Source organism: Papaver somniferum, chromosome 10 (genome assembly GCF_003573695.1).
Source record: "Papaver somniferum cultivar HN1 chromosome 10, ASM357369v1, whole genome shotgun sequence".
NCBI lineage: Eukaryota > Viridiplantae > Streptophyta > Magnoliopsida > Ranunculales > Papaveraceae > Papaver > Papaver somniferum.
Genome location: NC_039367.1, coordinates 19,887,936 through 19,960,024, shown reverse-complemented (window position 1 = coordinate 19,960,024; position 72,089 = coordinate 19,887,936). Strand labels below are relative to the sequence as shown.

At 36.0% G+C, this 72,089-nt stretch overlaps 2 protein-coding genes, 1 long non-coding RNA gene, 5 other non-coding genes and 2 pseudogenes across 10 annotated transcripts; 9 read left to right on the top strand and 1 right to left on the bottom strand.

The window, feature by feature from the left end:
- Positions 1-129: 129 nt before the first annotated feature.
- LOC113319061 (protein vip1-like) lies at positions 130-1,624 on the top strand. Its single transcript, XM_026567358.1, has 4 exons — positions 130-575; positions 697-793; positions 949-1,071; positions 1,248-1,624. The coding sequence occupies exons 1-4, from the start codon at positions 451-453 to the stop codon at positions 1,332-1,334; spliced, it is 432 nt and encodes a 143-aa protein (XP_026423143.1). The 5' UTR covers positions 130-450; the 3' UTR covers positions 1,335-1,624.
- LOC113319062 (DNA-directed RNA polymerases II, IV and V subunit 11-like) lies at positions 1,580-4,082 on the bottom strand. Of its 3 annotated transcripts, none has more exons than XM_026567359.1 (5): positions 4,016-4,082; positions 3,789-3,887; positions 3,525-3,693; positions 3,298-3,393; positions 1,580-1,913 (listed from the first exon to the last, which is right to left on the bottom strand). In XM_026567359.1, the coding sequence occupies exons 2-5, from the start codon at positions 3,839-3,841 to the stop codon at positions 1,887-1,889; spliced, it is 345 nt and encodes a 114-aa protein (XP_026423144.1). In that variant the 5' UTR covers positions 3,842-3,887; positions 4,016-4,082; the 3' UTR covers positions 1,580-1,886. The 3 variants fall into 3 exon arrangements, with proteins under 3 accessions (XP_026423144.1, XP_026423145.1, XP_026423146.1); XM_026567360.1 differs by having other exon boundaries at positions 4,033-4,079; XM_026567361.1 differs by having other exon boundaries at positions 3,986-4,073.
- A 37,292-nt stretch (positions 4,083-41,374) lies between these two features.
- On the top strand, positions 41,375-41,451 carry LOC113319849. Its single transcript, XR_003345829.1, has one exon. It is a non-coding gene; the product is annotated as a small nucleolar RNA R21 (small nucleolar RNA).
- Positions 41,452-41,814: 363 nt separating this feature from the next.
- Positions 41,815-41,894, top strand: LOC113319921. The gene has a single exon (XR_003345892.1). It is a non-coding gene; the product is annotated as a small nucleolar RNA SNORD36 (small nucleolar RNA).
- A 114-nt stretch (positions 41,895-42,008) lies between these two features.
- LOC113319821 lies at positions 42,009-42,095 on the top strand. The gene has a single exon (XR_003345803.1). It is a non-coding gene; the product is annotated as a small nucleolar RNA Z159/U59 (small nucleolar RNA).
- Positions 42,096-42,185: 90 nt separating this feature from the next.
- On the top strand, positions 42,186-42,273 carry LOC113319819. Its single transcript, XR_003345802.1, has one exon. It is a non-coding gene; the product is annotated as a small nucleolar RNA Z159/U59 (small nucleolar RNA).
- A 299-nt stretch (positions 42,274-42,572) lies between these two features.
- LOC113319874 lies at positions 42,573-42,706 on the top strand. The gene has a single exon (XR_003345850.1). It is a non-coding gene; the product is annotated as a small nucleolar RNA snoR77 (small nucleolar RNA).
- A 90-nt stretch (positions 42,707-42,796) lies between these two features.
- LOC113319894 lies at positions 42,797-42,866 on the top strand (annotated as a pseudogene).
- A 22,556-nt stretch (positions 42,867-65,422) lies between these two features.
- Positions 65,423-67,831, top strand: LOC113317109 (annotated as a pseudogene).
- Positions 67,832-68,089: 258 nt separating this feature from the next.
- LOC113317921 lies at positions 68,090-69,703 on the top strand. The gene is made up of 4 exons (XR_003344126.1): positions 68,090-68,224; positions 68,326-68,387; positions 68,620-68,839; positions 69,646-69,703. It is a non-coding gene; the product is annotated as an uncharacterized LOC113317921 (long non-coding RNA).
- Positions 69,704-72,089: the final 2,386 nt, after the last annotated feature.

The following is a 72,089-nucleotide window of genomic DNA, read 5'->3' as shown; positions in this document are numbered from 1 at the left end:
TTGGGACATGCATGGTCAAACGTTTAGAAACTGCACTTTATATTCCTTAAAGAGGTGAAGATATATGTAGTTTCAGATTTATAAATGGAATAATTCATGTAACAATGCTTCAAAAAAGAAAAAGAAAATCATATAGCAAATCCTTCGATGTAAATTGGAGCTTATGGGATGGAGAAGCAGAGAGTGATTAAAATTGGATGGACAAGTGGCTCCTCTTACTAATGAAATTGATCTGGCAAAAACATAAAGAGTTAAAAGGGAAACCACATATTCTTTTTCTCTCTCGCAATTTAAGTACCTTCTCTGTGGATCCATCTTGCAAGTTTAGCATCGTTTGATTATTCTTGTCACTACCAAATGTTCTTCCTCTTTTCCTTGATCTACATATATACAGACCAAAACTTGATTTTTATCATTCCTACTCAACTAATCAAACAGCATCAGTAAATAATGAAGAATCCAGCGACATTGGATCTGACGATAGAGGTATGTAACCTATCAGATAATGTGACTCGCATGGACATTAGCACCTTCTTCTCCTACTGTGGCACCGTTGCCAGCACCCGCATCCATAGGTACGTACGCACATTGTTATCGTACGACATTGGTGATCCCCTCTTTATTAACTGGATGTTTGGTTATAATGATCCTTTTTGTTTTTTTTTATTGATTTACGTTTATTATGAGTTTGTGCAGAAAAGATGATGAGCAGTTGAAAACAACGACGACAAGACAGTGCGCTCTTGTGACTTTTACGCAACCTTATGCTCTACAGACTGCTCTTCTCCTCAATGTACGTACCGAAAACAATACCTAGCAAAAATAAATAAAATAAAATAAAATAAAATAAAATATCCAGTGATTTTGGAACAGTTGTTATTTTTCTATTCTAGTTTGTGCTAGATCAGTATTTTTCTTAGTATTTCAGTTGGGCTTGCACATGTACAGGATGCAGTAATAGGAGATTCTCCAATTCGCATATTGCGAACAAAGTCCGCCACCGCAGCTCTTCCCACGAATGATATGTTGGAGGAGGATAGGAGAAGGAATGTGATTTATAAGCAGGCCGAGGTAAGAAGCCCTCATCTAGTAATTTCTCCCAATCAACTTCCATGTATGTATATATAAGACAAACACTCTTAAAGAGGTTTAACCTGTACCATCCTGGCATAGCTAACAAATACGATATGTACCTAACTGTTTCATTCAAGGATGATCAATTAATATGAGTTGTGGAACTTTTGCAGGATGGCGATGTGCCTATTTTAGGGCTAAATGAGAAAAGAATACGGTGGCGCAGTATAAAGATTGAATCACTTTCAGAACAATCATAGTACAGTACTAGCTAAATATAGCTATTTCAAATGAATGCTTTTGAATGGTACGCATTATAATTCAGAATAAAGTGTGAAGACACATAGAATGACACAATTACCATAACTTGTAGTGCAGTTTTAGATAAACCATGCAACTTCCGACGAGAAATGAAGTTGTGAACTACAGAATTTGATTATCAGTGACATACATTCTAGGCAAGTAAAATACCCTTGCCAAAATACTGCCTGTGATGAGTTCAATGTAACCCAGAGTATCCATGTAATTGAATTGTATGAATATTCTACCAGAGTCTCGTTTCCCAGCTTAGCACCAAGGTACTCCCAACTGATGCTTCTGGGTACTACAAAAAATCCATGGCTTAAACCACATACTAAGCTTGTTCCAGTTTTTTTAAGCAAAGAATCAAAATGAAAAAAAGAAAACCCTCAATTGAAGTAAGGTATTATTACAACCCATTTGACCTATAATCTGCTTCAACTAATCACCTTCTTGTATCATCAAAAGGAAAACCAAACCCCTATCCAAGCAACATATTTACACGACTGCGTCTAATGCATCCTCCTCTCGACCTCGGACTGCATATCAGAAAGTTTATAACAACACACTGTTAGTAGCAAGAATACTAGGTACACAGGAAGGTGTGGTGTGAGGAAAAAGCACAAGAAATTAAATCAACAGTAAATAATCATATTCTTTGTCTAAGCAAGGAATTATCAGGCACAGGATTTGATACTCTAACCAGTGAAGCATATCATCTAAGATCTGAGTCTCACGCCAGTCCAACAGGCTGGTTTTTATTTTTTCCACCCCAAATCCGAAGAGTACAAAGGGTTTTGGTCCTCATTCTCTCAATCCGTCTTTTCAGGTATCCTCATTCCCAAATATCCTGACAACAGTTATGACACTACTATCTAAAGAACTTCACTTTGACTGTCCAAAAATTCACATTTCATTCATGCCATCTTGTAACATCAAAAATGATTTAGATGTAGATACTGTCTCTCAGCTGTAACTCCATCAATTCAGTAGCAGATTACCAAAAACAGCAGAAATGAGTACTTGAAAAATAGTGCTGTGGATGTGGTAATACGGAATAAAAACTATGGGATGAGAGAGAGCATAAAAAGCATACATTAATATTCAGCACTAAAAGCATTAATGCAGAATAAATCTTCAAATTTTGTTTGCATAACCGACATCCTATTTGCGGTGTGTTTTTTCTTAGTTTGTTGTACTTGACCCTGCATAGGCTAACTTGTTGTTACAAATCAAACTACAGTCTAGAATCTAGATATTTCTATCTAGAGCAAATCAACAGCATAAGGAAAGCTTGCGTCTTGCGAATTGGTTTACCTCCAAGTCTTTAATAAGCAAGTTTAAATTCATCAAAAATGATACTTCACAGCGAAGTACTTGATATGAAAAAAGTTCCTTACGAAATCACATCTATTTGCTCCTTATGTTGCTAATTTTCTTACAAACTAATGAATCAAACTTTCTATGCAGCAATAAATGGCACTTCATTCTTCCCTAAAACCCAAACAGAAAAAGAGAACTACTTCTAGTGTCTTAACACTTAAGCCTTGATAGATTGAACCCGAGTCTGAGGTAGAAGCTCAACAAGCACCAACATGAGTTTTTCAACCATCATCTTCTATATGAAAACACGACCTTAGGCCCATGTTGCGTTTTTAGTCTAAGCAAAACAACGCAGCTCACCAAAAGATTTACTGAACAAAGTGGTCTCGTCATGTTCATCTCCTAAAATGTGGAGAGTGTTTTAGGAAGCCTTACTCTTGGCTGGGTGAAAACAATAAACTTTCAGAGAGTCATCTAACTACTGACAAAACACACTCCACCATGAATCAGTGTAGCATCTCAAAATAAGAATATATTTCTAAATGTTGCAAAACAACGGAAACATCCGTTAAGAACTCCAAAAGGGGAGAGATATCTAACCTCAATAGCATTCTTCAAACAACTAAGTTCCTTATCAAGATCATTAATTGCCTGATTGTATGCCTGCATTGGCGAAGATTGGCTTGTTGTATGAACCTGCCCAATTACGGAAACACGTCAAAGTTTTTATCGAGCTCCATATAATACATTTTTCAAGACACCCCAATAACTTCGTTATAATCATCGAAGTAGTTAAAACAACAAAAGAGAATACAAAATGTACTGACCCTGACTATGACTTTGTACTGAAGAGGGTGAGGAAGCTTGTAACCAGCAAACAGAACATTTGCATCCCTGTGTAATTGCATCCGAAGGACATTCCCAACAGTGTGATCTTCTCTCTCAATAGTAAACGAAGCAGCATTGATAATTTTAGTATCTCTTTCGTAAGAAGCCCTAATTCACATAGAGATTAACAAAGGAGTAAGCAATATATATTAGTCAGATTAAACAAATAATAATCATACTAATAAAGAATTAATTATAATTACTTCTTGGTTCCTTCAGGTAGTACAAATCTCTCGTAACGCTGAGGAGCGTTCATGGTTGGCTTTCTTTAAAAGAGAGAAACCTGGTTCAAATTTTTAAACCTAGATCGAAGAAACCAAAAATTTAAAAAAAAAAAAAAAAAAAAAAAAAATCAGATGCTTTTTATTACAAGGATCAATTGAAACCCTGTAGATAATACCAGAGATAATTTAAACGAGCAAGGGTTTACTCTTTGGGAGAGGGAACCTTTTCTCCGGAGATGCAGCGAAGGCGGTGACGGTGATGGTGCAGTGATGGTGGTGGTTAACGAGGACGGGGTTTTTAGAGGGTTTTGTAGAGAAACTGTTGAATCATTCAACGAGGTTTGCACGTGTGCGGAGATTAGTTTTTTTTGGACTGTTCACCACACAAGAGCTTCCCTAACGGTTAATGTGGATGTTTCTTATGGGACATCACTTTTAAGACATTCTTTGAGTATAAAATACTAAATATTAGGAAAAATAAAATTTTATCTCCAATCCATAAAGCTTTCTGTTATTTTTTACTTATTTGTAAACATATAATTAGTTAAAATCCTTTCCATTTTTACTTTTCAAAGTTTTTATTAATAAAAGTGTGACTAGGATGAGAAGACATCCTCTAACTGAATGTCTAAAACTAGAGGTTCACCTAGAGGATGTCTAACTTTTTTTTTTGGCACATCACCTTCACATCAATCGGTTGGAGATGTTTTTTTATAAATATGGTTGTGGATCTTACGTAGATTATGACTTTTTTCTTCACACACATTCCATTGGAGAGGCCCTAAAAATGTAGCCAAATTTATGGACCTGCCACCAAACAGGAAGGGCCACCAAATTCATGGGGTGAGGCGGGAAGACAGCGGTATTTGGAAGTGCCGAGAGAGAGAGGGTAAAACGATGGTGGCTCTGCGTTCAGCTAGGAAAAGATCGCTTTGGACGGAGGTGTTTGGCTGGTAATTGTATTTTATTTTCCCAACAACTATCTAATCTATCTGGGATGGGGTTTTGAAATCCCTTGGGATTTTTTATTTTTCTTCTTCCTTTTCTTTTCCATGGACAGTTGAACTCATATGTAGTACCTTGTTTGCTACCTTTGTCATGCTCATTTATTTACCTATTGTGTAGTATGTTTATGCTTTTACGGTAAACTTAGGCAGTACACGTTTTAGTCTTTAGGGTGATACCTGTTAGGACGGCATGGTTTATTAGAGGGGCGGCAGTGTGATAGTAATGTCCCTCTAGTTGGTTAGGGGATGTCTTATAAAGGGTAACTAGGTTACCCTCTCCATTTTTTAACCTAAATGAAAGCTAAATTGAAAATTTGTTTTCTTTCTTCTTCTCTTCTCCTTCTCCCATCAACAGTAACCTCCATTAAAACTCAAAATTTCATCATCTTCGATTAATCGACGATTCGAGAATTAATCAAGTGTAGTGTAATGACTTATATGAGGTATGTTTTGAAAACGCAATTACGATTTGGTTTATTTTGTTCGATTTAAGTTTAATTTCTATCAAAAATTAGGGTTTTAGATGAAAATTGAAATTGAAATTTCTGGGTTTATGTGAGTTACGATTGATTTTAACTCAATTACGAAGCGTAACTGGATATTTTGATGTTGTTACGGTTGGTAATAGTTCAATTACCAACCGTATGTTGTTATATCTGAGAATTTTCTTCAGTTACGGTTGGCAATCATTTTAGTTTACGAACTGTAACTCAGTTACGGTTGGTATCGAGCATTTGGTTACCAACCGTAACTGAGTTACGGTTGGTAATCGAGCATTTAGTTACCAACCGTAACTGGTTTTACGATTGGGTTTTCTTCAAATTTAACCAGTTACGGTTGGTAGTTCATCTTTTACGAACCGTAACTTCGATTTGCGGTTGGTTATGAGCAAAATTCCAACCGTAATTAGCTCTGAAAATGTAAAAAAAAAATGAATTTTTTACGTATTTTAGATAACTTTGAGCAACTAAAAGCTAGTTGGGACTAACTTAGAAGTATACCTGATCATTTTCAGGTCCTGGTTCTTCATTTGTTGGTTAATTTCTTCAATTGATTGAGATTGACCTTCTCCTCTAAACTTTTTTTATTTTTTTTAACTCTACAAATCTGATTTTGGTTTTGATTTTGAGTTAATATAAGTGAAATTAATCATTAACACTAAACTTGATTATCATCATTAAACTAGGTTATCAATTATGAGGATTAATTTGTCATTTCCAGTATTTTTTTTATAAGGGACACCTTCAATGATCATGTAATAACCCTTTTTGTCCTATTAGAATGTCGCCCCTCTAATAAGTCATGCCGCCCCTATAACAGGTTACTTTGTTTTCAAGTATGAATTGAATGTCTTGGTGAAAGCTTGTTTATGAACGAACATAGGGCAATTAGGGGCTGTGATCTTAAACTTAGACATGGTCATTGACACATCCAGATCCTTAAAACTCAATTGAATACTTTTGATTTTCTCATAGTGGTTTTGGCTTTAATATTGACAATTTCAGGCATGTTCCAGAGGACCTGAACGCGAAACCCAAAAAGGAGCGTAAGTACACGTCTAAACAAGCTCGTGATCTGGTAATGCCATATGCAGCTGATGCCATGAGGTTCTATAACAACGAAGCAGTCAGTTTTCTTCTTAATCTTTATTGCTTTTTTTTTTTTGGAACCAATCGCCATTTTTGTTTGGATATTCCTTAATCTTTCTTTTTTGTTATGTTGCCTTGGGCTAAAATTCATAGGGTGAAAAATATGAATTGGTGGAGCCTGGTTCCATGTCACCTGTGGTTCGCAGGGCAGACCTTCTTCACCATATCGACTTCACGGCTAAGAAGATTGATGTCGCTGACGCTTCAGAAGAGATGTTTTTTGCCGAACTGGCAACTACCAGCGGGGTTCTTTGCGTCAAGTTTTGCAAATGCATGGGGCCAATAGACTCAATTTCAGGTTTGTATTCAACATGTAGATGTGGTAGTTTCATTTGTCTCTTACTGCCTGAGGCCCTCAGTTAGGTGCATTCTCTTGCTTGCTAATTGATTTGTTTGTCAGTCGGAGATCACTATTATGATTTATGACTACTTATTGGCAACTCTATGAATTCGTCTTGCAGGAGATAAAAACAATGGTTGTCGTTATTGCTCGTGGTACAATGTTCAGCATCCTAAGGATGGAGGATTCTCGCGTGGCGGTCGTGGATCATTCCGTGATGACAGCGGTAGTTCTTCTTCATCTAACTCAAAAAGTTTGTGTTTGACGGATGCGTCTGAACTTTCACTTGATGGCTCTAAGCGTTTGCTATTTATATGTTGATTCATCCTCTTTTAGTAGATATTCCCACTTCTGTAACTGTTACAAACATTTTTCTTTTGTTACGTATATTGAATCTGTGCTGGGGTTGCTTCTGATAGTTTCTGGATTTTATTTGCGATTCATGTTTGACCAATTGCTTGATTTAACTACTTTACAATGTTTGCTTACCTTGTCTTACCCGTGTCCAATAACGCTTTGAGTATCGCTATTTTGCTTGTGAGCCTAATTGATACATAAAGATGAAAAATTTACTAAACTTCTCTATGGCCTCCATCGTTCATCCTGAGCCAGGATTGCTTTTCTAGACTGCCAAACATTTGTTTTACATGATTCTTAGAAGAATGACTTGTCCAAAAAGTTGAGTAAAACATAGGTTATAGTTTGGTGCATTTTCTTCTTCCTTTTTCTTTCCATGGACAGTTGAACTCATATGTACGTACCTAGTATGATACAAGAATGTTGCTGCTTATTTACTATCTTTGTCGTACACATTTACCTTTTGTTTAGTATGTTTATGCTTTTTTGGTCAAATTAGGCAGTACTCATTTTAGAGTTTAGAGTTTTCAAGTATGAGTTGAATGTCTTGAGCGAACATAGGGGTTGTGATCTTAAACTTAGACATGGTTATTGAAACATCTTGATCTTTATCATAAACTCAATTGAATACTTTTCATTTGCTCAAAGTGATTTTGGTTTCAATCTTGACAATTTCAGGCCTGATCCAGATTACCTGGTTTCAAAACCCGGTAAGGACGCATCTAATAAACAAGTTCCTGATGTAGCAAGGCAATATGCAGATGATGCCATGAATTTCTATACCACAAGAACAGACAGTTTTTTTCCGAATCTTTATTGCTTTTTTGAAATCAATCGCTATTTTTGTTGTATTCTCTTAATCTTTCTTTTTTGTTCTCTTGCCTTGGCCTAAAATTAATAGCGTAAAAAATATGAGCTGGTGGATCCTGGTTCCATTACATCTGTGCCTCTTGAGACATGCATTCTTCACCATGTCAACTTCACAGCGAAGAAGACTGATGTCGTTGTTGCTCCAGAGGAGATGTTTTTTGCGGAACTGACAACTATCATCGGGGTTCGTTGCGTCAAGTTTTGCCGATGCATGGGGACAAGAGACTCAATTTCAGGTTTTTATTTAACATGTAGATGTGGTTGTGTGGTTTCATTTGTCTCTTTCTGCTAGTTAGGTGCATCGTTTTACTTGCTGATTTGTTTGTTTTTCAATCGGGGATCACTATTATGATTTATGGCTACTTATTGGAAACTCAATGAATTCGTCTTGCATGAGATAGAAACAATGGCTGCTGTTATTGCACGCTTGAAAATATTCAGCATCCTGAAGGTGGAGGATTCTCATGCGGCGGTCGGGGATTATTCCTTGATTCTTGACAGTGAACTTTTTATGAACATAACAATGTCAGTCATGTGTATTGAAACTTAATTTAGAGCTGGACTATGTTTGACGCATGTGTAGTTGCCTTTTGATCTTTGTGCCTCTGAATGAAAATCTGGGCTCTGTGTTAAGCGTTGTACAGGTTGTATTTGGATATAGTTAAGAGTTTTTGAGCAACTTATGGATGATATAATATCACGGTTCGACTATTATTACTCCCCTACGTCGTCTAATGCGTCTTTTAGTTGTTTTATTCCTTTATGCCGCTAGTATAGTAACAGTTTCATCTAAAAAACTCAAAAAAGACCGCGAGTATACAGTAACATGTTTCTCTTAGGCCATGTGCTATGGTGTTTTGGCATTCAAGATTCAACATGAAAACTGTTACAAAAGCGTTTCCATGGCCTTTGTTCAACATAAGGTTCAAGTATTTATTTGGATGTTATCTTGAATCAACACGGTTTGGCGCTCCGGAGAATATTCTCTAGAAAAATGCTCATATGTGCCTAATCATTGGTCGCTAACTTTATTATCCGTAAGATTAAATAATAGATATCTCACTCAGACAGTGACGCTACCTTCATTATCCGTTGGATTAAATAATAGATATCTCACTCCACGAATAATTTGGGCCCAACATATTGAAATTTGAATTGTTGAATATGAACCACCATAGGGGCTAGAAGATGGTTCACAGTGATGTAGCACCATGTTGAATCTCGAATCCTGAAGCATCACAGGACTCAGTGTTAGACCGTTGAGAATCATTCCATGAATTTTACACGTGTGTGAGATTAATTACTACCTCCATTTTAAAAAAGTAAGTTTGTTTGGTTTTGCACGATGATTAAGAAAAACTAATCATTGTAACCACTTATTCGTATCTTTTCCTAATTTAGTCTTGGTCTCACTGGAGTAGTTTTTTGGATCGTTGAGCCATTTTATTTTACTCTAACCGCCCGATTAATCGTAGAAACTCTCCAAACACGTCATCTAAAATGGTATGGAAACATTTTTTTTTTCGAGAAAAGAGGAGAATATCCTGATTCATATATTGATCCAATATTCAAACCTCCAATAAAGGTAAAGGTTGGAATTGATAGCATTGTCCATCCAGAACAGATGATTTAAGTTGTTTAATAGGGTTTTAAGAGATTCTTCATTCCAATGCTGATTTACGATATTTTAGTTAAAATAAGATGAAAGTTATGGTGCCTTTATAACATCGTATCGACATTTCGGTTAAAATAAGATGAGATATTTGCGAGTTTTATAACACCGTATTGCTTCTTAAAATAAAAACTGAAATGATGAGGATACCATGTACATCACAATATTTTCGACATCAACCTATAAGTTTGACACCTTGTGTGATCTAACATAGACAGAGACTGTCAGGAAGATAGCAACCACAAGGTATACACCTGGCGCCTTAAACTATAGGGATCAACCCAAGTGTTTGAGATTAACGTACAAGTGCAATTACTTTAATTATAACTTAAACAAATTATAATGCGAAAAGTAAATTAAAGACACACGACTATATTTTGTTAACGAGGAAACGGCAAATGGAGAAAAACCCGGGACGTAGTCCAGTTTTGAATACTCTTGTTAGAGCAATGCTCGGTCGAACTCGCATGTGTTGTTATCTCAAGCATGTTTGTCAATATTAGTGATCAAAACTATATGTCTTGATTTATAGTTTACTTATGACTAAGTCTCGGTTTAGGATAGTTAAGTGTAGTTGAGTTCCAGACTCCATGGAAATCATCTTACGAAGACGAAGAACTACTCGAGAAACAAGTGGAACTTCATCCGACAAAAAGGTATGTGGAGACTTGAACTTATCTGTCAATCAAAAGTCTACTCTATCTCCTACTCTTGAGACAATAGTCGTATAAGTATGATAGTTTCCATGCATACACATTTGCTATTTCGAGCCGAGTTTACTCGCGTATCTTTTTCTCTAAATATTTGTTGATGAGATTTTGCTTTAACCATTTTCATCTTTACCCGTGACGAAAGTCATGATGAAGTTTCAATCTTGAAAATAGCTTTGATGATGATAGTCGTGAATAACGATTGTTATAACATTATAGAAGAATGTTTCAATGATTGAAATGTAGAATTGAGATTACCAACTATGGATATAAGCATATATAGTGTGTTCGCACATTAGTGTATAAATCCATGTGCCGGAAACCAAGTGCGTGCATATGTGTGCATGCGGTATTAGTGAAGGAGACAGGTTGAGTACGCGTACCCATACGCGTACCTGCGGAAGTTTTCATACCGAAAATTTCTGCTGAGTTTGTAAGTTTGCAAACTAGTAAACCAATCACCTTAGGTACGCATACCCGCACGCGTACCCACAAAAGTTTTCGAACCGAAAATTTATGCTGAGTTTGTAAACTCAAATCCGGTAGCTAATATACGCATACCCGTACGCGTACCCAAGCTAGTTATTTCTCAAATCGGTATTTCATGAGCTTAAAACAATAAATTATAAGAAATACAATCTTTGCAAACCGTGGCTATATTGTTCATGAATTGATTCAAGTGAATCAAACCGATTTTGTTTCAATTGTGTCTATGAATAAAGACCTAAGCAATTGAACAACTCTTCAACTAGTTCTTATGTGTCATTTGAACTAGTTATGAAAAAGATGAATACGGTTAATATGAAAGTGCTCATATGGCTAACCATTGGTTAACTATTTGTGAACCGACTAAGTGTACACGTTTAGGTACGGTTACTCAAACCTAAATGAATATATTTCATTTGTGTGTAACAAGCTAAGTTTCGATCTAACGGTTGAAAGATATTAGCTTGGTTGAATCAGGTTTTTCATCTAACAGTGATTATTAAATGCTTTGTTACCAAGGTAACTTAGATTGCAAACCCTGATTTGAAAACTATATAAAGGAGACATCTAGCAACTAGAAAAACTAATCCCCACACCTCCTGTGTAATACTAGTTGGTTTTGCTAGAGTCGATTATTCTTTAACCTTAGGTTTCTTCTCGAGACCCTGTAGGTTAACGACTGAAAGACTTCATTGGGATTGTGAAGCCAGGCGAAACTACTTTCTTGTAGTTGAGCGATCTGATCTTGCCATTTTCTATCGTACGAGTTCAACTGAATAATTGACTTGAGATTATATCTCCGATAGGGAAAGATAAAAAGAAATCAAAAACATCTTCGTCTCATCGTTTGTGATTCCACAATATCTAGTTTCGCTACCATACGATTTATATTTTTTGTGAGGTGATTGATAATACTAGGACGTTCTTCGGGAATATAAGTCCGGGTTATAAATTAGTTCTTGTTCACCTTGATTTATCAAAAGACGGAACAAAACTCATAGGTTTATCTGTGGGAGACAGATTTATCTATCACCATAGACTTTTCTGTGTGATACAGATTTGTTTATTGAATTCTTCGACTTTGGGTCGTAGCAACTCTTAGTTGTGGGTGAGATCAGCTAAGGGAATCAAGTGCGTAGTATCCTGCTGGGATCAGAGACGTAAGGGGCGCAACTGTACCTTGAATCAGTGTGAGATTGATTAGGAGTTCAACTACAGTCCAGACCTAAGTTAGTTTGTAGTAGGCTAGTGTCTGTAGCGACTTAATACAGTGTGGTGTTCATTATGGAATAGGTCCCAGGGTTTTTCTGCATTTGCGGTTTCCTCGTTAACAAAATTTTTGGTGTCTGTGTTATTTCTATTCCGCATTATATTTTGTTATATAATTGAAATATCATAGGTAGTGCGTTAAGATCAATCAATTAGAATATCCAACCTTTGGTTGTTGATTTACATTGATCGACACTTGGATATTGGTCTTTGGTACCATCCAAGTTTATCTCTCTAGTATTTGATAAAGACTCGCAGATTTCCATTTGCTTGAGTAAATATCAAATCGAGAGATAGAGATATTAACTCCTTGATATACTTTTTATTAAGATTGAGTCTGACTATCTAGTTGATTCTCTTAAAAGTATATTAGAGTTAGTCCATACAGATTGCTAATCGAAATATTGTGTGAGGTTGTTGTACCCCCGCTTTTTCAACTCTCATAATTAAGCCGCTTTAGAAAGAACACTACCGACTTTGTATAGTTGGGATCAAGTAAACTACCCCTAGTTACCTAGTTTCCTCAGTATCCCTGCGCCTAAAACCGGCCCATATGGAAAACACACTTGAATCCTAAGATAGAGTCCACTATCTTAAGTTTCTACAACCGCTGTGAAGACTTCAAGCACTCAACCCTTTTGGTCGTCTTCCAAATAGTAAATGACTAATTTATTTGGTAACTACTCTTCTTATCTCAAAAAGTTAATCAGGAATACTCTAGTTAATTTCACAGAGGTTCTTCCGTTTAAACTAATAAACTCCTTTATTAGGTAAGATCTACCAAATTCCAAGGAGAAGAAGGATGCAGGAGAAGTTAAATTAGGCACTGAAGGAGTGCACCGAGATCCTCTTCCGATAAGGAATTGCATAATTTCTGGGGACTCCGTCCACAAAATCGTACATACCAAGATGGAGCATTTATGCAAGCAACAATAGGCGATTTTCCGCACACAGGGAATCAGGGAGGATATGCTTCACCAAAAAATAAAGAATGGAGAGTAAATTCACATACGTGATTTATCAAGCCCGTCAATGTTCATGGTCGTGGCCGACCAAGGTTCGTGCTCATAGCCGTCGCTCATTCCTTTCAAGATCCATGGTCGTAGCCGTCACTCGTCACTGCCAAGATTTGTGCCTGTAGTCACCACTCGTCCCTGTCAAGGATAGTGATCGTAGCCATCCAAGCTCCAACCAACCTATTTTGTACATAGTCATCAGCATGGGTGCAAGAGGGTGATACCCTCATCATGTTCAACCCATCGACCATACAGGATAGAACCACGTAAACCACACTTGGGGATTGAGGCTCAATATGAAATTCCTTAGCCGTCAGTCAGGGACTTCTTCAATACAAGAGAGGCGGTCAATCAAGAAGCATGTAATTTGCAAGGGAAAATCAAACTGAAGGTTGGTCGAATACTTAACCATTATTGTTATCTCCCCTATTTCGAATCACCATTGCCAGCATTGCATGAGTTGAGATGTTACAGTATAAACGGTATTCTTTCCCATGAGGAGAAAACACGACTTGCCGTCCAACCCTATTTGTGTGCCGTCTTCCCGTCTGCCATATCGTATCGCCTCAGAAGAATGGGAAGAACTTATTTTCCGAAATAAAGGGTTAAGGGCGCCCTCACTGGAGTTCTCTCCTGAAGCCGCTTCAACGCACGCTCTCTCCTGAAGCCGCTTCAACGCTGTCTCTATAGAAGCCTCTTCAACACACGCTCTCTCCTGAAGCCGCTTCAACGCTCTCTCCAGAAGAAGCCGCTTCAACGCACGCTCTCTCCTGAAACCGCTTCAACGCTCTCTCTCTCTCTCCAGAATCCGCTTCAAAATACGCTCTCTCCTGAAGCCGCTTCAACGCTCTCTCCAGAAAAATCCTCTTCAACGTTCTCTCCCCCGAAGCCGCTTCAGCGCTCTCTTTAGAGGCCGAAGCCGCTTCATCGCCTCAACAGGCCACACAGACTAATTGCATCATGTCTTCCCCATGGACGACGAAGTCAGAATCGGTGTTTCTAGATTACCAATTTCCTATGGAAGGGATGCTTTCAGCTGCCAAAAGTTTGGATACAATACATATCTATCAAACATGACTCTGATCAAAAAATGACGAATCCAAAAGATTTCCGGCTTCATCAATTCGTCAACCACTTTAACAGTAAATATAATGGAAGTACATCTTTCAGCAGAAAATATGCTCAGAATAATTACACATGGGGACTGCCAGCGCGGGATGCCTTCACGTCCCTTAACCAGGTTATTTATGATATCAGCATCATCACTGTCAAAGCCTCACGAGCTGCAGGAATTTCTCAACATGAAACCGTATACGTATATCAAAGACTCCAAAAGCACGCCGCAGAAATATATTCACATATCCGGCCACGCCATCGGATCTAACAGAAGTGTAACTGGGGACTGCACCCATTCCATACAACATTTCAAGATTTAGAAGATGGTTCAAATGATGTCGCTTCGAACGAAGTCCTTGAAGACTCGATAGCAACACGTAGGCAATAGAACACCTCTTAGCTCGTCTACTTCACCCAATGGCCCCGGAAGATTTTGCCCATACAAGTATTCCAAGCATTTCATCATCGCAATCAGAAGGGAAAGAATGATCCGATGAGATAAAGAGTCGGGATGAAAGCAATTCCATTCCAGTCAATGCTCGGGAGTTTAAAAAACATTTTAGTTGCGACTCAGCAGTCCAGACTCCAAGCAACTTAAAGTCAAAGCATCTCGCAATCGAGCGCAATGGAGTTTAACAAATTTTGAAATCTACCTGGAGGCAATTGATATATGATAGGAGGAAGATCGCTACGTGCTTTGATACCTCGTAAACATGTCTTGCTCAAAGACCTAGTCGGCCTCCATCCTGGTAACATCTGTCTACCTTTCCTCATAAGTTTTATCTTTATTTGTCACCATCTAGTGCTTACTCCGCAATGGCATTATCATTACGTGCTAAGCAGGGGACTTGATGTTGATGGTGGTTTTTAGTTCAAGGCTAAAATTATAAAACCAGTATTTAATGCGTTATCACCCTGCAAGGGATAAAACCATTTGAAAAGTGATGAGTGCAAAAACCCTCTGTTTGTGGGTGAAAACCGTTTCTGCTGATTTTGGTAATTTTGGGTGTGTGGATGAGAAACAAATCTAAACCCAAAACAATGTAATTCACGGGAGTACTTTTGATTCGAGAGATCAATCTGTACAATCATGGCCTAAACCAAGAAATGGTTGTTCCAAGCTTGCTTCGGTCACAAAGTGAAGGAGAAGGGTTGGTCTTAGTAAGGGAAGCGAAGAAAGTTTTGAGACCAGAATAGTTGATTCTGGAAGTGTGGGTGTTTCGTGACTTGTATCAGAAAATTGAATTGGCTAGCTGAATGAAAATCTATCAGATGATTTCTGGATGTTGTATTTTTCTCCTGACCAAAACTTGTTGTTTGGTGGAAATAGGTAAGACCTATTTATACAATTCGCAGCAAAACGTACCCTGGTCTCGTAGGAAGTGGAAACGGTTGAGTGGTGGAAGAAAAGAGTAACGGGTAATGCCTGGAATTGATGTTTCCATAATGAAGGATACGCTTCACCATTACTTCTTGCCATTACTAACCGCCTCGCTTTATGACACTTTCTTGTAACTGGCGTATTGCACGTCGCACGCTGTAAACCGCCAGACCAATACCCTGATGAGTATCCCCCGGTTTATGACATGTTTTGATGTCTCGAGTGTTTTCGTGGAAAACATGTAGCACTTTGCTACGTGTGGCAAGTTAAAATTGAGAGGCTTGCCGTGAGTGAATATCATGTGATGCTATTAGGATCGTCTTGGATGGTCGCCTAAAACTTGCCACAAGCTCGCCGGCTTGGTGGCGAACTTGGACGGCTGAGGTCGCATCTCAGGAGGAAGAGTGGCCATTGATTACGGCCGCATCTTGTTGTACAGCAAAGTGGCGTCATTGGTATAGTAGCGCCTGGTGGAGCCATGGCATAACGGCATGCTAGTGGCATGCCAGTGGCGTAGCCATGGAATAGTGGCATGCCAATGGCGTAGATGCGGCATAACGGCATGCTAGTAGTTGTGGTATGCTGGCATGCCAAGGGTCGTGGCATAGCGACATGCTAGTAGCCGTGGAGTGGCGGCATGCCAGTGGCCGTGGCATGGTGGCATGCCAGTGGCCGTGGCATAGCGACATGCCATTAGATGTGGCATGGTGGCATGACAGTGGTTGTGGCATAGCGGCATGCCAGTAGCTGTGGCATGGCGGCATGCCAGTAGCTGTGGCATGGCGCCATGTCTGTGGCATGGCGCCATGTCTGTGGCATGGCCACGTCTGTAGTGTTCTAGCTTGGCCAAGGTTAAGATTTGGCTTCGTGACTAAAGTTAAGGCTTAGCGGCATGGCCAAGGCTAAGGCTTGGCGGCATGGCCAAGGTTAGGGTTTGGTGTCGTGACCAAAGAATTAGCATCGTAGCCAAATTAAGGTTTGGCGACCTGGGCTTCCTGGCTCGTGCATGCCAGTGGCGCAGTGGTGCAAGTGGCGCCTGGCGTGGCCATGGCCATTGGATTTGTCGGCTGGTCTCCTAAAAGTTGTCACAAGTATTTCAGTTTGGTGGCAAACTTGGACGGCTGGGATTGCATCTCATAAGGAAAGGTAGTCGTCGATCATGGCTACCTTTAGTTGGAAGTGGCGCCTTTAATGCGCGCTAGCGGCATTTGCGGCGTGGCTCGTGCATGCCTTAGGCGTGGTTGCGGCGTAGCCATGGCCACTGAAATTTTGGCATGTTGGTGTGGAAATCTTGCGTAAATTAGGGTTTGGCTTGTCAAAACCCTAATTAGCCTATATGACATGTCGCATGTGGCGAGTGGCCATGTTTGGCGCGTCTGGCATGTGTGCCTGGCATGTGTGTGTTTGGCCCGTTTTGGTATGTGCACGTTTGGCGCGTTTTGGTATGCGCGTTTGGCACGTTTTTGGGAAGCCAATTGACTTTGCGGTCATCTGGCGCGGTTTCCTTCTTTTCAACACTGTGGCGAATTTGAAGCAACCTGACTGGTTAATGTAAGAGGGCCGTCCAAGCATGGGCGTGGCTACACTTCTGGTGTGAGTGTGGCGGTTTTAGGGCGACCTGATTGGTCGATGGGAAGTGGGTCCGACAATCTAGGGCGTGGCCACACTTCCGGTGCGCTGTGGCGGATTTTAATCGCCTAGTTTGGCTAAGCATAGTTTTCGACCAACGGGGTCTAGTGTACTGCGCGGGGCACGAAACCCTCATTTTGCAAATTAGTCGGGTTTATGAGTTTTTTGTGAGTTATCACAATAATTGGCTTGATTTTGTATGCTTCCATAAAAATCCTTATCTACAGAATGCAGTGTGTTTTCCGTCTAAGCATTTCGTGCGATGGCCTTAACTTTGGTACTTGGAGGTTCATGCTACTCCTTTGCGAGTGAACACAAATCCGTCATGCCATACTGATATTAAGGGTTATGCCGGGGAACATAGCACATGAAAGTACTCAGTGAGTCTTGTATTGGCGAGGTGCCGAAATTTACAAAGTGTTTGGGATGGTTGCTACATTCTTCAGTCTGTATAAATTTCATGTAAATATATTGAATGGCTCAATAAATATGCTGGTGGAGAGGTTATCACTCACGGCACCGTTTCCTTGCAGAGTGACGTCATATGCAAGGTTTTACGATTTTAACCCTAAGTTGAAAACCACCATCAACACCCTCCTCGCTCATTGAGCAATTCAATATATATATGAAATTCACTCAGAGTGGTGCGCGTAACAGCAATCGCAAAATATTCTGTGAATTATTTCTTCTACTAACATTGTCCATTAATGCATGACTCGCCTATTATTTTCCCGTGCTATGTTCCCAGCCGAATTCTCATTATTGACATGACAACGATCAAATGTTCACTCTCAGCAGAGTAGCATGAATCTCCTGAAATGCATGGAAGTACCCACATAGGCCGCATCACTCTATGACAAAGAGAATTTCGTATCGACGCACTTTTAAGTTAGCTCGATCGAACACGTTTAAGTTCCTTAAGGAAAATCTAGATTGTTAATAATAGTCTCAGAAATGATCACGACCGTACAATTTGGCCGCGTGTTTCAGCAAGCCTAAACCACTCCTGGCAGAACTAGGCAATCATCATATTAACCACCGGCGGGCCCACTAATGCCATAACCGGTCGAACTCCATTTAACACACTCCAGCGCCATCAAACACCAACCCCAAACATGGGTGATCGTGCTATTGAAGGAGAGCTCAAACGAGCTAGACCGTCCAAAACGGTCTCAGAAATATCACGACCGTCCAACTTCGCCAGCCTAGTTAAACGGCTTGGGTATTCCTACAAACGATTAAGGAAGTGTCGGCATGTTCATTGGTGGTCCAACTTACCCCTTTGTCAATCGACTTGCCTGCGGCAAGCCTAGAGGGGGCTCAACCATTTGCCCAAACTCGAGCAAACACGATGTATTCAAAACCCTAATTTGGGTCGCGGCAGTATACAACTGTCGCAAATCGATCGTGTCCTTCCAACTTAGCTAGCCTAATTGGACGGCTTAGATCGCGTTTCTGACGATCAAGGGGGTGCACATGAGTTCACCACCGGCCCAATTTTATCCCCACTCGATCGACTTGCCCAAGGGAAGTCAATGGCACGCCAAACAGCTTGATCGAACTAAGGTGTATGTGGCCGTCTCTAAACCTTAATTGGCGTTTGCGGCAAACCACTACTATCACTAATCAATCACAACCATCCATCTTCGCCAGCCGAATCGAGTGGCTTAGATCTAATTTTAGGTGGCCCAGGATATGTCAGCATGCTCACCGGCAACCCACTTTTGCACGAGGTTGATCGACCTGCTCGAACTAGCACGCAGTGCCTCGAATCGCTCGCCCAAAATAGGGTTGTCCGCGCGGCCCCTAAACCCTAAAAATTGCGTCAATGGCAGTATGCAACTTCCGCAAATCATCTCATCCATCCAACTTCGCCAGCCTAGTTGGATGGTGTAGATCTATTTTTGGAAAACTAACAAAACAACATTGTGATCACCGACCATCCCTCCTCCACAAGGAGTGATCCACCAGGTGGTACCTCACCCATAGGGTCCTTAAACGATCACCCAAAGAAGGCCGGTCGTGCTACTTTTAAGACGCTCAATCCGTGACTGATTCAATGGAGCTCAAAAACAGCGATGCTTCTTGCACATCGGTTATTTTCAGCTGCTTGTTAGAAAGCGATGTTTTACGTACATCGATTATAAGCAATGTTTTATAAATATTGGTTTCACAAATAATTTATTATTTAACCAAAAAAAGCATTGTATGTTGCTTTCAGCGACTAGTCCTACGACTCGACCCACTTACTCGAGACATCAAACATGTCACAAACTGGGGGATACTCACTGGGGTATTGGTCTGGCGGTTTATAGCGTGTGGCGCGCAACGCGTCCATTACGAGAACATGTAAGGGAAGAACGGACGGTTAACAACAATGAGATAGTGGGTGAATGCGTGACCAGTTTCCCCTCATAGTGGAAACGTGGAGATCAGAGGGTGCTCGAACATGACTTGATCATAGGTTTTCAACCTATTTCGACAACAAGGTCACAAGGGTTAAGTATCCAGAAACCATATTCTGATACAAGTCATAAAAAAACCACACCTTCATAATTCAACATTTTGATCTCAAACACCTTATACGCTTCCCTCCCTAAGATCAACCCTTCTCCTTCACCTTGTGACCAAATTGAATCTGGAATGGCCATTTCTTGGTTTAGGATAGAGTCTTACAGATTGATCTCTCGAACTCAAAAGTACTCATATGCAGTACATTTTTTTAGGTTTGAATTAGTTTCTCATCAACACACCCAAATTTACCAAAAAACAGTAGAATCAGTTTTTATCCCAAAACACCTTGTTCAATTGTTCAGTTTCAAATTCAGATTTCCTATGAGGATGGGGTTTTTAGATAGTTTTGCGGGGAGACTGTTGAGAATCATTTCCACGAAGTTTACATGTCATTGATAATAATTTCTAGCCTTGATGAATTTTACCTCTTTGATAATATTTGAAGCATTTATTCCCTTACAGCCCAACCCTCGTATATCACGATGATTTCTACTTACTTCTAACATATAGGTTAAATTTTTTGAGCTATCATTGAAATTTTTAAAATTTAAATTTTTTTCTTCCAATATATTGATTTTTCAAGAACACCAGTAAGATCAGCCTCAAAGGGTTATTTCGAGAGAGAGAGAGATGCACCTTCTTTCTCTTCAAACTCACTTGTTGAGAGTCAATCCTTGCTTCAGATTCAACAAGTTTCTCTTCCAAAAAATATGTCTTTTCAAGAGCAGCAACACGATCTTTCTCTAATAGTTCTGCTCGAGAAAGACTAACACTTACTTTGTATTCAAGACTCTGTATTTGTTGAGAACCATTTCCCCCCACCTTTATGAGATCTTGACGAAGCATTTCATATTCAGAAGTCTTTGATTGTAAATCATCCAGAAATTCCTTAAGCATCTTTTCTTTTTCACGAGACATACTTAGGTACTTGTTGCTAGTGAGCACTCACTCACAGACCTGGATTTTAGCTTAGAGGCTAATATATCCATACGACTTGCATCATCCGTATGAGGGTTTCTGTTTCATCGTACATGCCTACATGATTTAGCTTTAACTCATCATGAGATCCTTTGGACTCATTCAAGATAATATTAGAAAAGCATTTCGAACTTGATTCAGATAAGGAAGAACCATTATCACTATGTGAAACCTCCGTTCCAGAGAGTGATTTAACAACTCTTGTAATACGTTAATTGATTCTTTTATTTGCTTTCATTTAATATTACTTTGACTCATGTCTTATAGATTGGATCGTGCAAAACACATATTGTTAGATCTTTTCGTGTTTGCCTGCTCTAATAACAATTGAAATGACGAGGGTACAAAGTACACCACAATCTTTTTGATATAAACCTATATGACAGGTATCTTGCATGATCTAATATAGATAGAGACTGTCAAGAAGATAGCAACGACAATGTATACACTTGGTATATATAATCTGTATGGAAATCGAACATATCTGTAGGGATTAACCCAAATGTTTTGAATAAGTACAAGTGCAATTACTGTATTATAACTAAAACAATAATTATAATGCGGAAAGTAAAGTAAAACACACACAACAATATTTTGTTAATGAGGAAACCACAAATGCAGAAAAAATCTAAGACTTAATCCAGTTTTGAATACTCCCATAATTATTTTGTTATAAAAAAACCACTACCAACTACATCGTATAGCTAAGACCAAATAATCTACCCATAATTATCTAGTTTCTTTAGTATCCCTATGCCTACAACCTATCTGGCTAACACTCGTGAATCGTAAGATAGGGTCCACTATCTTAAGTTGTTTCTCCTGCTTGTGAAGACTTCAAGCAAACTTTAACTCTTTTGGATCGTCTTCTGAAATAGTAAAAGACTAATTTGTATTCGGTAACCGCTCTATCAATCTCAAAAAGTAAATCAGAGATTTGTGTTGAGTTAATCAAAGGCTTTTCCATTTAATTTAATAAAAATACTTTGTCCGGTCAGAACAACCAAGATTTAGATTATCAAGATAACCAGAAATTGATCTACAAACTATTAGATTCAGATACTGATGAAAACCACCAAATGATAGCTTGCTGATCTAATATGACTAACAATAAGATGTCTCTCAAAGATAAACACCGCTAATTCGGATCCCATCCGATCAAGGATATGCACGGAGAAAATCACAAATGTACGAAACCAGTAATAAATCTTATTGTCTCTTAAATCTTCAACGTCCTCAATATACCTGCACAAATAAACTTGATTCCACTTATGATCGGTCACACACAGATTGAAGTCTTTTAACGATGGATGATCACGAGTCTACCGTCAGATCTAAAAAAGATCTGAACTACCGTTAATCCCTTGTTCTAGTTTGAGTGACCTTATGTCAGAAGAGAATGGTCCCAAAAATAATCCAACAAGGTATAATCAAGGTTTAACAACTATTAGTCAATCAAATCAATAATCGAATACTAAAATAACAATGTAATTTCTAGTTTCCCACCAACGATACTATATGTACGCTTCTTGATCCCATATAAGTCCTTAAACTAGTGGACGTAAGAGATTTCGCCTAATTAGGTTACTCTCCTCTGCAATATAGCATTACAAGTAATACTATTAGTCGACTACAGTGATGACTATAAAATGAAGTGCATGCCTCAGAATAAGTTTGTAAGAAGAACAAACTTTATTACTTATAGACCAAGGTAGTTTGGACACCAAGAAATTTCCATTGCCGAACATATTCTCAAAATATGCAACAAGCACCAATATTTGGTTTTGTCTAATTTCAGCCGATATCGAACTGTATTGATGAAATCCCTCATGGATTACAACTAAATATTAACTAGCATAGAATTATACTTTGCTAATAGATCTTCCAGAGATATTTTTTATTTGTTGGGAAAATAAAATTTAGATTTTCGAGAATCTCAATAGAAGATTCTCGAACATTTCGGTTTGGGATCGCACCTTGAGCATTAATGAATTTCTTTGAACAATAAAATATAAGATTTTACACATGTTCAAATTATTCACTATGTCGACATCTTGAACTTTCCTAATTAGCAAAACCACATTTCGAAAATCATACAAGCCCTAGAGAATACGTGAAACCCGAAATATGATTTGTTGTGGGGATCGGTTCTGCTAGAGATCGCCAACAGGTGGGGATCGGTCTTGCTATAGATCCTCAATAGGAACCAGACCACCAATCTCACTGATTCCTTTTAACTGCGAAACAAGTTTCACAAGTCTAGTTCCTTAAAATCATGTAATTAAACATTGTTTTCTAGGTATATAATTAATCTTAAGTTCAATACACAATCTAGTAACAACTTACAAACATAGTGTTTATGTCGTAATTACGAAGTTCAAAAGATAAGCGTTATACTTCGTAATTCAATATACAACCATTGTGATACAACTTGTATATTCTTCCTTGACACTTTGATCATAATAAAATGATCAAGTCTCTAATATTAAAGTTTCATATATATATATATATATATATATATATATATATATTTTGTATTTTTCGGTACTTTATGTGTGGATGAACTTGAGGGAGATATGCTCAATGATCCTAGCCTTTCAACTAGTGCATCAACAAAACTGTTGTCAGAATTAGATAGTCGGAAACCATCTCTGTTTATTACTGGGGAGGGCTTAAATAAAATCCCACTTGACGAGGCCGGATATAATGTGACCCCTGCTTGTGTTTTACCACTCGGGGTTGGTCACTTTTTATCATCTTTATTAGTTTACATCATTCCAATTCTAGTTGTTTGCTTTCCTATTGAGGCTAAATATAGATTTCTATAATTATTTAGTTGTATTAACTGGCCAATATCCTTTTGGGTTACCATTAAATTATTCTCCTTAGCCTCTATTTTATATGGAGATGTTATAGCTCCTTTGACCACCAGAACAGTTTCTGAGGGATGTATTGCTTGGATCGACTTTCCATTTTTTCCATCATATGTCTGGAATGGGGATTCTACCATGTTAAGTGATTTTATTAAGCCATGAATGTTTATAAAATCCTCGAACCAATCGAAAAATGGTTTTTCTGACTTGGATATGACTTAGATATATACTATAAGTTTTGTATATTTTAATTTTATGATTAGGAGAGAAGTTTGCCTCAAACCAATCTCTTTTTGCTTTATTCTCAGAGTTATGATAGTCTTTACATAATTCTGATGTGCAATCTAAGGGTTGTTGGATTACATTTATTTCGAATTCTATGTCTGAGAAGGTTGGCTCTGGTTGTTCAGGGATATTTCTAATATCAGATTTTGGCGTGTCAACTCTATAGTAAGGTTTATTTACCTGATGTGAATTTTGTTTTACTCCTTCTATCATAATATCATGGGGATCATTTATGAAGTTGTGGATGGGGTCTGTATAAGAAGATGATGCTACAGAAGGTCTTGGTGCACTATTTTCTCCGTCTGTCATTTTAAGCCTTATCTTCCTAAATGATGTAAATTGTATTTCTATGTCTCCATCTTCATATTTTATTATATGTTAAAGATTTTGGTCTTGACATGGTTTAGTTGGAACTTCAACGTGTAAAGTCCATTTTTCTAAGAGGGTCACTTGATCCCACCTAATTGTTATAGGAATAATTGTATGGACGAAAAGATTGAAAAAGTCAGCCATTCACAACCGCTGATGAAGGATTCCTCGAAAAGTTAAGGATTAGTGATCCTTTTTAGAAATCGAATGGATTCAGTCTTATACATACGCGAGGAAGGTAATCAAAAAAGAAAGAATATGAGTTATTCTTTCTTTACTTTACCAATATTAGTATGAAAAAGAGTTGTTTGACCCTTTGTATCATAGATTTGCACATCTGGGCATAAGATGTTCATAACTTTATAGTATATTCTATATACCATGGCTAAGTTTTGAGACCCCATTACCATATCAAACCCCTGGGTTTTAACCTTTAATGTTAGAGTTTTGAGGAGTCCTGGATCACTAAGTGATACCGAAAAGTTTGGGAAGCAGTTAAAGTATATTGGACCTTCACATAAGGTAGATTCAATAATCCCTAATAACGAATCAGTAAATTTATTATGCCTACAATCTCTTACACATAGAAGTACATAATTATTCAATCATGTTCTGGTTAATGGTTTCACGACTATTAAGCCTATAAGGAGATAATTAAACTTCTTTTGTTTATGGTCTTCTACCATTCTAAGAGAAAAAAGTTCAAAGTTATCATTTGAATCAATTATTATTGATATAGTTTTTTCAACTGTTTTGATTGCATAATCGCTTTTAAATTCATCTTATATACTTCATTAACGGGGACTTTAGGGATATTCCAATTTTGTAGTTGTTTTTCAATGTCATGCATTATGACTTCTTCTGAATTAAGGGTATTTTTTTTTAAGTATTTTTCCTAGAAAATGATCTGACAAAACTGGCCATTTTAAGGTTTTGTAGAGTTTTAAACGGTCAACAGGAATCAGTGCTCCACCAAGGAATACCTCAACTAACAGGTTTATTGAGCTCACTGTGTGTAATATTTAACACTCTATCCCTCCCTACCAATGGCTCTGATACCAACACATTCCAGGATTAATTGAGAAATAAAATTAAATTAAAAATAACAAAGGAAATAAAATTAAACTAAATAGCAAACGAAAGTAAAGAAATAAAATTAAACTAAATATCAAATGAAAATAAAGAAAAAAAATTAAACTAAATATCAAATGAAAATAAAGAACTAACTAAACATGATTAATTGAATTTAAAAACATTGGTAGTAGTCGAAATACTTACAAAGTAGCTTTTATTTATTATATAAGCTCCAAACCAAAGTACACACTTGAATGAAGGAAAGAAAAAAAACACTCACACTCACAGAACATTCGAACACTCTTAGTAGCTATCACACATGAAAATGAAAAACTTGCCCTCACTTTCATATACGGGATATATATATATATATATATATATATATATATATAACATCGCATGTTATGTTTTCAATATAAACAACTTGAAAGTAACGTAGATAAAAATAGAAACAAGTAAAGTCTTGTATTACTAACCTCAAGTAGAAAGATGATGTGTTCATTGATGTCGTTAATTCTTCAGAATCTCCAGGTCTTTAGAGTAATACTTGTATGTCTCAACATTTCTAGACTTCCTAGTCTAACGTAACGAAGTTGACTCTAGTAATTCAATCAAACGATCTTGAGTTTTGAAACTAAAATATGACAAACTAATCTTGACATGCCAACGCTTGACGGGTTCAACCGAGCAACGCGCTAACATCATAAATATAGACAACTAGAGTTCAACTATTCAGGATGTCGCATAAGGTTGATTTCATGATAACGTATGAGGTTACCAGCTTGGATCTTCTCCAACTCCTTGAACACGAAGTAAGTAACTACGAAATTATATTACATTTTCAAAGAGACATGTTGTTACTTTGATAACAAATTTTTAACATAATTATGCACCAGGGTGATGTATTGCACATGATTTTCCATGTTAGAGAATTGTTTATTTGAACCTACCAATCGTTGGTATATCAAGTTGGTTGCTAACTTTAGTTCCAGAACTAGAGTCGCTTGATTATCTTATTAAAGTGAACTTTGTCAGTTTAAAATAGGAACATATAAATGTTGAGATTTTTTTTTAGTTACTCTTGAAGACATGAAGATGAATTGAAGACAACAAATAACTCATCCTTCAGCTTTAGGTTAGTAACTACATATTTGAGTTGTTCCATTTTTTATCTTTGTTCTTATAAATATTTATTCATTGAGAACATGACATGCAGAGTTTGTTATAATGATTGTAGTATTGGTAAGTTAGTCATTATAATATTATAAAAGTATCAAAAGGATATATATATATAATATTATTTCGACAACTGAAGTATATGGAGTTACGAAGATTACTTTATCTTTAGACTTCGTGTTTTTCATATTGCATTAATTGGTAACTTGTTATTATTTAGTATGTTGAACTTTTGAAAGTCTTCCACCAACGTTTCTAATATAACTTGAAAATTTTGGGTCATATGGTATTTACGTTTTATAAAATAAAAACGAGACCAAGGATTTAGTCAGATTCTTTCTTCAACACCCCGGGGGGGGGGGGGAGGAGGAGGAACTCATGTAGTTCAATGAATTCATACGGTTTAATTAACTCACTCTGGATATCTAGATATATGCATAGGGATTATATCAGGACCAACTTATTGTTTAGAGATATCGATTTTCTATTGTTTATTTTGAGACCAGGTTAATTCACTCGTCGGGGAACTGCTCACAACTTTTTTTTTCCTTTCTTTTTGCCCTGGGATTTTTATTTTTTATTTTCAAAGTTTTTAGAGAAAATTGGGTTAAGTGAAATAATTTTGAGAAAGAAACGTGGAGAAGGTGTGAAGAAATAAGAACATAATGTGTGTATTTATATGCGGTAGAGAAACGACCATTGGCGATTGAAATTCGACCGTTTGCGATATAATATGGATAAAGACTTTGTCGCTCCATAGTAACTCCGCCGCTAAGTAGCTTCCCCATAGTAGTAAGGCAAGTAAAATGAGATTGTTTCCCATAATTTGTAATTTGACAACTTACCCCATGTAACGAGACCTACCGTGTGTATTTTTATTTTAGTTTTTTGACAAAAAGGATAAATCAATTAATAAATTAATGTAGTACAACGGGCCAACAATCTCTTGCTTAAAATATAAGGTTTGTGAACTTGTTGTTATATATATATATATATATATATATATATATATTGACATGTGTTGGAGGCTTCGAATTATAGCTTCCTTTGTCGTACTGTCTGACGCTTTACGTTTCCTTTTGATATATTGTATTTGTACTTATGCGAGATTTTCGAGTACAAACATAAACTTGGTGATTGTGTTTTTCGTTCACCAAGAATAAGAAAAAAAGGTACCCTATAGGATACAAGTGACGCCATTTAAGAAATCATTTCCCTTTCCCCGAATAAGAAAGGAGACAAATGAAATACATTACAGCTAGAGCCTAGAGTAGCCTTTTCCATTTTCCTTCACACCCCTCTCTGCTCTTTGTTTCTCTACTCCCACAATAATAAAAAAAAACTAATTAAACCAAGAAAACTTTCTCTGTCTTTCAAAGGCCGACTGATAAGGTTTAATCACATTTCAAAGGTAATGTTGTACTGTTTTTTTTGTTCTAATGGTGAAAACATAGATGGATTTATGAGTTCTTTTATGTGCTTCAGGGTTTTTGTAGTTTAATCTTATGGAGTTGTTAAATTTTATCGAGTTATTCAAGTTTCTTTAAGTTTATGGAGTTATGGATTTTTGCTTCCTTCAAAATCTTCATGAGAGATGATGTGGATTTGATTTTCTGAATTATTTTTTTATTTTGGTTCATGAATCTATAATCTGAATTATTCGTAGTTCATACTGTTAGTTTATCTGCATGCAATGACACATGGGAACCAAGAAGTTTTCTTGACTATAATGCAAAAACAGATAAGAGGAAAAGGGAATTTTGGGACACAGCTTTAGCAGATCCGTCTTATACAACAAGAATAATTAGAGGGTTAGTTGCAGAAGCAGAACACAATTTTGTGGTTGAAGAATGCTAAAATTTTCATGGACCAATGCTTCAGCCTTTGGTTTAGTATAATTTGATGGTATCAATCATGTTCCAAATTCCCAAAACCAAGGATATTCATGTTATATCTTCAATACAAACTTTACATTCTTTTATGATTATCAAGTTGTATTATTTGTTAGATGTTTATCCATGGTGAGGAGTAAAATTATCACTTGAAAGCCTTTTAGTTTGCATATTATAAATGACTGAACTAATCCTTAATACTTTCCCCTCAATTTTGAAAGTTGGGCAGAAATTACAACAAATTTTCTATGAATTAGAGACATGTGAATTCCTTATTCAATTTATTGTTTCATTCTAACGAATGGGTAGACCCTAATCCATCAGTGTGGTGGTAGTCCCAAATGAAATTTTAGTAGCTCCCTTAGTTTTATCAGGTTTAATACTTTTAATATCAAATTAAAATTACCCCTACCAATAATTTTTTGTAACTTATGAAAACCGATTTAGTGTATAGCAATAAGTTGAAACCCAATTATAAATGGTTTACTTGAGGAAAAAGGATTGGAAAAAAGAGAAAGAAATAACCATTACATATGTAAAAACAGTAATAATAAAATAAGGTGAAGAAGTTACTCTTGATTAGAACATCTTACTATTATGAATTTCATTTCCTCCTGTGGTAAAGGAGAATATCTGAATATATTCTTCTCTCCGTTATAATTCATCTCGCAATCTTCAAAATGAAGTGAAAAAAGATGTTGAGAACACCAGTTGTATTCTTTACTTCATTAGACTTGGTGTCTAATGTAAATGCTACTCAAAAACAAAATTTAAAAAAATGATGATAAAAGAAGACAACTTAACCGGTAAGAATGAAGAGGAAATGATCATCGAAAACGATAAATAAAGTTGTCATAACCTTATAATGTTACATGTGTTACGTATGTTACATATATAATTTGTAATGCAAAATATATGTTACATGTTAAAGTGTAACACATACTGCCAAAAATTATCATAGTTACATTTTTTAGTTAGTTTATATAGTCTTTTTAGCCACTTTATCGTATGTTCGAAAATACTTGAAAATTTTAACAAACACTTATTTAGAAATTAGTATTTGTAAAAGGTATCTACTTGCCTAAATTGTGGCATGTCTTATTATTTTATTATCACGTTGAATAATTTTAAGTTATATTTTAATTTTATGTAATTTAGAAGAAATTATGAAGTTTTAGAAAAAAATCACATTGTTGGTATCGGTTATGTTAAGTAAGCTACCATCCCTTGTCGTAATACTATATTATATGTGACTTTATCATATCAATTTTATTAGTAAAGTATAGGAAAAAAAAACAAGACAAGAAAAGAAAATGATTGGAAAAGTTAACTATAACAAATGACGTTATTAACGACGCTGATGCGCCTAAAATATGTATTGCAAGTGCGTGACTATTGGTGGGATATAATATAAATTTATTCATCCAGCGAGACTAATATATTTACATAGGATACAATTAGATTGACGGTAGGGAGTACATCACGTATGTGTACCTCAATCCTGAGGTGGCAAACATGATGCAGTTTTAAAGTTTAAAATCTTGATATGAATTCAGTTTTTTTTTTTAATAACAATGTAGTAAGTACTTTCAAGTTTTAAACCTTGATATAAAAACTCTTTTCTTTTTCATGGGGTATTTTTTATTTCATTTTTAAAGTATACTCGTATTGGGGTATCACTAGGCCTTCAATCTAAGCTAAACCGCTCGGGTGCCTTTCGTGCAAGGGATTCTAGGATTTGGTCACACTTTCTGCCCTCAAATGTTGTTTGTTATTTTTCTATATTTCAAACAAATATGTAGAACCTAGACCAAGCGTATTTTGCTATTGAATCATACTATAATTGCTTATTTAGGATTATGACCAAATGATAATTTTACCTATGTTATGTTATATAGCCTTCCCGTGTGGTTGTTTCCAAGAAAAAAGAAATGAAAAAATATTTAAAAACCTTCGGTACGAACAAAGTAGAGTTTCTTGAATCACCAAATTAAATGGATCATTAATTAGAAATCATGACATTGAAACGAAACGTATCAATGAAGCTACGATGAATTAACAAAAAAATAAATAATCCAAATTAGTATTACCAATCCATAAAAATAATGCCAAATTAATTTGTGGCTCCAAAAAAGATTATACAACAACAAAATTTTAATTTATTACTCCTTTAAGTAGTAACGCAAATGATAAGTGCATAATTCATATGATTTTAATGTTCAATCCATACTTGTTTAAGCTATATTTCTTGTATTCTATGTTGTATTATTCTTGTTTTCTTTCTTATTTGTTTCTTTAGGTGAATCATCTCAAGAAAAATTGAAATGGCTACAAAAGAGTTGTAAAGTGAAGATCTTCAAAAATCCAAGTGTCTAGAGGCAAGAGAAGTGGAATAAGTGCAACTAAATGAAGAAACGAATGCTCAAAAGTATGAGAGGAGCCAAACTACCAATTTTAACTCATTCAAATCCAGAAGTTCTTAATAACATCGTGAAGAAGACGAGAAACGAGGTGAACGGCGAAAGAATGAGGTTATTCCGAGTTCGGATGAATAAGTTATGGGAAAAACAACAAAAACAGATGAAAAACGATCTACAATGCAACCATGCCAGCACAATTACCAACCATGCTGGAAGTAACACTAGTTCAGACAGTTTTTATGTATGTTTTTGGTCCAAAATCGGTATTGTTTACTAGATCGTCGACCATGCCAGAAGTTACACTTTTCAAGACATGAAACCTGGATTTTTGTGGTTCAAAGTCGGCGCGGTTCATTCGGAATCGACCATGCTGGAACAAGCAAGTTTTGGGACAAAACTTTGACGCGTTTTGACTTCTAAATCAAGGAAACTCGTACCATATGGATTCTAAGACCTACATATCGTGAATACTATATGAGAGGACTTCCACATCAGTAAGAAGGAGACATTTTGACGCAACTTTGCAAGTATTGGAGAGGATAAACTCCACAATGGAGCAAAAGCTAGAGTTTCAAAGCGGTTCTCATCAATCATAATGATTCATATTCACTTTTATTATATGTATAATATGGATGTTTCTACATCCATAAGTAGTTAAACCCATACTTGATTGAGGATGAACTCTGAGATCTAGACTTGATTTGATTTAACATATGCATATGTTTTGATTTATTTATATGATTATTATTTGCTTCTACTATGATGAATGTATATGGTTGATTAATTGATTGCTCTAGGTGGCCTACTATAGTAGTTCTGTTGATTGAGATCCGTTTAAAGTGTTTTGGATATCTATTGCTAGAAAAGTGTTTGGATATCCGTGTAATTGTTGAATATCCCATTCAAAAGTAGAAACGTGATACTTTGCAGATGGATTATATGTAGCAATCATGTGTAGAAACAACATTATAAAGTGGCCCTTGCATTAAGAGTCTAATTACTGGGATTGACCTAAGTCACAAAACATAAAGCATTCGACCAAGCTACAACTTGAGCGTGCTACTACTTGGTGGTTTGAATAAATGAAATTTGATATTCGAGCGCTTCGGTATATAATAACCAAAAGACTTTAGAGGATATCATTGTTTTATTTCTTTTCCTATGGTTGATGATAATATATGATCAATGACGAGTTGATGAATATATTAACTCATTGACAATTTAGTAAGGAAGAAGGATTCTCCGATCACCTGTCTCTCTTTTTATTGCTTACAACTCACCTTTAATTGTTTTCTTATATTTATTTTATTTAAAAATCCAAAAAAAAATCCCTTTCTGACATATTCGACAACTAAAACTCTCTGCTCTTCGTGGGAACAAACTTGACTTCCACTATAGTATTTATAACTGAGTAGAAAAAAAAGACCACTAACTTGATTGCACCTATCACACGTGTCAGCAAACTATATTAAGGTTAACACATGGTTATGTTTCTAAAATATAAATCTTAATGATGATCTCATGCTATGTTCAGTCAAAAGAAAGATAGTCCACAATCGAACAACAAAACATTAAGCTTTAGACTGGTGCATGAGAAATGCGGTATTGTAAACCTTCAACATCTTATGTTATCCCTCTCACATATCTAAAGAATCCGAAGACGTATCGGCCTCAACAAACACATCATCCTTCAGTTGGAGGTTAGTAACAACAAACTTGATTTGTTCATTTATATTTATGTTCTTCAAGTCAGTATCTACTGAAGACATAATATATGAAGTATAGTTTGTTTACTTGTCTCTAGTATTAGTGGCTTGGTCATTATACTATGATAAAAGTATCAAGGAAGATATTCTAGTTTTTTTAATACCACTTGGGTATATGGAGTTATGGAGTATAATTTATCTATAGGCTTCGTAAGTCAATGTTACACTAATTGGTAACTTACCATTACTATTTAGTGAGTTTGAACTTCTGGAATTAATTTAAAACCTTTAGATTATATATGAAGGGATACCATAAACATAATCTAAGGATAATCTAAGGAATTGCTAATGAACATTTTATAATCTAAAGTATTATAGAAATATGCACTTTTTAGCACTCATCAACGTTCATATTTCTATAATCCTTTTAGCACTAATCTAAAGGATTATATATGAGTGCTAAAAAGTGCATATTTCTATATATTTTTCTTGGCATTTATATTTTTCTATATAAAGGATGAGTTAAATGCCAAGAAAAATATATAGAAATATGCACTTTTTAGCACTCATCAACGTTCTGCTAGAGGATTTTAACTCATCCTTTGTGCATTAATTCTACATTTTATCCCATATTCTGTATTTTCATTGTTTTCAAGAATAAATATTTTTATTAATTAATTTTGCATTTTTAGGTAATAAATAAAGACTAGATGAGTTGCGGAGCGAAAAGAGCAAAGACACGAAAAAAAGCCGGAGGAAACTCTAGCGGAAAAGAAGTGCAGAACGCGGTATGGAAGACTCAAGGATGAAAATGGGCTTAAAAAGGAAGAAATTGTTCTTAAAGAAGAAGTGGGCTCAAGATTACCTAAGCCCAAATCCAATTCCTAAACCCAAACCCATATCCTAAACCCAAAATTCAATACCCAAACCCGTTTTCCTTCTTAACCGTAAGATTGGATCCATTCCATCATCCAACGGTCGCTGCGTCATCATGCATCAGATTTCGATGCACCTGACCAACACTACAACACCTAACTCCATCTTGAGCCGTTAGTTTCGTTGTATTTTTGCATCCAACGGTCGCTCATAATCTGTCTCCATCTCGCCGTTAGATTCGTTTCAGAAGTTATCCCACGGCTCAGCTTCGCGAAACATCAAATCTTTATCCCTGCCTCACACCTTAATACCCAAATACCTAATACCCAACACCCAAACAAGACCCTAACAAATTTCCATCGGGTCTCCTCTCTCCCCCTTTCTTCTCCACAGCAGAGCCTTCTCCCCCTGCCCCTGCCCACACACACTCGCTCCACCACCACCACTCCACCCGATCCCTCAAACTCTTCCATAACGTAAACCCATCACTACCCTACCCCTCTATCAACTTATTTCATCATTTCTCAACCCTTTTCTCTGAAACCCTAGGATTAAGGGATGATGAAATAAGTTAGGTTAGAGAAGCAATTAAGAGTAGCAGGAGACGCAATAGAGGAAATAGAAGCATGGGTCGAAGAGCTCTCAGTAGGCATTAATTTCAATTTTATCAAACCCTAATTTTTCTGTTTTTTTAGGGATTTTGGAGAGAGTGTGTATAAACTATAAATAGATGCGTGGGTGTTGTAATAGGTGTTCTTGGGTTAGCCGAGATACCCCCTAATTGGGTTAATTTTAATTTCAATTTCATGTTTAATTTCAATTTCAATTATACTGTCAGTACTTGTTCTTCACTGTTAAACTCTGTTCTGATGTTATGTTCATGTTCTTGTGTATGTTAATGTTCATGTAAATCACCATGTTTGTTATGTTCTAATTCACCACTAGGGTGAGAAGACAACTGAACTTTGTTGGTTAGCCATTTGGGTTAGACCCTGTTGAGCTCAAAACATTTAGGTTAGTAACATTCCAAAGGTTCACTGGCTTGTGATTAGTGGTGATTTAAACAGACCATTAATGCTAGGAGTTAGTGATAATCTAAGGGATTCACAAAGCCATATTAGTTAGAGACCTAGACCCTAAATGACCTGTGATTGCCTATGCTTTAATCAGATAGGAAATGTTAGGGGTTATCCAAGGACTTTAGGTAGTTAACTAGCCACATGACAGGGATGTAACCAAGGTGAACTAGCTAGGTGAAGGAGAATTCTCATCCATCTTCATACACTTCCATCTTCAACTGTTTTGCTTGTTTTCTGTTTTCTTTCATTTTTTTTACCTTCATTGCTCACTGTTTGTTTTCCCCTCATGCTCACAGTGGTGTCTTAGCACCACAATCTTTACTTGTTTCACTCACTGTTTACTACCCCCATTCAGCTCTCATACATCAGTCCATTCAGCTCCATGTTAGCTTAGGAAGCAGCTAGAGAAGCTAGAAAACAACATTTGCTCCCCCTTGTCCCTGTGGACTTTCCCTTTCTTCCCATTCTAGCTACAATTGACCATGTATACTTGCGGGTCAATTTGTAGGTTGTTTTTAGAAACCTACCAAACGTTAGTTTTCTTTTGAAGATAATCCTCTAAAATTAGGTTTTACAGTTCGTCCTAATTGATTCTTCCTCACAATACCACCTAAAAAAATATAGAGATATATTAATATATCAAATCTAAAGTTTATGAAAAGGGAAAAATATCGTTTGGTCCTTTTTTAGGTGGTCCCAAGTCATTTTGATCCTTTGGTCCATAATTATTTAAAAATATTAAATGGACCAAAGTACCCTTTCGTGTTAATTCCTACTTATTTTTTGTGCGGAGTTCATTCTGTCTGATGAACTCCGGAGTTCATTCCTTCAAATGAACATATAATAAAACCAAACTAAATTTCCTACTTATTTTTTGTGTGGAGTTCATTGTCTGATGAACTCCTAATAAAACCTAACTAAATTTCCTACTTATTTTTTGTGCGAAGTTCATTCTGTTAATGAACTCCGGAGTTCATTCCTTCAAATGAACACCTAGTAATTCAACACGAGTTCGTTCTTTACATGAACACCTAGTAATTCAATATCTAAAAACAGAATTTATTTTTTACATTAAAAACCATAATTCATTACAGAAATGAACTTTGTCATCTTCGTCTTCTTCATCAACATCAACAACTCATCTTCATCGTCTCCACCATCAGCAACAACAAAAGACGAAAAAACATCAAAATCTTCATTACAAACCAGAGTTCATTCCAGAAATGAAATTCGTCATCTTTATCTTCTTCATCAGCAACAACAACTTATCTTCATCATCTTCAACGGCAACACGAACAACAACAACAGCAGATCCAAAAATCAAGAACAGAAGATCCAAAGTGATGATGAAGAAAAAAAAAAGATGAAGAAATAAAAGGATTTCGAGGTTCTTTCGTAGATCCGAAACTTACCCAAGCATGTGAAGATGATAAAGGTTCATCATCATCATAAATAGCAGCAGAATCTGTAACATCACCGTCTTCATCATCAAAACAGCATCAAACATAAAAATAAAAAAAAAAAACGCAAAACTTCATCGTATTCATCATCGTTCATCTTCTTCATCACTAGCAGAGAAAAAAATGGAGAGAAGAGAGAATCATTCATCATCATCTTTATCTTCTTCATCACTAGGAGGAGAAAAAAATGGAAGAAGAAGAGAAACTAAATCTGAAAACAGGAAGAGAGAGAAAGTAAATCTGAAAATATCTTATTTTCTAGGATTTTTTATATATATGTGGTCCCAAAAGGATATTTCTGTCACCACACAATGACAACTACATCATCTATGACATCATCCTAGGACCAAACAATAATTTCTAGGACCAAACTGTAATATATATTTTGAAAATGGCCCAAACAGACAGTTGACTCAGTCAACTGGACCAAACTCTCTCTAATATATTATTTATAGGCGCTATTTGTATTTCCTACTTACGGAAAAACACCTAGGAACATGATCCGTAACTATCAAAGAAGACAGCTTCCATTTGCTTTACATCCCCAAGTAAAGTCTTCTTAAAACTCACTCTTGTTCGTGATGAACAAATATCTGGAAAACAACCTTATGCAACATACACAATTTTCCAAGGGATAGGTTGCGTGGTTACATGAAAACCCATATGTATAGTGAATGATCAAGGTTAGGTTGCTTGGAAACAAATCTACTTTGTATAGGAAAAGAAACACCCAAATACTTGACCAAAGCAGGATTTTGGTCATGTATTCACGATCTTAGTTTGCGAAATGCTGCCAAAAGTTCGTGTAAATTTTCCTATTCACAAAATCAACCATAGGCACACTTATAAGTGTTGCTTTAATAAATCACTCATAACCTTTTTGTTATAACTCGGAATTTAGTGATTCTTGGCTCATTGCGTTCGTATCCACATTCACTACAACATGAGGACCTTTCTAGTGATAAAGGTCATTCTCACAAAATTCATGGGCTCAAATATCCTTGAGGTATATATAAATATATACTCACCGTCATAGGAATTATTCCAAATAGTGAGCACTTGTTTCGATAGATAGAAAGGTAAAGTAAACAAGAGAATCAAGTGTTTGTTATTAACCTTTAATGAAGTTCTCCGAGATGTCTTTGTGTAGTCTTCAATCTTCATTTTTCAAGGATAACTTTGATTCTTCTACTTCTTAAACCTAAGCTAGCCCGAAACTGATTTTAATAGACTAAATCAAGAATGTGTTTTGCCATCTAACTTTGACATACCAGCGCTAGTGAGTTCAACCGAGCAATGCTCTAACATTTCTTATTCACAATCTTCTAGATACATGAAAAGCACAGTCAAATCTAATACACTTACAGTAAATTTCAAATTTAATTTTCGAAAATCATCTAGGTTGTAAATAAAGACTAACCGATTTCGCGTAATAAAAACTCTTAAGACCCTACCTTTACACCCGAAGACTCCGTCCCTCCATCTGCTTCCTTCGTACCGGCAAACAAAATATATAAAACAAAATTCTGGAATTTTGAAGTAAATTAAGTTTCTATGATGGAAATGGTTGTAAGGTAATCTAAATAAACAAATGGTAATTCAATCTTTATTTTAGAACCATAATATTGGGCATACCAAAATCTTCCAAGGCATACTGAATGAAGACAAAAAAGGTTGTGAAATAGCAAAATCAGATGACCCCTTAACCCAAAATTTTTTAATGGAAAATCTGCCCTTTACGTATTAGTGTTAATAATCTTGATTAGTGATTAAATATTTTTTTAGTGATTAAAATAATTTTCAGAATTATAAGAGTTGTTTAGATGAAAAATTTGAGGAAAAAAAATCAAAGTTTTGGTTTGGTTAAGAAGGAGAGAAAGAGAAGGAGAAAGTGAGAAAATTCTAATTCTTGATTCAATGGAGGATGAGGAGTGTCATATATCATCTAAAAAACCTAGGAAAATACACATCAACTACACCAATGATTCCCAAATGGCTGATTTCTTAGATTATGAGAATGATTTTACACCCACTCAAGCTCAAACTCAAACTCAAACACAAACTCAAGATGATGATTTTTATGAGCCAAATACTGATGATGAAGACATTGATGAGGAACCCAATGCTTCTAATACACATGTACACTTATATCCTATACTTAATCTCACTTCTATAGCTCTCAATTATCAAAAGTTAGGTTTTTTGAATCATGGTTCGGCGAAACAGGTTGAGGTTCGGCTCACATCTATGAGCCGAATCTACCAATTGATGAACGGTTCGGCTTACTGAATCTGTTTACTGCATGCGCCGAACCTATAATTTCTAATTCCAACCCTTTTACTAGACACTAGTTCGGCTTATATGAAAGTTTCATAGTAAGCCGAACAACATACTGAATAGCCCGGAATAGAATCATTACTAATTCGGCTTACGTATCCAAAATCGTATGTGCCGAACATAATTTTCTAATTTCTGGGTTGAAATATTGTTACTGGTTCGGCACATATGGAGAATATCGTATCAGCTGAAACCTCTTATGTTCAAGGTTCGGCACATAATATGATTATCTCTGAGCCGAACATGAATTTGTTAATTTTTGGGTTAAAATATTGTTCGTGGTTCGGCACATATTGAGGATATCGTGTAAGCCGAAACCTGTAAATGTTTATAGTTCGGCACATAAGGTGATTATCGAATGCACCGAACCTGAAGGACAAATGATTCGGCGCATAACTAACATTAGAGGATAATCCGAACTCTATAAATTCGGCGCATAACTGTTAAGATATTCATTAAAACATGAAATTGAAGGTGTCCATAACCCAATCCCAACACCATTAAAAAACATGATCTTCTTATTCTTCTTATTTCTGCCACCTGGTATGCAAACGGTATCGACATCTTTAACTGATCGACAAAACTCCAACTCAGTTTTCATTGAACCCCAACCAAGGCATTCCAGGTACAAATTGTATAGCTCATCCCAACTCATGTCATAAAAACCAGCATACACACTTACACCCCTTGCTTTAAGGCCTGTAATCTTACTAGCCTCATCAGGAGTGATTGCCATCTCTCCAAAAGGTAATTGAAATGTGTAAGTTTCTGGACAAAAGCGCTCGGTAAATGCAGAGGCCGACACACTATCATATTCCTTATGTCCATGATTGATGATAGGCTATAAAGCACTGCGTTGTACGTAAGCAATCACCTCAGGAACCTCTTCATCAAGACTCCATTCCGCTGCCCTCTGGTGTCTCAATACTCGGACTGCACGGTTGTGATCAGGAGTCTCATAAATTTTCTTCGCCCAAGAATCGGCATAACCAATCAACACATTTCCTCCATCTTCCGGAAGACCATGTGGCAAACCATCTGATCGAGGTGTAATTACGTCATCTTCATCAGGAATGTGTAAACCAGTGATCCGTCGATCATCATCGTTCTTCTCTTTCTCGGGTTCTGCCACCTTCTTACCTTTCTTGTCTTTCTTGGGTTTTCCTTGGGGTTGTGTTTCTTGATGAACTTCTTGATTATCATCAACTTCTTCATCTTCAGTTATTCCTTCTTCTTGTCTTTCAATTCTTACTTGTTCAGCTTCTTCTTCTAAAATTCCTCCTCTACCTCCCGCTTCAATTTTTTCTTACCTCCTCCTCTAGGATCGGGAGTTTTAGAAGTAGAAGGTGTTACCTCCATCTTCTTCCTCTTTGTAGCTGCATTGGTCCTGACACAAGTATGAAAGTTATAAGACTAATTCGAACAACAAAGAGATTTGGAAAGCCAAAAACTTGTAAGAAAATAAGATGGCTCGGCTTACCCGAAATAACACATATGAGCCGAATCATGTCTTGAAATTTTTATTAGCTTACACGGAGAGTGGATCGGCTCATACCACAAAACAATTATAAGCCGATCCTATATATTCGGCTCACAACCGATACCGTCTAATAAGCCGAGTCTATGATTATGAACTCAAACATGTATTCGGCGCAACATGATATCATATAAATAAGACGATCCTACACACTAGTAAAATTTATGAAATTTTAACAATGATATTCGATGCAACCCTAATACTACCGAATAAGCCGAATCTAGACTTATGAATCAAAACCTTTATTCGGCGCAAAACTAATACAACCATACAAGCCGATCCTAAGCACATGCAAAAATTCTGAAATTCAAACAACAATTATTCGGCACAAAACTAATACTACCATACAAGCCGATCCTACGCACATGCAAAATTTCTGAAATTCACAAAACATATTCGGCACAAAACTAACACCATCGAATAAGACGATCCTAAATATAAGTCTATGTGTCACTAAGTTCGGCTCAAAACGGATTTCAGATATACGCCGAGCCGTTTATATGCACTTTCAGGGTTCAGTTTCAAGAACAGCTCGGCGCACATCTAAGATTTGTTTTGCGCCGAACCATACCCTGTAACCGCCGCAGAAACATGATTTTGACGAATTAAATCAATCAAACCAATCAAAAACATCAAATACGAGATGGGTTTGTAAAACTAACCTTCTTATTCTCATTTCTGGAGTTGGTTCTTCTTCAATCTCTTCTTCCGGTTGATTTTGTGGTTGATTTTGAGTTTCTTCTTCACTCTCTAAATCTTCTTCTTCTTCAATGGGTTGTTCAATCGCTCGATTAGAACGAGATACTGGCTTACGGCGAACCATTATATAGATGAGTTCAATCGTCGACTAAATTTTCACGAATCGACGATTAAATTTCGGCGATGATATGATGAAAAAAAGAAAGGAGAAGGTGGGTTCGACTGTGGAGGATGAGGAGGAAGAAGAAGGGGTTGAAACTGATTTTAGGTTTATGATTATAGATTTTTGTATTAAGGTTAGAGATAGATTAGTAATTTACAGGATTTAAGGGTATATAGGTAATTAAACCACCCATGGGGTACCCCTTATAAGGTCACCCAAGTTAAGACTAGTCTTTTGTATGCCTTGAAAGTTTTTGGTATGCCCAAAATCAGGGTTCTTATTTTATGACAAATCTGAATGGATGGCTCTTTTCCATCCCACCATCCTAGATGACTTAATTTCCTAGGCCCTACTGGGCCTGACCATCCATCTAAGAACCCATCTAACTCTGACACCGAGCTACCCGTCACATTCTCCAGCCAGAAATTTTGCTAACCGGTAGAAATTAAACCCTAAAGCCTTGCTATAAAATGCTCCACCTCCAGAAACCCTAAACCAACTTCCTCTTTCGCCTCTCGCTGCTTATTTGAAGTCTTATTAGCTGCACTTACCTCTGGAATTTTTTCCATTTGGGTTTGTTTTTCTCTTATCAATCTTTCTGTTTGTTTATCATATGCTGATCTTGTATCCCGATGAAGATTATGTTCAAAAATTAAAGTAGTGGACTGATATCTATTGATGATTTGTTAATTCTGAGGGATCTTCATGATTAGTTTGATGTTTATATTGCAAATCCATGTCTTTGTAGAGTAAGAAAGGTGAACTGTAGCTAGATCTCTTTGGATTTCACTTTTTTTTTGTTTACTTTGTTCTTTTTCAGTTGAGAATTAGGCAACAAATTAGAGTCTCTGAAACGCTTACTCGATAGTGTTTATAGCGCTGTACGTTGCCGATAATATATTGAGCTGAATTCTGGCGTTAGCTGCTTACTACGCGGTTAAGGCATTCAGATGCACATACATTTTATTTATCAATACCAATTTTGTATTTATCAATACCAATTTTAGGTTTTAGTGTTGATTCAAAATTTTATCCTGTTTGATTTTTCCTTTTGAAATGCTTTTTGAGCAAATGATGAAATTTATTAACATGTTTCTGATTACCGTTGATGCTTTAAACATCGAGCTTTTTAAAACTGATGCTCAAACCCTCTTCTAGTGGTTTTATGTAAGTTTTCCTGTCTTGTTTTGAATCTTTCCAATGAGGGATCTTGAATTGTTCTAACCTAAGTTCTTGAATGCTAAAGAGATTTATATATTGCCTCTGATGATGATCATCAAATAACTTTCGTTCTTCCAAGATTTATTATCTATGCGGAAAATAATGGAGACCTGAACTGAAGAGGCCTTATTAGTAATCTATTTGTATGCATTACTAGAAATCTATTTTTAGTTTTGTAGTCCCACCTAGTTTTTTAGTATTAGTGTATCTTTCTTGTCTCTGGGGATGATCAAAACAAACTTTCGTTCTTCCGAGGTTTTATTAATCTATGCGGAAAGAAATGGAGACCTGAACTGAAGAGATTTAAAGATTGACTAGTGTTTTTCGTCTTTATTTTATTACAAGTCTAATCATATTTAGCATCTCTTAATTGTTTGGTCTCTACTCTGAGCATGTCCTTTTAAAAAAGGATTAACTTTTGTGGTTCTGAGCCGAATTCCATGGAAGTACTAAGCGAGGAGTTTATTATTTGGTAGTTGCAATAATCTGCACTGCTTACAGTGAGAGCATTGGTTAATTGCCAGCACCATGGTTTTTAATGTTTAGATTCTTTATATGCGTATATGTAAAATGTTAAGATACTGAGTAACGAGTAGAAATTCAGGCAGCCCCCTTGCGAATTAAAAAACAATGGTAAGGAGGGTGTTGTTCTGCTCGGAAATTATTTTCTTTGGCTCTTCAGATTTGCTGAGAAATTTCATTTCTCTGAAGCTGGTCTAGTAAGCTTAAGTACATTTTATTCTTTTACACTTTCTTTTCATTTATTGTTAAAATTAAGACCTTGCAGTTTGGTAAGGTAATTACAATTAAACAAGAAACAAATTTGTGCCAATGATGCTAGAATTTGTCCGTACCATCTGAACTGTGACGAGAATTTTTACAAATTTCTGAGGCTAAATATGTTTTTGTTTTATCGTATGTATTTCTTGTATCAATTTCTCTAACTAATAGAAATGACACCATTAAGCATTATAACTGTTTGTGGATGTCATAATTGTTTCTTAATTCTTATATCTAACCATGTTTTATCGTTGTGCTTATTACATGCCAAGGTTACCCTGATTCGTTGGCATAATGGAAGACATTTTCCAGTGTCTGCAGATACAGGAAAAAGCCTTGAAGAAGTGACATCTACTGCCTCTAAATAAATCCATTTCTTATTTCTTATGAACTCTGGTTACAGGAAACTATTTGAGCCCTATCTGTTTTTTTGTTAGATTTTCCTTTTGCAGTTGTTTTTCTTTGTTAGCTATCTTCCTGTCATTTGCTTTCACGTCTATTCCTAGTTGTTGTAATCCTCTACTTGTTGTTTCTCTTTCTGCCCATTTGCTTATAGGTGTAATTCCATTACTTGTTGTAATCCTGTAATCTGTCTTGGTCTACTTGTTTCTCTTCCTTTAATCCTTGTTTATATTATTTTTTTGTTCTTTGTTTTGGTGCATTGTGTGATATATCTGATTTTGTGGTATTTCCCAGTTTCCAGCATTGCATAGTTGTCCTGTAATTGCTGTTGTACTTTGTCTAAACCACTATCTTGTCTAGTTTGTGTAGTGTCTGTATTTTATTTGAAACAGAAACAAAAATGGATTACATATGTTCAGTGAGGTTTAGTGAGGAAATTTGGAATTTATCCACTCACTCACCATAGAATATTTGGCTGCCAAATAAGTTGAAGTTATATTTATAAAGGAATTCCTGACCGTTTGATGATAAAAAACTAAGTGATGATCCTATCACCAGCGTTATAAAGTTGTTCGTTGGGATCTTGGTCCTAGGTGGACTCTCTATCACGTATGCCGAAGTACCCGTAGTGGTGCAGAAGCTGGTACCGTGGGCAAAGAAGAAAGGAAAGATCAATGCCTGCCTTATAAGTGATGCAAAAGGTTTTAATTATCCACTCTCTCACCATAGAATATTTGGCTGCCAAATAAGTTGAAGTTATATTTATAAAGGAATTCCTGACCGTTTGATGATAAACAACTAAGTGATGATCCTATCACCAGCGTTATAAAGTTGTTCGTAGGGATCTTGGTCCTAGGTGGACTCTCTATCACGTATGCCGAAGTACCCGTAGTGGTGCAGAAGCTGGTACCCTGGGCAAAGAAGAAAGGAAAGATCAATGCCTGCCTTATAAGTGATGCAAAAGGTTTTAATTATGAATTTCTTCGGCTGTATTTTCATAACCCTTCTAAATTTTCAAAAACAGAAGACAAAAACTCTATTAATTTTCAAAATGTGAGCATGAGTTTTTAGAAGACCCCCATGGTGATGGAACCAAAAATCAGGACCAATTAAGATGGACCCTAACTAGAACAGGGGAATACACGTATATTAATTCTAACAGTACTATGTGGGGTGAGGAATTAGAAACTTTTTCTTTCTTTAATACGAAAAGTGAGATTTTATTGATTAGGATGAAATCACATAGACAGATTATCATCTGTCGATGTTGTTTCCAGCTAAGATGGCTTAATATCTAGCCATTCATCTAACACTGAAATAGATAGAGCATGCTTAGCTAGTGAATCTGTTGTATTGTTTGCATCTCTATGAACAAAACTACAAACCCAAAATTCAAAATCTTTTAACAAGAACGGACAATCTTGAATAATGTTATTATGTAACCAGGCAACTGCTCCTGCTTTGCCATTAATGGCATTGACTACGTTCTGACTGTGTCCCTCTAGATGAATTTTCCTAAACCCTTTTGCTGCAGCCCATTTGATCCCTTCTAACGCTGCCAATGTTTCAGCCTCCTCAGGTTCTAATGCTTTGACTGGTGCACTTCTAGCTCCATTGGACGTAACTGCATTATTTCTAGCTATTAGTCCCAGACCTGCATTGTTGTTATATCCACAAAACGCAGCGTCAAAATTAACTTTTATCACATCAGGTTCCGCCCTTTTCCATATTCTTGGGATAACATTATATCCAGTCCCATTTCCTATATTCACCATTGTTTGAACTCTACACCAGTCATTCATGTGGGAATTCACATTTCTGATAACAGTGGCACAATGCACCTGTATATTGTCAAAAACAACATTGCATCTGTGTTTCCAAACTTCCCAAATAACAAAACAAAATTTATAAAATTGAGGTATATTACTGGGCCTAGCTTGGATATCATTATCAAACCAGGAAGCAATCCATTTATAGATATCCTTACCCTGAATATTCAACAAAAGATTTAGATCAATAGTTCTTAACACATTCATAGTAATATGACAATTTAATAACAAGTGCTGTAAGGATTCAACAGGACTGGTACAAAGAGGACAACAAGAATCAATAGGATTATGCCTAGAAACTTTTCTCTGACAGGAAAACACTTATATAAAATTTTCCATAAAAAGTGTTGAATTTTTATGGGAAGTTTTGATTTCCATAAGGCTTTCCAGTTTATAGTATTTCTCAAACAAGAGATCTCAGTAGTGTCATTCAAGATTGCTCTATAAGCAGTTTTAACCGAGAATAAACCATCTCTAGCAGGAACCCATCTAATTCTATCTACACTGTTGTATGGAATCCTAATTCTAAGAATGGCATCTAATGTGTTACTGTCAAATTGAGCTTGCAGAATTTGGAGATTCCAAGCCTTAGTATCACTATCAATAAGTTGAGAAACCCACTGCATATTAGCAGACACCAAATTAGATCTAGGAGGGGTATTCAATGATGGAATCCATTTATCCTTCCAAATTGATATCATTGATCCATTACCTACTTCCCAGCAATAGTAATTCCTAATAGTTTTTATCCCTTTACAGATTCCTCTCCAAACCCAACTTCCATGTTCATTCAAAGCATCAGTTAAAGGATTAAAACCAAGAAAATATTTGTGTCTTAATATAGAAGAGCATTGAGAAGAAAGATTTTCTAGAATTTTCCAAGCCAGCTTTGCTAGCAGAGATTGATTCAAGATTTCAGACTGTCTAATATTAAGACCTCCTAAATCTTTAGGTAGAGCAATTGTTTTCCATTTTTTAGGGTAATAACCTTTACCACTACCTTTTTTGTTACACCAAAAATCTCTCTGAACAACATCAATTTTGTCAGTGATCATTTTTGGCATTTTAAAAACAGTCATATGATGGTTTGCTAAAGTGCCTAGGACATATTGTGTCAGAGTGGTCTTACCTGGTTGATTGAGAAAAATAGATTGCCCAGTAGCAAGCCTGTCTGAAAACCTATCAACAAGAGGAGCAAAAGATTCATTCTTACTCCTATGGAGTAAAAGAGGGACACCCAAATACTTATCTTGCAGAACCATTCTTTGAATATTCAGAATTCCAACAATTTGTTGTTTAGTGTTATCCTGCACTTTGCAACTAAATGCTATTCCAGACTTATCAAAGTTTACAGACTGACCAGAAAACTTACTGAATTTCTCAATGATTTTGGCTAAAGCAACAGCTTCATTGGTTCTAGCTTTAGCAAATACTAAGCAATCATCTACAAAAAAGAGGTGAGAAATAGAAGGACTAGTTTTTGAAACAGTAATACCATGAATTTCACCTTTTCTTTCAGCAACATAGAGAGCTCTAGACAAAGATTCCATACAAAGAATGAATAGATAAGGAGACAAGGGATCACCTTGTCTCAAACCTCTTTGAGGTTTGTAAACTTCAGCAGGAGAGCCATTAAGAAGAATTGAAGTAGTCACCGTGGAAATGCATTGATGTATAAGAGCACACCAGTCATCAGAGAAGCCTAGACTTTTTATAGAAGCGATCAAAAAACCCCACTCTACCCTATCAAAGGCCTTATACATATCTAGTTTAATAGCCATCCAACCATCTTGTTTCTTAGTTTTTTCATTGTGTCAATTAACTCATGTGCTATGACAATATTATCAGTAATCATTCTACCAGAGAGGAAAGCAGTTTGAGATGGGGAAATTATCTTATCAAGTAAAGGCTTTAGTCTATTAGCTAGCAGAAGAGGAATTAGAAACTAAGGAGCATTTATCTCTTCACAGTCCCTATGCTAGAGAAGTCCGGGAGTCAGCCCCTAACCCTATATTCTTATAACTAAATTCCTCTGTCTCCTTGCTAGACCTATATAAGGATTGGTTGCATAACCAAGGCACGAAATCTCTCTGGAATTGGCTTTGACACAAAAGAATGTTGTTCTGAAGCATTTTGAAGCTCTTGTGTTACTTCATTTTTCTATTTTTGATTATCTGGAAACCTTTCTCTTTCATCTGGGTAACTCAGTGTTTTGGAAGATGACGCGTTCGAGTAAAATTCAAATTTCAGAAAATCCGTTACACGTCAACCTACTATGGAAAGAATATTTCAACCAGTATTTCTCTCTCAATTACGAGATATTAGGATGAATATCTTTTTGAATTCAATTTCTGACCTAAATTATCTAGGTTTCTTGGACTATAAAAGAGGAATTTCTGTTGTTAGTCTTCATCCCAGTGAGTTTTCTTGTTCTTATCGAAAGAATTCACAATATCAAATGGAAAAAGGAAGTTCTACTACTGTTTCGGATCTTGCAACAAATTTATGCAAGCTGCATTGGATCTTGGAGGTGTTGAGGAAGTTGTTTATTATCAAAGTGATGATATTGAAGATAACAAAGAAGATGATGAATAAATTAGCATGATTGGGAAGATTTTTATTTAAGGAAAAATGGGTTTGAAGATGGTGGAAAGGTCTCTCATCTTCATGTGGGATTTTATCCCGGCTAGAGAGGTTAAAGTTTTTGAGATGGATGATAATAATATGGATTCTAGATTCAAGAATAAAGATACTAAGAAAAAAGTTTTTGATACTCGTCCATGGAGTATTAATGGCCATCTTATTAATTTGCTTCATTATAACTCTTTGGTGATTTATCAGGATTTGGATTGGAATGTACATTGTTTTTGTATTCAAGTGAAGAAGATTCTCCCAGAACATATGAATGTCAAAGCTATAACCAAAATTGGGAAGATTATGGGGGAAGTTTTGGCTATTCAACCTGCAGATGCAGTACCAGAAGAAGGTGTCTAAGTGAATGTATGTGTTCAACTTAATCTGAACTATCTTTTAAGAAGAGGAGTAATGGAAAAAACTAATTCTGGGACTACTAGATGGATTAAAATTTTCTATGAAAAGCAACCTCACAAGATTTGTCCCAATTGTTATATCATAAATCATACTCAAGGTGCCTGTAAAGCTGCTACTGACTATTTGGCTAAGGATCATGCTAAGCCTCATTATTTTGGAGAGATGAAAGAAGGAGAAACAAAGAAAATTGTGGTTTCAAGAGCCGGTGATCAAGTCCCTAATTTTACTCAGAGAAGTATCAAGAAAAGTAGTAGATTTTTTCCACCAAAAGATGGCTATGTTGTGAGTCCTAGAACACTTTTTGAAAATGGGCAAAATGATTATGGTGAAGGAGAAAGACTTGGAAAGAGGCAGAGAAATGAGGTTCCAGATACACATGTTCTGGAACATGCTGATAATGGTAATGGCAAACAAGTGAACACACAGACATCTCATGTAGTCACTGAAAAGGATATACAAAAAGGAAACACAAGGGAGACTCACGTATTTCAAACTCTTTCTGATTTTTATTATCCTTTTTATTTAATTTTCAAAATGAAGATAATCTCTTGGAGTGTGCAAGGTATTGCAAATGCTTTTACTAAACAACAATTCCAAAATCTAGTTAAAACCCAGAATCCTGATTTTATTTTTCTTTGTGAAACTAAGATTGATGAAAACATGATGATTTCAGTAGCACAATCATTTCACTACCCCAATTTCACTTGTATTGATAGGGTTGGTTATGCAGGTGGTATTATTTTGATGTGGAAGGATGGTATATATGTTGAGATTATTGGTTGTGGAAATAATATCATTCATGTTGTTATCCAGTTGGATCCTAGTAAACCTGAGGCACTTGTCTCCTTTGTGTATGGTTTTACCTATAGTGAGCCTAAGAAAACTCAATGGAAGTTCTTATCTGAATTTAGTAAGGATGTTCAACAACCATGGCTAATTTTAGGTGATTTAAACTTTCATTTAGATAAGAACAATAATACTTCTGATAGATGGGTTCAAAATAAAATCAATGATGCTGGTATAATTGACATAGGCTATGAAGGTAAAGATTACACCTGGACAAGTAACTCCTATGGAACTGGTTCTAGGAAAGCCATACTGGATATGGCCCTTAGCAATAATGATTGGACTCTCAACTTTGCTTCTGCTAAGCTTCTTCATTTAAGTTTTATTGCTTCTGATCACTGTCATGTGTTACTTATAACTGATCATATACCTAAGCATCTATGGAGGCCTTTTATGTTTTTTAGAACCTGGATAGGATATAGTGGTTTTAAGGAACAACTTGATCAGTCTTGGAATCTAATTTTTCAAGGAAGTCCTGCTCAGCAGTTTAAGCAAAAGCAGCATAGTGCTAGATTGGCCTTATCCCAATAGAATAGGATGGAATTTGGTGATATCCACAAGAACATTAAAAATTTGCAACATACCCTAGATGTTGTTCAAAATGAACCTTTTTTATGATACTCAGTCTGATAGGGTCAAGTCTATTGTTAATGATCTAGAAAAATGGTATACAATTCAATCTGAATTTTATAGAGAAAAGTCTAGAGATAAGTCTGAATTTGATAAAGTTCCACACAATGGTCAAGAGAATGCTTGCAAATATTATTAATGTTCTTTGTGATGCTAATGGCAATTGGATTAGAGATAAAAGTGATATTAGTGATCTTTCTAACTAGTCATTTTAGAACAGTTGCTAGTACTTCCAATCCTGTATTCACTGATGATGACTTCAATGTTATTCCTTGTGTCATATCTGATTCTGATAATGCTGTTTTGAATAATATCCCCACTGATTCTGAAATTGAAAATGTTGTTAAGAGTATGCCTGCTTGGAGTTCTCCTGGTCCAGATGGCTTCCAAGCAGGCTTTTATCAAACACAATGACAATTAGTTGGTAAGGACATTATTAATGTTGTGAAAAAGTTCTTTCAAAGTGGTCACATGTCTAAACGTCTTAATAAAACTTATATCTCTCTTATTCCAAAGTGCAAGAGTCCTAAATTGCCATCTGAATTTAGACCTATAGGCTTGTGTAATGTTTCTTATAAGATTATTCCAAAAATCTCAGCAAATAAAATTAAACCTTTTTTGAAAAAACTGATTTCTCCTTATCAACATGCTTTTGTCCTAGGAAGGTCAATTCATGACAATATTATTATTGCTATTGAAATGATTCATTCTATGAAACATAAGGATGGTATTTCTGTAACTACCGCTCTTAAACTTGATCTGTCAAAAGCATTTGATAGAATAGAATGAAATTTTCTCAATGATATTCTAATGAAATTTGGCTTTACTACTGATTTTTTCAATCTTATAATGCAATGTGTTACTACTACTAGTATTAGTGTGCTGCTAAATGGTTCTCCATGTGATCAATTTGAGCCAACTAGAGGTATAAGACAAGGAGATCCTTTATCTCCTTATATTTTTATTTTAGCTATGAAATACCTCTCTAGATCTTTGTTATTTGCTGAGAACAATAAGTCCATCACTGGAATTAAGGAATCTAAGATAGCTCCTCATATATCCCATTTGCTTTTTGCATATGATATTCTCATTTTTGGTCAAGCTAATATGCAGCATGTTAATAAATTTTTGAACATTTTTCAGTATTTTGGTAAGCTATCTGGAAAAATGCTTAATTTTGATCAATCCTGTGTTTATTTTAGTAATAATCTGGATCCTGTTTACTGTGATACTCTTGACGGTGCACTTAGTATGTCCATTGTCACTGACTCTGAGAAATACTTGGGTGCTCCTATTTTATTAGGCCATTCTAAGGTAAGATCTTTTGAACCCGTTGCACAATCTTTTGAAGCCAGGCTAAAAAATTATGTTAGCATTACTCTTGACCAAGATGGTAGATCAACATTGATCAAATCAGTTTTGAATTCTTTACCTACCTACCAAATGGGTTGTTTTGATATTCCTAATACTTTAATTAGAAAGCTTAACTTACTTCAGATGAATTTTTGGTGGGGACATAAGACTGGTAAGGGTATAAAATTCATAGTATGGGACAGTGTTAACAAGTCAAAAGAGTTAGGTGGTCTAAGATTTAGAGGCTTAGAAACCTTTAATACTGCCCTGATCTGCAAATTGGTCTGGAAAATTATTACTGAAGAGGAGGAGTTATGGGTGAAAATATTAACTGCTAAGTACTTTAAGGACAGTAGTATTCTTCACTTAGTGATGCTTAAAGATAAATGTTCTTGGATTTGGAGGGGAATATATAGATGTATTAGCATCATAAAGGAACATAGTTTCTGAGCTATTGGATGTGGCACCAAAGTCAAAATTTGGTTGGACTGCTGGGTTATTGGTTTAGAACAACCACCTACTCCAGCCGAAGGTCTAGTGAATACTCATGATTATTTCTATGTGTCTGATCTCTTTATTGAGAATACTAGGTCTTGGAATGTTCCTCTCGTTCATTGTCTTTTTTCAGAAGATTATGCTAATAAAATTCTTGATATGACTGTACCTGTTACAGGTAAGGATACTCTTCTTTGGTTGCTAGATAGAAGAAGACAGTTCTCTGTCAAAAGTGTCTATAATGTCCTAACTAGAGTGACAAACTCTACTGCAGTTCCTCCCATTGTTCCTGTTCAGGTTTGGAAAGCTTTTTGGAAAGTTAAATTACCTCATAAGGTTAAATTATTTATTTGGAAATGTATTAGGAACATTGTTCCAACAAGAGATAAACTTCTAAGGTACAAAAATGGTATTGAGATTCATTGTAGTTTATGTAATCATGTTATTGAGTCTTGTGATCATCTTTTCCTGAACTGTCCTTATGTCAGGTTTATTTGGTTAGTTGTTAACATTAATTTTAATACAATTTTGTCTGAGCATGGTTCTTTCAAGAATTGGGTCATTTCTTGGTTCTGAGCAAGAGCTAATCTGGTATTTGTTTCAGGTATTACAAGGCAGGAAATTAATAATACTCTTATGGTCACTGCTTGGACCATATGGAAGCACAAATGCACTAAATTTTTTCAAAATAAGAATCCTAATAGGGATCTATCTCTTAATGTGATTAATAAACTTACTGTGCATAGTTTTATTAGTAATCATGGTCAAGTGCAGGTACATAGATGAAAACCACCAGATAATGGTTTTTAGAAAGTTAATGTAGATGCTTCTTTTCATCCTATTAACTCTCGGGGTGGTATTGGACTAATTTCTAGATATTTTGCAGGTAACTGTATTGGAATTCAAGGGGAATACTTTGATGGAGGAATGAGAGAAGGCATAGAAGTGGAGGAGTTAGAAGGCAGGGCCATGTTTGCAGTTGTCAAGTTTGCAATCAACAAAAATTTGAGAATTGTTTGAGAGTGATAGTGAGGTGGTAATAAAGTCAATCAATGAGAAAAAGCCTCATGTACATTGGTTAAACCAGCATTTCATTTTAGACATTAAGTCAATCAATTACTCCCTTGCAGTCACCTTCAAACCAAAAGTATTAGCAATCCATGCTTGCCACCTACCTTGATTCTTCAAGCAGAGTCAGTGATTCTACCTCTTCAGAGCTGGAGGTGGAGATGGTCTCAGATCCATCTTGGATAGTTGTACCTGAGCCTCTCCAATTCTTTTATCGATAGTCTTCATTAGTACTTCAATCTTCTCATAAAAAACGATTGTCTTGGCCGAAAAAAGATTCGGATTAAATCATAAAAGAACCATATTGGTTGAAATTTTCATTCACAATAAATTCTTAAGAAGAAACAGAAGATGGCAGAGTAAAAAAACTTTCAGAAGACTGCGGATTATATTGGCCCAAATATAAGTTTTAATTTCTTAATTGTCAAATTAAACCTAACTATAAGGTTCAATATGTTTGTTACTTTGTTAGTTAAAATTATAATGTAAGGTCGAATTAAGAATATAAACTTAATTTTCAACAATATAAGTCAAACTTTTAAATTAATAATTAACAGTCATTTCACAAGTATAGATGGTGACTTTTGGACCGAGGTAAAGCAGTCATTTTACGACCTTAGGATAAAATCATCATTTTGGTAAAGCAAAATCGTCATTTTTCCAAAATGTCCAACCCACTCGAGGTACTAAAATCCCATGAGTGCAATCAGCTACCATGCCATGCAGATAAGTGTATGAAACACAACATCAGGATAACTATAACAATAACAAGTTCTCTGAAACTCTCTCTCTCTCTTAGAGTTTGTTAATCTGCAACTCTCTTCAACTAAGAAACTCTAATCTCACTTGTTTCGACTTCCCTCTCTAAACTAACTCTACCTCCATCTGTGACTGAAGCAATCTTTGAACACCCATCATCTTGTTTACGCAAGTATTCTTCTTCATCAACCTCTCTTTCTCATAGTCGAACAAGTCATATTACCCGACTAATCCTCGTATATTTTTTGACATATACAACAAGACATAAAACTAGACCATAATAATTTAAAATAAATACATAAATAATAAAAATTTCGAACAATCTTCTCCACCTTGTTTTCCTTCTTCATTTCATATAACTTCCAACCAACGCTCATCAACGACGTCTTTTTTTTGTGACTGGTATTCTTCTTTGCAATGAAATTTGCTTTGCATTGAACTCGTATTTGCCTTTTCTTTGCTTAAGTTGGTTAATATCTAAAACTTTAAAACTTCTTTGATTTTTACCAATTTATTTATAACTATCACATATCTTCTTAACGACAACTTCAAATACTACTTCAGAAAAATCAAACTAGGTTGGCGAATCAAGTTGGATTTGAAATTCTGTCATTTGAGAATGTTTGAAATTTTTAAGAGATTGAGAAATACAAATAATTTCTTAGTAAAAATTTTGTTGTAGATTTTTAGTATGAAAGTTACCTATTTATAGGCGACAAAGAACTAACTGTTGGCACTAGACTGTCCATCGAGCGATATCAATTTAATACCCATCAGTAAAGTATGTAACACTGGCGTGATAGATAATATCGCTCGATGGAAATTTTATCCCTTAAATCTTTTCCCGTAGTGGCGCAGCTGGTTTGTCATGCCACCTAATATTGCAAATGGATTTTTTTTCGCTATGGTGCATAGGATTAGGCCTAAAACAGCAAGGCTTTCAACTTCTTCAATATTTTTAGCTAGACCTAAGATGATGTTACACCCAAGATAGTTCCATGCAACATCATTCATGATCAATCCATTACCATAAAGATAGTTATTTTTATTTTTATTTTTTTATCATGATATGCATTATAATAGAATCATCAAAGAAATTACTAGTGACAACACTGTAGTCCAACCCAACAGGTTGCATAGGTGGTGAATCTGTTTGAGGGACAAAATTATTGAGGTATTGTAGTTTATGTATTTCCTTGCTCTATCATTCGCGTTTTTGAACAACTCTAAAACCGTTCAACACACATGATTAGGCCCGGTATGTCCTGCTTTCCCAAGAAAAACAAAGGTTTTTTCGGATGAGTTTTTGAGTAAGCCGTTTATACGTGATTTTTCTTTCATAAAATTTATGATTTCCCTAGATGCATTTTACTTTCTACCCTTTTCTGTACATCTGACTCTGATATTTCTTTTTCAGAACTATTTTCATGTGTATTAATTTTCTTATAGCTTGTTTCTGGTGTGAGTCTTGAAATTTCTTTAGTTTGTTAATTTTATAAGAACTTGCAAATAAAATTTGTTGTTGTTTATTTGGTATGTTTATATCTTATCCTGCTTAGCATTCTTGTTCCAAATAATAATTCATTTCTGTATTTGTTTAATCCAGTTATATATCCCTCTCTTATCAGAGTTTACGATATCTGATCTGGTTCATATTTCTTAATTGCTTTACTTCATATCCCTATTCCATGTTCTCAGATATCCTATTACTTATCCTTTTGTTGTTGTTGTGAAGAACTAGGGAAAATGCTCCCAATTTCATATATTCTGTAAGAATATGCACATAAATTAGAAGCACCATGACCGAAATGCTTGAAGAATTATAATTATTGTGTATTATGACATACAATCAAAGTATTAAATACATGTAGTGTATTTCCAACGATGTTTGAGAGATGGTGTGAAATTCTGATTCTACTACTAATTCTTTTTTTCTTCCAGAAAGGACAAAAATTTCTTCTTCATTGAAATTAAATGCTCCAGACAGGAGTAATTTGCGCAGACTCATCGAAATCGCAATCAAATCTAGTAGCTAGGATATTCACAGGAACACAGTCTAAGTCACGCCAATATTAATTTACCTTGAAGATATACTTGAAACAACTATAACAATCGACATGAGCACACATATTCTTGATAATTATATTACTAAAATTACAAACGTAAAATACTGCACTACCACCCAGATTTTTAGATATAATTAAAATCTAGATATAAGATGTAATTGAAATAAAGTATTTTTTTTATTTTTTTTTTACTTTTTTTTGCATCAGATAGACATAGAATGTTTTGATTTCCTTAATTAGATGCATTTTAAAATTTTCATTTTTCTGTACATCTGATTCCGATCTTTCTGTTTCAGAATTATTTCCATGTTTCTCAATATTCGTTTAGTCTGTTTCTATTGTGAGTCTTGAAATATCTTTAGCCTGTTAATTTTATAAGAACTTGAAAATAAACGTTTTTGTTGTTTATTCGGTTTGTTATTTATCTCTTAGCCTGCTCAACATTCTTCCTCCCTTTTGTCAGTGATTGTAATCCATCTTTGCATTTTTTTATGCCGGTTCTATGTATCTCTCTCTTATCATAGTTTCAAGTATATCTTCAAGAAAAATTCACATTGACATGACTTAGATTGTATTCCTGTAAATATTCAGCTAGTCGATCTGATTGCGATTTTGATGAGTCTCCGCAAATTACTCTTCTCTAGATCATTTGATGCCAATCAAAAAGAAAAATTTATCATTTCTGAATATTTTTTCTTTAATATTAGAATCAAAATTTTCACATAAAGCCTCAAACATCGTTGACTTCTTCGATACACCATATGTATTTAGTACTTTGGTTGTATCCCAGAATACATTATAATTATAATTTTTTAGGCATTTCATTTATTGTGTTTCTAATTTATCTGCGCATTCTTATAGAATATATGAAATTGAGAGCATTTTCCCTAGTCCTTCACAACAACAACAACAAAATGATAAGTAACATGATATCTAAGAACAAGGAGCATGGATATGAAGTAAAGCAATCAAGGTAATGTGAACCAGATCAGATATCGTAAACTATGATAATTACCAAACTAAAGATAGGAACGCTTTGAAGGCTATATTGAATGGAGAAAAATAAAGGAGAAATGGTTATGCAGACAAAGAAAGTAATATCTAAAAGCAAAAAACATCTCTTTATAAATAAAAAAATAATTATCCAAAATAGTCAGTTAATTTCGGATAATACCATCACCTAACCTTCCATAACCACATTTAAAAGTTAGATATGGCATATGACTACTTATCTCTGCCAGTTACCGTTAAACCTGAATCCACTATATATAGAAATTTTTTTTACCATTCTCCATTTTGAGTTCAAAAATCCTAAACTTACCGACAAGGTAAAAACCACTACCTCGCATCCATGAGGCACGGGGGACCATTCTTCGTGAGCTAGCAGTTTTTAACTTGTTTGGAATAACAATGCGCCTTGAAGTGTTGTTTGGATATTAATAAATGACCCTTGTATGTTATTGCACAATGTCAACATCGGGTTTCGAAGGAACGGAGCTAAATGCAGCTTACGGGTGCCCCCGCTCTTTATTTTTTTGCACAAATTCGGTTAAAAAGACCAAAATCAACAATTCCCGGATGAAATGGATAGTTAGATTTTGATACTGTTTAAATGGACAAAAATGTAAAAATAGGCAGGATGTAATCAGTTTCATCGTGCCCATTTTCAAATATTTTTTCTTATTTTTAATTTACACAAGATGTATCCAGTTTCATCCTTGCTATTTTTTAAATTTAAGCTATGATGAAACCAGTTTCATCCTTACTATTTTCTTTTTGGCCATTTCACCCAAACTATTTTTTACTCGTCCATTTGAACCGTGATTTAAAAATATTTGGACAAATGACCCATTTTCCGTATTTTTTGTTAATTCATTGAAAATTCGTTAATGTTTTTATTATTTGGAAGAAAACTCCTTTTAACCAGCCCCTAAAATATATGTTTTGTAAATTAGTCCCTTAAAAAAGAAATCTGACTCCGTCCCTTGGTTTCGTGCCTGTGGATAAACTCCCAATCTCCTTGTGACCATTTGAAAATAAGTCATCACCCACCTCGATAGCCAAGTACATGTTTGATCACCTCTAGATCTTGATCGTGCCGTTGTACTAGCAAAATGTGTTAATTTTAATACCCCACTTGCTTTCTTATACATATATCATCGAAGTCCGCAACCCTGTTGGGGAATATTGAAATCCATTCCGTTGCAACTAGTAAACCTCATTACGATCTACAAGGAGTGGAAGAAAAATAACCTGGCGTTTTAGGGGCCACCCCAAAGGATTTAGGGGCCATCAATTTATACCCAGCCAAAGACTCTAGTTAAGGGGTACCCTATATGATATTGAAGTTACATAAATGCCCTTCTGGTAAAACTGTATAAAAACCAAATCAAAAATAATTCTACTCATTTCAACTCTTCTTCTTCCAGTTTCATATTATCTTCCGATTGTGGAAGAAGAAAAATTATTCCTCGTTCAACCGAAACATCGCCGCGAATCGTAAAATCAAAACATCGTCGATTCGACTATAAAACAATGGATAAGAGAAATGAAACCCACAGACCTAGAACCAAAAATGTTGCTCGGGGGTATCGATCCAAACATTGGAATTTTAGCAAGAAATAAAGAAATTCTTGCTGCAAATGAAGAAGAACGCGAAGAACGCGAAGAAGAAGTACCCGGAAATGTAGTCGGTGGTGGCGATTACGAGACTCAAACACTTCGTCAACTTCAAATGGCCCCAATTAGGTAAGAATCTATCATTTTTGGGGTTTATTTCGCTTTAATTCGTCGAATCGAGAAAAAAATTTTCTAGGGTTTTCAGTTATTTATCCAGTTTCGGACGATATGCATGCTCATTTACTTCCGAATGTAGTCGTGTTCTTCATTTTTCAAGAACATCGACAGTATTCGGAAGAAAGATTTGATGATTATCTGTCGAATATTGGTGGCCATATCTTCCTGGATACAAACTGCTAATAATCGGTAGTTTAATGAATTTTTTGGCTACCGAATATATTTAAGTAGACACAAAGTATTCGGAAGAACACTCACTACCGAATGTATATATTGAAAAAATCTCAAAATTTCTGATATAGGAAAAATCCCATTTTGGGGCCAGTATTTATACGGAAGACAATATAATGTTTATACCTCCGATTGTGTAGGATAAAATTTTAGAGTTTCTGAACTCCACGTGTTTTGTATCGGTTGTAAACATGTTTAGTTATATTCCGATTGTTTTTCATTCGGAAAAAATATGTGTCTTCTTACTTCCGAATTTGTACATTCGGGTTATAGAGTGCACTTTTTCTTCCGATTGTGTAGGATGAAAAATTTACAGCTTCTGAACTCCAATTGATGTATATTCGGTTGCAAATATGTTTAGTTAGCTTCCGATTGTTTTGTATTCGGGAACAATATGTGTCTTCTTACGTCCGAATGTGTACATTCGGGTTATATTTCCATACTTTGTCTTCCGATTGTATAGTTTGTAAATATTGTTCCTTTCTTTGTTGTTTAGACAAAGTCGAGAAGGGAGGAAGAAAGTGACAGCTAGTGCTAGGAGGGAAAGGAGTGCCAAAGATAATTCAGGTGCTCAACAAAGCGAACAAGAACAAAGCAGTCAACAAGGAGTGCAACCAACTGTTGAACAACAAGGCAGTGAACAAGGGGTGCGACCAAGTGTTGAACAAGCCGCTCAACAAAGTGCAGGACCAAGTGTTGAACCAGTTGATCCAGTGGCAAGAGTAGAAGAAGAAGGACAACCAAGTGGTACCCAAAAAGCCAAAAAGGAAAAGATGTTGTAAGGAAGGATATTGCTAAGAAAGCATCACATCTTGTCCCTCAGCACTTGAAGAAGGGTATTCCAGCAGGCACAATCCTTGGACTACCAGCGGATGGAGGAAAATTGCTATTTGGATACAAAGACTCATGGGCCAGAGAAATTATGAAACCGAGGTAATAAAATTACTATTTTTTATTAATGTATTGTCTATGTGTTATATCGTAATACTTGTATTAATTTTTAGTACTTTAATAGGATCATCAAGATGCGGTCCGTCTACTCAAACCTACCGCCGCACCAACAAAAATGCTTGCGTGGCCTTTATCCGGTGAATGTGAAAGGTTCAAGACAATTGTTGCCAACTCGGGGTTAGCTAATGCCGCCGAGAATTCATTGTTGGAACATGATCGTGTGGCCATATCGGCGTTCGTGGAGAGAATGTATCCTGAGACCGATACTTTCCATATGCCGTTTGGGGAGATGACGATCACCCCGGATGATGTTGTGCAGATTCTTAACCTTCCCGACCAAGGCACAGCTGTGAAGTTTAACTACACAAAGCAGTTAAGTTGGGCACAACTTTATTCTCTAACTAACAAGTGCTTAGGTTGGGATGAAGAGACAACAACACAGAGTTTAGGAGGCATGCAGTTACAGAACAAGACAGATCAACATTACAGCTTTGATGAATATGTTTCGAGGCACCTTGGAGAAGGAAAAGAATGGAACGTTAACTGATGAGCAAGTGAACCACGCTGCCACTGCATATCTCCTTGTGTATTGGGATGTGTCATATTCCCCAATACTTCTGGCAACCGGATCGACGCCAACCTTATACAACTTTTGGATCCTCTCCATGAAGTCGGTGACTATTCTTGGGGCACGCATGCCTAGCATTCTTGATGGAAGAGTTGAGAAAGGCTCGAGGCTAGGAACCTGCCAAGTTGCCGGGAATGGCTCTATTGCAGGTTTTTTCTTTAACTCTATAACTCACTCTATAGTTATTCGGTAGACAATACATATGATGCATATCATAACTCCAAAGGACGCATATTCGGTAGGAATTGATCCATCTTATTTTCCGAATGTTCGTTATTCGGTGGCTAGGTACTTAGTTTTATTTCCGATTATATATAATCGGAAATATGTTTTTGATATTACCACCGAATATACAGGCCAGAAAAACTAGAGGTTACTGAACTCCAAAGGACGCATATTCGGTAGGAATTGATCCATCTTATTTTCCGAATGTTCGTTATTCGGTGGCTAGGTACTTAGTTTTATTTCCAATTATATATAATCGGAAATATGTTTTTGATATTACCACCGAATATACAGGCCAGAAAAACTAGAGGTTACTGAACTCCAAAGGACGCATATTCGGTAGGAATTGATCCATCTTATTTTCCGAATGTTTGTTATTCGGTGGCTAGGTACTTAGTTTTATTTCCGATTATATATAATCGGAAATATTTTTTTAATATTACTACCGAATATACAGGCCAGAAAAACTATAGGTTACTGAACTCCAAATGACGCATATTTGGTAGGAAATGATCCATATCTATTTCCGAATGTTGGGTATTCGGTAGATAGGTACTCAGTTTTGTTTTCGATTATATGTAATCGGAAATTATGTTTGGAAATTACTACCGAATATACACAATCTATTTACTAAAACTTGATTTCTTATGTATATAGGCATGGATCTATGACCACTTCCCTATCCTGAAGTTGGCCGGAGAGAACCCGGGGTGGTGCAAAGGTACTCCTAGAGAAACAAAGTATATATTTGAAGACAAGCGTTCTAGGACAAAATAGCAGCAGTTGATTCGCATGAGGGAGATTTTGGACCAATTGAAGGCCTCGGACGTATGCTTTGATCCATACAAGGAAGATCGAGCCAGTGGGCATATAAATTTTCGGTCGGACTTGTCCATTTATTTTGGACCATTGTGGCACCCCACAGGATATGTCATGTATAACCCCTCTAGGGTGATGCGACAACACGGGTATATACAACAACAACCTCTGGAGAAAATGGGGGATTACTACAAATTGGAGTTGGAGTTGTGCTCTTCTAGTGGTGATAATCTTACAATTTTTCACACAGGCCCACCTACTGTTCTTGATAACTGGGATAAGAGGAATGACTTCATTATCGACACTGGTAGACGAACCAACGGAGGTGATGAAATTTCTCCAGACTATATGAGTTGGTATAACAAGGTATCACATCCTTTGGTTATCCATGAAATCAAATCCAACACTACTGCGGCGGGTTCAAGTTATAATTGTATCATCAAAGACAAACCAGCTGGTTATGATAGACTGGTGCGTGTTCTTATATTTTTGTTCATTTTATATGATTCCTATAAATCTTAGGTAATTACCGTTTGATGTTATGTCATTACGTATAAAAAACAGGTGAATAGGTTCAAGCGTGTTTCCAAAATGTTAATTGCATGCCTGAAGAGCGGAGATCCCATGCCAGCTGAGAAGATCAAAGAGGCTAGAGATCTAGTTGATAATATGGATAATGAAGATTATGCTGCCCAGTTTGGGGAGAAAGTCACGAAGAGGCATCCGCCCAAGGTGGCAGTATCAAAGACGGGTAAAAGAACTCGAGCTTCATCGAGCGCTGAAGCTGCTCCAACTGAAGGTGCTCAAACCCGTGGTCGTGCAGGATTGGGAGGTAGTCACGGTCGTAAAGTAAAGAAGAGCAGATAAATGACAATGATTTTTGTTGTACATTCGGAAATTTGTTTGGGTAACTAAGTTAGACAAGTTCAAATGACAATGATTTGTGTGTTATATTCGGAAGATTTGGTAACTAATTTAACTTCCGATTATTTCAATTTCAAAATTTGTGTTTTTCCCAAATTCTGATTTTTGGGCCATCGTACAATCGGAACTTTACAAAAAAATTTATCCTCCGAATATTACAAGTTCAAAACAAACCACGCCATGGCTCTAGGTGGTTCCAAGGGCCAATATAGAAGGTTAGACAGCCCATATTCGGAAGTTTGGGTAACTGTTTAACTTCCGATTAATTCAATTTCAAAATTTGAAAATTATCAGTTTTTCCCAAATTCTGATTTTTGGGCCATCGTACAATCGGAACTTTACAAAAAAATTTATCCTCCGAATATTACAAGTTTAAAACAAACCACGCCATGGCTCTAGGTGGTTCCAAGGGCCAATATAGAAGGTTAGACAGCCCATATTCGGAAATTTTGGTAACTGTTTAACTTCCGATTATTTCAATTTCAAAATTTGAAAAGTATCAGTTTTTCCCAAATTCTGATTTTTGGGCCATCGTACATTCGGAACTTTACAAAAAACTTATCCTCCGAATATTACAAGTTCAAAACAAACCATAATCGGAAGTTTAGTTTTTATTACCCTTTCAATTATTCTAACCGAATATTACAATCGGAACCAAACAACACCATAATCGGAAAGAAAGTTGACTCATAACATAACCGAATATTACAATCGGTAGTTTTTTTAACAAAATAATCTACCGATTTCGTATAATCGGCTAGTTTTATATTAATAATACTCCGATTACATCCATTACATAAAATTCAAACGGCCTTAACCTTACAATTTCGTCAAAAGCACCTAAATCCATACTCCTAATTGACCATAAAAGTATTAAAACAGATCATAACTTCCAGTGACCATAGAAATTGTCCCTCTTGATTTTGTAGCATCCTTCATGTTCAAATCGTTTCCCGTAGAGGTCCACATACCGGCGATCTGCAAGATTTCTCTGAAATTACGAATGAGTAACAAGTTAGTACTAACTTTTGTTAATGTGAGTTGGAGTTACAGAGATACTTACTCGTTTTTCATACGTCCACCAAGGAAAAGCGTTCCTAACAAACCGTTCCTCATATTCAAGTTTGTCAATCTCCTTATCGAGCGCATTCTTTCTCATCTTAATGTCATTGGATGATCTTCGAATTCGATTACCATCTAAGGCCTCAAATACCATTAAGATACGGTTCCATATCTGCTCTTCGGATTCCGATTTGTGGAGCTTGTGAACACGATCATGAGTAGTTACCACAACCCACGCTCTATAAATAGCACAATCTTCTTCTTCGGCAAAAGCAATATCCATGTTTTTTGTTATGAAAATTAAAACTGAAGATAGGAAAGAGTTTGGTGCAATTGGGGTGATAGATATGAGTTTCTTCATATAGGTTTAAGGTCCAACGGCTCTTTTTGTTTTTCCCAAAAACTCCAACGGCTAATTTGACGAAAGTTGAATGTGGAGAAACCAATAATCGGTAGGTATTGGATTCAGCATATCTACCGATTATGGTAGCTTTCAAAATTTGAATTTGCGGCAACTTATAATCGGTAGGTTTTGTAATGTATTTAACTCCCGATTAACGCTGAATCCAAAACACGAACCAAGAAATACTGCACCGACTACAATCGGAAGTCTGGGAAATATTTTGGCTTCCGATTGCATTCGGAGGGTAACAATGTTATCATATCCTCCGAATATATAAGGGTAATTTCGCCATTACGAATTATGCGAGATAAGGGCTGGCTACATTTTCCCTTGGGTGACCTTTTTTGTTTTAGTGTTGGCCCCTAAATCCTTTTGAGTGGCCCCTAAAAACGCGAGGAAAAATAATAGTACTACTGCAGTAAGATCTTCAGATTCAGGGTTCACCAACTAACGAAACTGGTTTGTGTGAACAAAAATCGAAGTAACATCGACAAGGAAAGTCTAGGCAGTGCCCATGAAAAGTGGGTCAATAGTATTATGGGATTTTTAACAAACTTCCACACTTGTAAATCCCGATTCAAAAAAATGCCACCGTTTTTTCAGAGTTTATTAAATGCCACACATTTGACCTTTTCCATCCAATTTTTTTGAGAAAACGGTTATATGTCGTTAGTGCCTACATGGCAGTAAATCGGTCATAGTAAAAGACATTTAAGTCCCCAAAACATCTAAAGTGCGTGTACTTACTGCTACAATTTCGGGATCGACCACAACGTACTCTACCAAGGGAATTCGAAAGGTCCACTTTCGGTTACTATGAAATTGTTTCTTGTGACGGGGTTGCTTCTTTGTTTGATTGCTATTATTAAAGCCAGGTCTTTGAAGAAAGCAAGGGAATCTCGTTTACGGGGTTTAATGCAGAGATTCAGATTTTGGGTAGGATTAGACATCGCAATATCGTGAGGTTATTAGGATTTTGTTCCAACCATGAGACCAATCTTTTGGTTTATGAGTACATGCCTAATGGAAGTTTAGGTGAAGTTCTTCATGGAGAAAAAGGAGGTGATTTGCATTGGGATACTAGGTATAAACTTGCAGTTGAAGCTGCAAGAGGGTTGTGTTATCTGCACCATGACTGTTCTCCTCCGATTCTTCACCGGGATGTGAAATCGAACAATATTATTCTAGATTCCAACATTGATGCTCGAGTCGCTGATTTTGGACTTGCTAAATTTCTTCAAGATTCTGGTACTTCTGAATACATGTCTGCTATTGCCGGCTCTTATGGGTATATTGCACCAGGTAAGATTAATGAATTCAGTACATGCATTTTGTAGATTTGTTAGTAGATGGGTCTTGAGATTTCAAACATCATACTTGTGCAGGGTCTATAATTCTGAAAATGAGATTTCTATTTTATCAGATTTTGGTATTTAGAACTACTGAGTGGTAGAAAACCAGTTGGTGATTTTGGAGATGGAGTTGGTATTGTTCATTGGGATACGACAGATTCAAAATCATCAGGAGTTTTGAAGATTCTTGATCCAAGACTTCCTTAGCAGAGAAGAAATCTTCTCACGATGTGACGAAGAAATTAAAGAGAAGGTCGTCGCAGAAATGGCTGATTTGACAGACAGAGAGTAGTGATAACAAAAGCGGTGGCAAGTTTCAGCGAGAAAGTACAAGATATGTCGTTGAATGATTCTGGTGGATTGACTTGATTATATAATAACGATTTATAGTGGTGAGTCATCTAAGTAAGACTGATTCAAATCGACCTAATAGTGTGAGTCATTGTCGAGTTTGGACCAACACGAATTCAAGGATAGTTAGGTAATGTTGACACGTTGTATTGACTTTTTCAATGATTATAGACCGAGTTAGTGGGCCCTGACGGAATATCTAACGGTTGTGTCATTTAATAAACTCTGAAAAAAACGGTGTCATTTTCTTGAATCGGGATTTGCAAGTGTGTCAGTTTGTTAAAATCCCCTACTATTATCACATTAGTCATCCACTGTGACAATAAAGTCTTTTATCCCCCACAAGGCCACATGTAAGTAATACCATTGAATATTACTACGAGTCTTGACACAACAACTACTATTCTTAGCAGAATAGTTATCTGTTTCCATTTGTCCATTAGCTCACTTCCTGTGATCCAAACTCCTTCACTCTCTATATAAACCCTCTCAGAAAAAGTTGGGTTTTCATTCATTTCATCTCTCTTCCATTTTTTTCATCTGATCTGATCTTGAAAAGATGGGTAAAATCAGTGTTATGTTGTGTTTTCTTCTAGTTTCCTTAGCATTAGTTAATGGTAAGAAAGAAGAAGATAGTTATAAAATAGAAGTTTTTGAGCTGAAGAAAGGAGATTTTTCTGTCAAGCTTACTAATTGGGGTGCATCTATCATGTCCATTGTTGTTCCTGACTCGTATGGTAAATTTACTTTCATTTCTTGCTATTTTTCTTTGTTTTTTCAAGCAGCATGCTAATTAATGTTTTGTTTCTTTGTTTTTTTTTCCAGGGAAATTAGCTGATATTGCTCTTGGTTATGATTCTGCTCTATCATATGTTGTGAGTGATGATCAATTTCTTCCTCTCTTTGTTGATTAGCTTTTTCGTGTGTTTGCTGCCCATGACTCCATTTTTTTACTTTGTTTCATTAAACCCAAGATAAAATAATTAAGCTTATCTAGCTGTCTAGTTTTGTCTCACTAGAATTTGAGTAATGATAAAAATTTTGTCTCAAAATAGAAATACTAGATATGTAGTCGTGTTGCCATGTTGTAGCTGATCGATGATAATAATGCTGGAAACGGTTGTCTCTCATTTTGGATTTTTTTTTTACACGATCATGTTTTGGATGTTAAGTGCTGTAATTTGCCGTCTATAGACGGCAAAAATTCTAATTACGGAGTGGATTGGGTCTGCCATCCTCTCACTCGTATTCCTGGTGCAGTGAATTACTATTTCAACTCTTTGAGTCTAATGACAAAACTTCTCTAATGTATGGGTATCTCCATGTCAAAGCATTGGGAAAGAGTGTGCGGTATAAACAACAAGTTTAACACAAAATAGCACTCATACAGTACATAATTCTTTGGCAATGCCGTGCCCTGTTTTATAAATTTTGGTTTGGGGAAAAAAATAACGTTTTAATTGGTTGCAGAACGACACAACCAACTTTGGCAGAAAAGTTGGGCGAGTTGCAAATAGAATAGGAGGAGCTAAGTTTACTTTAAACGGGGCCACTTACAAACTTAATGCCAATGACGGCAACAATATGCTTCATGGTAAGTATGTGTTATACTATGAATTCATAGAATATGTCAAACAGTAATATTTACGTCTTCTGCTTAATCTGATTATTGAACTGCTCAGAACCAGCACCCACTAACTCAATCATTGCATTGAATCAAATACAAATGTTGATTAGATTTCTATCTACTAATTTAGGCGGAGCTAAAGGATTCGGCAACCTGCTTTGGAAAGTGCAAAGCCATAAACCAGATGCTATCACTTTTAGTTACGATAGCTATGATAGTGAACAAGGTAAGAAATGAACTTGCAACGTCGAATTTACACTTTGGTCGGGAAACACATCAAAATTGCTTTATGAAGTTTAATAATATTCTCTTGAATATACAGGATTTCCTGGGAAGGTTTTGGTATCAGTCACATACAGGATAATGGGAAGTAACAAACTACTTGTTCACATGAAAGCCAAAGCTATTGACAAAGCCACACCAGTGAACCTGGCTCACCACACATACTTTAACCTTGGCGGCCATAACAGCGGGGATATCAAATCCAACAAGGTCCAGATTTTCGCTTCTCACATTACACCCACGGACTCTGGTCTCATCCCCACAGGCGTAATCTCCCCAGTTAAGGGCACACCATTTGATTTCCTTACTCCTCAAACCGTCGGAAGTAAGCTAAAAGATCTCCCAGGTGGGTTCGACATCAATTATGCACTTGATGGAGCCACAAGCAGCAAGAAGTTGAAGAAGACAGCAGTCGTCTCAGAAAGCAAATCGGGTAGAACTATGGAGTTGTGGAGTAATCAACCTGGTGTGCAGTTTTACACAGCAAATACTTTAGCAAATATGAAGGGAAAAGGAGGATATGTTTATGGGAATTATGCCGGACTTTGTTTGGAAACTCAAGCTTTCCAGACGCTGTTAATCACCCTAATTTCCCCTCTGTGATTGTGAACCCTGGTCAGAATTACAGCCATCTCATGCTTTTTAGGTTCACAACCAAAAATGTAAGCATCTAATGATCATTTACTTCACCTTCATCGCACATTGGAGGAGTAGGCCAGTGCTACTTTATTTTGGCGCTTTAGACTTATGAACTCCCTTAACAGTTGTTTGAGAAATGTTTTGTCAGCTCATACTGTTTCTTGTTGATGGTGTTTGTCCAAGAGGCATTAAACTTGTCAGCCATTTAGTTTCGAGTACTCTTTAGTTTTCAAGCCATTTATTTGTCTAAGATGCACTATATTAGTTTGACGGGCCGGATCCCTGCAAGACACCCTCTGGTTGAATTTGACACGTTTGATAGATATTGATAATATTGTAACCATTTTCACCGAGAAGTTTCCATACTTGTCTCACAAGAGTAACCATTTTCAGATTCCTAAAAATAAGATTCACAGAATTTGTGGCTTCTTTTGAGGTAACAATATATATCCATTGCAACTAATTTTGGTTGTCAATCCGGATATAAAAACCAAATACAAAACCCTAACTACATCGTTCATTCACCACTTTGTGGCGTGCATTTTGCTGTTGAAGAAGGACTATGGCTTCTCTTGGTGGTAGAAAAGTTTCGCTAAAGACTCTTCTAATACAGAAGAGGAAGAAGAAGAAGAAAATCGGTATGTGTTGATTCGGAAATATAACACCCACCATCTCTACATCCCAGGTAAATCTGTATGTTTTAATACTGTTTTCTCATTGCTTGATTATATCTCATGTTTTGGTTCATTCGTTTATTGATTTCTAATATTTTTGTGTACAATTTAGGTGAAGTGGAAGGGGTATGGTTCTGATTAGGATTCATGGGATCCCTCTTCCGTCTTTCACAGGTAGTTGATTTTGTTCTAAGTTATGTAATCTTAGATCTTTATGTCTTCCACAGTTGATGTGTTAGCCGCAGGAATATTTACTTCAGTTATGGTCTCTTTTAGGATGAATAAATGCTTTGGTTGCCCGAGTTTAGATATGTTGTTTTGGTATTTAACTGACTTTTGATATAAATCAGAAACGATTTGACATAATCTGTTTATTTCATACTGAATTTTTAGCATGTCCATGCAGAGATTATAATGAAGACGCTTGTCAAAGTCTTCGATACAACCACCCTGAGACCAGATTCAGGAATGAATGCGCAGATGACTTCTTTTTGTTGCAGGAATGGCAGCAACTTCACAATCAGTATATCGAGAGATTGTCCCGAGATGATGTCCAAGGCAGTGAAGATATTGGTCAGATTTTGCCTGACGAACTTGTAGTTGAAGTACTTTGCTATACAACTAAGGTTTGAAACCTTACTTTTGTTAATGTGTGTGTACAACTTTTGTTCAGGTTTTATTTATTTTATAATTCAAAACGGGTTTTCTATTCAGAATCTGGAGATGACAATCCACTGACTGCGGATGATGCTTGCACAACAGTAATTTTTTTTTTGACATTTTAAAAAAAAAAAATTACTCTTGTGCAAGCATCATCCGCAGTATGGGTTCTTTCTTTTCTTTTCTTCGTTCATTGATTTTTATGCATCTCATTGTAGTTTATGGAATGACTGTTCTTACGTTGGTTTGTCTTCACGTCGATGGGTGTCATTATTTCTATGACACGTCCTATTGCGAAAACTTTGTACATTTGAGAATCTACGCACAGGTAATGAACTGTAGGTTTTCTCAAATGTACAAAGTTCTTCGCAATAGGAATGCTGAAGAACCATTAGACGATGACAAGAACTACCAGATGCTTGTAACAATGTTAAATTTTTGAATCCAAATTACGAAGAAAATGTTATAAGTTCTCACTGTTGGGAACTGATTATTCTCCATTAAAAAAATCAACTGAGAATGAGATAGAAGAAGAAACAGATGATGATGCTCAAAAGCGTCTGACCGTATGACAATGATGAGCATGAAATTGAGAAGATCATAGGTGTATGTTATGGTGACCCCAAACGGTAATAAAAAACATGGCTTATACTTTAAGGTATTGCTTTTGCAAGTTCCAATTGCTTAGTCGCCTGTATCCCTTTTGTATATTCTATATTCTTACATATTGGTTCATTCATTTACTGATTTCTGAATTTTTTTTCTTCTATAGTTTAGGTGAAGTGGAAGGGGTATGTACCATATGGTTCTGATTCATGGGATTCTTCATAAGCCCTGAGTAAGTTACTGTACTTGGAACTTTGTACATATAGATAATCTTTACATGTCCTGTTTTAACATGGTCCTGTACCAAAGGTGCAGTGTAATAATATTTGTGGCAATATGCAGGAATTGTGAGGACCTTTTTAACCCAGGCTACAAGTACAATATGCTGCTGCCACATGGAAGTGTATACCAATGCTGCTCAGTTTAAAACAGCAGTGTTGCTCTGTCAAACACAACTGCCATGTAAATAATGTTAGTTACTGTTGATTTCCTGGCTGGTAGAAGTCTACTTGATTTTTAGTGTTTCAAGTCTCACTAATTCTCTTGTAGAGTGAATTACTATTTGTGAAAAATACTAGAACCACCCTACTATATGGGTTCAATATTTAGAAGCCCCACAAAATGGATCCTCCACTATCAACTCCATACTTTCATATTTGATATTTCCAGGCCCAATACTTTCATTTTTAAGGCTTCATAATGAAAATGTTTTTTCGCTATGACAACTTTACCCTTTTCTATTTAAACAAGAATAAAATCAGTAGATATTTTCATTTCTAAATGTGAAAAATACTGGAACCACCCTACTATATGGGTTCAATATTTAGAAGCCCCACAAAATGGATCCTCCACTATCAACTCCATACTTTCATATTTTGATATTTCCAGGCCCAATACTTTCATTTTTAGGGCTTCATAATGAAAATGTTTTTTTCGCTATGACAACTTTACCCTTTTCTATTTAAACAAGAATAAAATCAGTAGATATTTTCATTTCTAAATTTTCTTTCTCTCTCTTGCCTCTCTCTCGTCTGTGGAGAAACCATTTCTAGGGTTTTCTGAGATTCATTTTCCACCTTGCGAATTGATTTGATTAAATGGAGATTTCGTAAAAATCATTCATCGTTGATGGAGAAGATATCAGAGAAGATTCATTCACATGATTCATCATCATCGTCTTCATCTGATTCTGATAATGAAAGGGAAGTTAAACATCAGTCAGTACCTAAATCTTCATCAGCAAAAGGTGTTCATTCTGCTATTAATCGCCTCTTGGGAACGAAGAAACCTGTTAATCATGTCTGTGGTGGTGGAAAGCGTAAGAATCTCACTACTGATTTTTTGTGATTTTTTGTAGATTTGTTTGGTAGTTTGGTGGTTGATCTAGGTGTTTTGAGGTTGAATTTTGAGCTTGAAGTTCTAGATTTGGTTTGATTTTGTTTGGATTTGAAATAATTTCTGATCTGGTTTTAGTGGACTTAGTTGCATGTTATTGGAGGTGAATAATGATTTGTTTTACTGTTAATTTCATGATGCACTTGATTGGGGTTTGTATGTAAAGTTGATGTCAATTCCTAGATGTTTAGTTTGTTTTGCTTGTCTGTGATCTTATCGAGGTTTGAGTGGCTGTAATTTCTGTGTTTTTGTATACTTAGATTAGGATATATGAATCAATTAAATATTAAACATGTAAAAATTGAAGCTATATTGATCGGTATCTCACTTTGTAGCTGAACTGATTGATTTCGTCGATCTGATTAGATTTACGAAGGTGGAATGTGGGTATTACCAAGCTTGTTATAGTTTTATTTATAAGAACTTGCAATATATATAACATAAACTTTATATCCCAGGATGTGTAACTAGCTGTTACACATCCTGGTAGTTACTGCTAGATCATCATCCAAACTGAATGATGGCCCTTTACTGAGAACAAGCTGGCCATAAAGCAATTGTTGAACAATGTTATCTAGTCATTTTAATATGCATGATATACCTTTTCATAATAACTTGCAATATACATAACATAAACTTTATATCCCAGGATGTGTAACTAGCAGTTACACATCCTGCTAGTTACAGGTTTCGGATAACTAGCAGTTAGACATCCATATCCAACATATATAGATACCTAGAAATGTGGAAATCACAATCAAATTTTATGGAGTCATGTTTACTTGAAAATGTTGAAAATGTTGAAAATTTTTTTCTCTTTGTTCGACTTTTTACATGAAAATGTTGCATTCTTTCCATTAAGGTTGCATTCTTTTCATTCTGGTTCGATTTTAGTTTGCTTATCTTGAATCTTGGCCTACAAATATGCAGTTTGATTAAAGAATTTGTGGTGGTGTTGATGGTGGAGGTGAAGGTGAAGGTTTTGGAAGAGGATGCGGAGGCAGTGGTGGTGATGGATCAGGTTTTGAGGATAATTTGGATTTGGAGTTAGTGATGGTGTTTTGATATGAAGCTGAGAAGTTTGGTATGGATGTTGGAGCCGTACTGTACATTGTAAGTTGGAGATACTTTACATGATCTTGCTAGAGCATTTTGAACAATCAAAAGTTGATATTGGTTCTTCAGGTGACTATTTATTGGTTTCAAATGGTATTT

Excerpts from the sequence above, each read along its gene's own strand:
- LOC113319061 (XM_026567358.1), top strand. The coding sequence starts at position 451 with ATGAAGAATCCAGCGACATTGGATCTGACGATAGAGGTATGTAACCTA. Across the intron at positions 794-948 it reads AGACTGCTCTTCTCCTCAAT|GATGCAGTAATAGGAGATTC; the intron begins GTACGTACCGAA and ends GCACATGTACAG. Across the intron at positions 1,072-1,247 it reads TGATTTATAAGCAGGCCGAG|GATGGCGATGTGCCTATTTT; the intron begins GTAAGAAGCCCT and ends GAACTTTTGCAG.
- LOC113319062 (XM_026567359.1), bottom strand. The coding sequence starts at position 3,841 with ATGAACGCTCCTCAGCGTTACGAGAGATTTGTACTACCTGAAGGAACC. Across the intron at positions 3,394-3,524 it reads AGTACAAAGTCATAGTCAGG|GTTCATACAACAAGCCAATC; the intron begins GTCAGTACATTT and ends GTAATTGGGCAG. Across the intron at positions 1,914-3,297 it reads GTTTGAAGAATGCTATTGAG|TCCGAGGTCGAGAGGAGGAT; the intron begins GTTAGATATCTC and ends TCTGATATGCAG.